This window comes from Muscardinus avellanarius, assembly GCF_963383645.1.
Source record: "Muscardinus avellanarius genome assembly, chromosome: 14".
NCBI lineage: Eukaryota > Metazoa > Chordata > Mammalia > Rodentia > Gliridae > Muscardinus > Muscardinus avellanarius.
In genome coordinates, this window is record NC_137800.1 from 33,875,556 (window position 1) to 33,947,644 (window position 72,089).

At 42.1% G+C, this 72,089-nt stretch overlaps 1 protein-coding gene across 1 annotated transcript; it reads right to left on the reverse strand.

Moving 5' to 3' along the window:
* Positions 1-16,661: 16,661 nt before the first annotated feature.
* Positions 16,662-39,659, reverse strand: DCTD (dCMP deaminase; the record flags this gene model as incomplete). The annotated part of the gene is made up of 6 exons (XM_080710796.1): positions 39,646-39,659; positions 38,083-38,197; positions 37,268-37,403; positions 19,453-19,569; positions 17,987-18,083; positions 16,662-16,740 (listed from the first exon to the last, which is right to left on the reverse strand). The coding sequence occupies exons 2-6, from the start codon at positions 38,188-38,190 to the stop codon at positions 16,662-16,664; spliced, it is 537 nt and encodes a 178-aa protein (XP_080566922.1). The 5' UTR covers positions 38,191-38,197; positions 39,646-39,659.
* Positions 39,660-72,089: the final 32,430 nt, after the last annotated feature.

Consider the following 72,089-nt stretch of genomic DNA (forward strand, 5'->3'; position numbering starts at 1 on the left):
GAACACTAAAGCCAAGTGACCATGAACCAGAAATCGCTAAAACCATGAGCCAGAATAAAACTTGCCATCCTTTAAGTTTATTTTTCTTCAGGAATTTTGTCACGGGGTGGAAAGCTGACTAACACGCCATCGCATGTATGTGCCACATGTTGTCTGCCCTGTCACCCCTGGAGAAACGCTTGGGTGACTTTCGCCTCCTGGTTATTGTGAGTGAAGCTGTCATGAACGTACCTGTGGTGGCTGGGTTATAAAGGAGACGCACGGACATGAACAGTTCACAGTAGTCCACCTGCCCCGCCATTCCATCCAGCGCCTCCCTAAAAGACCACCCACTGATTTGGTTTTCTCATGAGATACCCCGTGCTCAGCACCAAGTCCCTGTACCCTAACCAGAGCTGCTCTGGGTTTCACTCTTCCTGAGGATCCCATCCCTTGAAAAGCTCTCCATTTTTGCCTGCTCCAGGCCTTCAAGAATATCTATCTTTTCCTTTCTGACCTCAAAACTACTCAACATCCTCAGCTTGCCTTACTATTATCAAGCACTTCCACTAGATTTCACTCTTCCAGTGAGCTCCTTCCCTCTTCCAAATTGATCTTCAAATTCTCTTATAATTCACTGCCATGATGTGAAAAGCAAGGGGTTTGTCATCTGGGCAGAGTTCATCCTAGAAATGTGTTCATTCCAACAATACCAATGGCAAAGGAAACAGGGTGCTCAAGCTCTTCCTCCTTGACTCAAGTTGTTCATTGCAGCACCACATCCTTTGTAAAGATTTTTTTCTAATATTTTTTAGAAAAAAATTTAAAAAATTATTTTTAGATCAGTTTTAGGCTTATTGATAAATTGGGTTGCGGGTGGTTGATGCAAGCCTATAATCCCAGTATTTTGGAGTCTGAGACAGGAGGATGTCAAATTTTAGACTAGCCTGGGAAACTCAGCAAGACTCTGTCTCAAAATAAAACTAAACATGAGAAGGAGGGAGGTGGGAGGGAATGGGGTGGGAACTGGGGAAGGGCCAAATGAGTGATGTGTGCATGTGTGCTGCTACCATCTTGTACTCCATTAAGATGTATGACTACAAAGCACCAATAGAAAAATTTAAAATATATAGACACATAAAATAAAATTAAACTTTAAAAAGATATAAAGAGCTGGTATGTAGCTCAGTAGCAGAGCATCTCTGAGTTTAATCAAGGAAGGAAAGAAGGAAGGAAGGAAGGTAGGAGAAAGGGAAAGAAGGGGAGAGAGAAAGAAGGAGGAAGGTGAGAGGGAAGGAAGGAAGGAAGAGAGAGGAGAGGGAAGGAAGGAAGATATATTAGAAAAATAGAATGGAAAGCATTACCTCCTCAATTCCTGGCCCCTGCTCCCATCACATACAATTTCTCCCATTATGAACATCTTGATTCTCACTCTGGGGCAAGCCTCCTCTCAGAAGTGGTAGCTGACCTGCCCCCTGGCACCTGCTTTAACTAGGAGAGGGTCCCTGTCTGGTGTCCAGACCTTCACAGCTGGCCTCTGCTGCAACAGGCCTGACCACAATCAGCCCTACTCTAAGGGAAGAAAGCCTCCGAGGACCACTGGGGGCACAGAGCAGGCTATAGAATGGTACACTCACCAGGTGCGCAGCATGGCTCCCTGCCATGCAGATGTCAAGCACCCACTGAGGGTGGAATCATAAATACCCACCCTAGGAAGCACCTGTGTATAACAAGCAGCGTCCACCTCACCCCTCAATCCACACGGTTTCCCCAGGTGATAGAAAGGAAGTCTGGTTGGATTAAGGGGTTTTGTGACCAAGACTTCCATAGATCAGCTTGATCCTTCACTCAATTGGTCATCTTATACCCAATTTATGTGTCCTAGTCAATATGAAATATGATAGGTTTGGCCCAGCTCTCTCGGAGGGATGCTATGGTATGAACATGTCTTCTAAAGTTTGGGTGTTGGAAAGTTAATCCCTGGTGCCACCATGTTGAGAGGTGACCTTTAAGCAGTGGTTAGGTCCTGAGGACTCTGCTTCATGAATGGATTAGTGCCACTACAGGGACACTAGGTCAGTTATGACTGCAACAGGTTCCTGGCGATAAGTTTGGCCCCCTTCTCTGGTCACTCTCTCAACATAATCCAGCAAGAAGGCCCGCATCATGAGACAGGGACTGGATGAGGAGGCTTTCAGCTCAGGAGACAGAGGAATCAGGGCACAACAGTTACTAGAAAGAGACAGAGAAAGGCAGCAGGGCTCTTTGCTTATATAGCCTGACAGCTCTTCTGATTGATCCTTAGTCCTGGGTCCTGATTGGACATTTTCAATCCCTCTTTGAAATCCTTGGTCAGTTTTGACCTGAAGCCAGGGAAAGCTGCCTGCCTTCCTGGCCCTTACCTCAGCTCGCCATCCTTTATCAATCAGATGTGATTACTTGAAAGCTGTTGGCCTTTCCAGCCTTCACAACTGTGAGAAATAAATTACGTTTCCTTATAAATTACCCAGCCTGTGCTTTTCTGTTATAGATATACAAATGGGGATGGGAGAGGGCAGGAAACAGTTGGGTGCTACAAAGGTCTGTGAGATGGGGATCCTTGAAGGGCAGGTGGTAAGGGTGGGTCAGGGTTGGCCTGTCCGAGGAGTAGGACTTGAGCTGGGGAGGAAATTTTCATCCAGGAAGAAGCAATGGCAGGAAAAGCAGCCTTGATCTGGAAGGAATGTTCTAAAAGCAAAGCAGGCCAGTAAGGCCAGGGCATCATGAACCCAGGGCCGTGGGTGGAGGGTAGCAGAGCAGGATGCCTGCCTGCCTGCTTAACTCCAGGACCCCATTCCCTTTGCTCAGTGGTACTTAGCCCAGTGTCCCTGCATGGACATGGGCCCGGGAGTTTGGAAACCCAAGTTCCCAACTGGTTCTATCTCTAAAGCTACGCAGGCCTGAGTAAGTCCTTAATCGATGTCCTTGCCACAGGAAAGATTTCAAGACACAGTACTGTAATATTCTCCAGCAACAACCTGCTGGTCACCACGGATGATCCACAGAGAACTCCAGGGGTCTAAGTGCCCAGACGCTGGCATCTAAAGAGCCTGGAATCTTCCGCTGAAAGCCGCTGCTCCTCTGAGAGTGGAAACCTGCCAACTCACAGCCGGGGGACACTAACAACTCACTTGGCCAGGGAGCAATGTCATGGTCGTGTCCAAGAGAGGAGAGGCAGGAGACGAGCAGTAACAGGCAGGAAGCCCACTCCCGGACAATGAGGCTCTTCAGAGTCCTGACTGAGCTGCGGTCTAAATTGAAACATCACCCCGGTGCAGCCGAGTGATTGGGCTGAAGCAAGTTGGCAAAACATCAGACAGCAGGTACCATGGCTGCCTGCGCCCGGAGGCTCCAGCTGATTCCTAATTGGGCCAAAGCCCCTCGAGCGTGCTGGAGTTCATTGGCACCACCACCAGTGGCTGAAACTACTAATCCTTTCATCAATTAAACTGCATTTCCCAGGTGGCCTTCCACCCCTCCCTGGAGCTCTCCCTGTGATCAGAGCCGGCTTTGAAACCCACATGGCGGGCTGCAAAGCCCAGTGGCTTGGAGCTCGGGGTGCCAGGCGGCTGTGTTTACGGTTTGACCTGGGCTCCAGGGTGGCTTTTGCTGTCTGTCCCTTTTGCCCCTCCCTACAGACAACATTCCACCATTGAACCCCTATTTCAGGTTTTGTTTTTAAAGATCATTAACAAGCCGGGCGTGGTGGCACACGCTTGTAATCCCCGTGCTTGGGAGGCTGTGATCCTCCTGTTTCAGCTTCCCAAGGACTGGGATTACAAGTGTGTGCCACCACGCCCAGCTTTGTATTTGTCTTTTTTTTGTTTTGTTTTGTTTTGGGTTTTTTTTGCGGGTCTGGGGATGGAACCCAGGGGCATTCAACCTCCAAGCCACACCACCTGCCCTATTTTTTATTCATTATTTTGAACCCTGAGTTGCAGAGGGCCTCACTAAGTAGCTGAGGCTGTCCGTGAACCGCGATCCTCAGATCTCAGGCTCCTGAATGCTGGGATTACAAGCATGAGCCACCACGCCCGGCTCTGTATTCGTCATTTTGAAACAGGTCTTGCTAAGGTGCAGAGGGGCTCCCTAAGTTACTGAGGTTGGCCTCGAACCTGCAATCCTCCTATATTTTCAGCTTCCCAAGTGCTGGGATTACATGCAACACCACTGCACAAACTCAATACATTAATTTTTTTTTTTTTTTTTTTTTTTTGTGTGTGTGTGGTACTGGGGTTCCTGGAAGCCCTTCTACCTCCGGGCTACACTCCCAGACCTATTTTTTATATATTTTTATTTGGAAACAGGGTCTTCTTAAGCCAGCACGGCTGGCTTCTAACCTGCGCGATCCTCCTGTCTCCGCCTCCCAAGTGCGGGGATTACAAGCGTGTGCCACCACGCCCGGCTAATACATCAATTTTTGTTGGACATTTTTCTAAAGCCAGTTTATACCTGCCTCCTGCTTCTCCTGGGTGGGACATGGGCCCGGCCCATTTCAGTCACCAGTATCAGGGAAACCGTGGAAAACAGGGAAGACTAAGCAGTTGTTAGTGATGTTTGTGGAACTAAATAAAAACCCGCTGAGTCCTTCACCAACCCCTCCATCCTGGAAGGTAGCTCTGCAGGTGGAGGGGCTAAAACCAGCCCCACTTTCCCTCCACTTCTGTCTCCTCTAATAATACAGAAGAATCAAGGTCGCAAAGCACGCAGAGAACATTGCTCACAGTATGTAGTTTCTTCTAAGTAATACTTTTCTGATTCATTTTATTAAGAAATTAAATCGTTGATCCATTTGAACTCTCATTAATAGATATTAAATGTTGCTGATTATAAAAATGCTAATAAATCATCAGGTTTTTGTAGTATTTTTTTTAAATTAACCACCAAATGGCTAACAAATTAAATTTAAATCATTAAGTCTGATATTCCTAGAGAGGGATCACAGGAGGTGGTACATTAGAGAACCTGTTTTTATTTTGTTTGGTTTTAAACACAAAGAGCCCGTGCTGACTCCTGGCTCCTGCCTCCTGGCGGCTTTCCAGCCTGCAGCCAGCATCTGCATCTGCGAGGCCGCTGACAGGCGGAGGCTGCAGTTTGGAGGGTGGCCGGGCTACCTGGGATGCAGGGCCAAGTGCGTGACCTCGGCCTCATTAGTCCTCACTCTAACCAGCAGAGCTAATCAGCGTGGACATGTGCTGCTCAAGTGTCGATTGGGTTCTTGCTCATCGCCTCTGCAAGGGCTGCCTCTGGTAATTAAAAGCCTTTATCATAAAGATGGCCAGTCAGCTTCATCTGAGCTTAGAAAGCAACATTGCTGTCCCCCTCCTTGATGAAAAGGCTTCAAGGAATACAAAGCTCCCACTATGTGAGGCAGTTGTTTTTGTTATTTTTTTCTTGTACTGGGGATTGAACCCAGGGGGCATTTTACCTCTGAGTTATACCCCCAGCCCTATTTAATTGTTTATTTTATTTATTTATTTGGCGGTACTAGGGATGGAACCAGGGGCATTGTACCTCTGAACTACATACACCCCAGCCCTATTTTTTAGTCCTTTTATTAGTTAATTTTTAAAATTAATTTATTTATTTTTGGTGGTACTGGGGTTCCTGGAAACCCTTCTTCCTCCGGACTATATTCCCAGACCTATTTTATACTTTTTAAATTTGGAAACAGGGTCTCTTAAACCAAAGCGGCTGGCTTCTAACCAGCCGCACTGTCTCCGCCTCCCAAGCTAGGGGATTACAAGCGTGCACCACCACGCCTGGCTAGTCCTTTTATTTTTGAAACAGGGTCTCACTGAGCTGTGAAGGGCCTCGCTAAGTAGCTGAGACTGTCTGCGAACCATGATCCTCCAAATCTTTGCCTCCCAAATGCTGGGATTATAAGTGTGCCCCACCATGCCTGGCATATTTAGTTTTTTTTTTTTTTAAACAAAACCTCACTAAGTTTCCAAAGGTCTCGCTAAGTTGCTGAGCCTGGCAGTGAACCTACGAACTGGTTCAAGAACTGGGATTACAGGCCTGGGCCAGCATGTCCAGCTATGTGGGACAGTTTTAATTAGAAGTCAGAGCCCACCTTTCCAGACATTTGCCTGGGCCACTGGATATGTCATCCACTTGAAATTGACTGCTGTAACTTGACTCGAGCCATTGTCTCTTATTAACAATTTAACACAGGAGCATGAAATAAGAAGCAAGTCTGTGATATTCTAATTTGTAAAAGTGTAACGGACTGTCCCATTTTTTTTTTTCGGCTGAAGCAAACCAAGATAGCCTGATGTAGACCAAGAGTTTGTCTATTTTTCCCCCTCTCCTACAGCAATGATATTAATCATACCTTGCAGAGTTACTGTATTATAGGAGATAAAAATCAACTCTTAAAATAAATATCCGTCCCCCTTAGGTGCTATCACCCAGATCCAGTGTGTTAGTCATCTTTCCCTTACTGTAACAAAATACTTGAGACGATCAACTTAAAAAGAGGAAGTGTCTACTTTGACTCCTGGTTTCAGAGATTTCAGTCCACGGTCACTTGGCCCAGTGCCTTTGGTCTGGTAGCAGGGCAGAACACCGTGGAGGAGAGACCATGGTGGAGCAAGCTATTCACCTCATGGGGGCCAGAAAGCAGAGAAAGGAAGAGGAAGGGGCTGGGATCCCCCATACCCTCAAGGGAATGCTCTTGATGACTGCACTTCCTTCTGCTGGTACCCACCTCTTAAAGGCCTTACTACCTAATCATAGCATGATGTTTTATAGATCAAGCCTTTAACTCATGAACCTTTGGGGAATATTTAAGATCCTAATTATAATAGCAATACATAAGTAGAAAGTGGCAAAATCAACAGTGAAGAGACATTCCAAAGTGTCTTACGGCTAGAACCACACAGTTCCTGTAGGCATCCAGCACGTCAATGCATGGTCCTACAGATCCTTTCAGGAGGTTCCACTTCTTTTAGACCTTTCGTCAACATAATACTAAGATGTTCTTTGACTTTTTGAGTACGTGGACATTTGCAGAGATGCAGCAAAGCAACAGTGAGGGTAAGTGCTGGCAAATGAATCAAGGCAGAAAGATAATGGCACCAACAGGTACTAGTACCCTTCACTGCCACACACTTAATAATGCTCCTCATGAGAAAAGCTTGACTGTTTTAGTCAGCTTTTTAACATCCCCTGGGGTGAGATGGGGAATATGCATAAAGTACTTCTGCTATATTAAAAGGGTTGTTTTCAAGAAAAGCATTGAGCAGTTGTTTGAGGTGCAAGCTAAACTAGTCAGCGAGTTCATGGATTATCATTTATAACTGAAAGAAAGATCTAAAAATTATGGATACTCAGACTTGGATATACTCAGACATTTTCTTGGAAATGAACAAAGCCTACCATTTCAAGAAAAATGGAGTGGTAAAATGATATAACTGAAACTTTCAAGATAAAATTAGAACTCTAGAAAACCTGTTATCTGTCACTGTGAGCTTGAAAATTTCCCTATGCTTACAATGAGATCAGTGGTGATACAAAAGTGATTTTGAATATTGTACCATGAAATGTATCAAGATTGAGAAAATCTGCATAACTCAGTGGACCAGTATTTTCCAAATGTTTGGTGCATAAGCTAATATCGTGTATTGGAGAATCACCAATTCAACATACAAGATAAACCAATAAATTTTAATATAAGGCAATATGAAATGTTCATTGACATGATTTCAGTTGTAACTAACCTTTAGGAAACTACCACTTACTAATTTATGGTGTAGTATCAAAGAAGAATATATATATATTTTTAATACTATTACAATATGCCTCCCTTTTCAAACTAAACTACACTCATGTATATATAGCTAGCGTCTTAGTCTGTTTTTTGTTGCTACAACAGAATACCTGAGGCTGGGTAACTTATTTTCTTTATCTTTTCTTTCTTTTTTCTTTTCTTTTTTTTTCTTTTTCTTTTTTTTTTTTTTTTTTTTTTTTGTGTGTGTGTGTGGTACTAGGGATGGAGCCCAGGAGCTTTCTACCTCTGGGCTACACTCCCAGATCTACTTTATATTTTATTTGGAAACAGGGTCTCACTAAGTTGCTGAGATCCTCACTAAGTAGCCGAGGCTGGCTTCAAACCTGTGTGATCCTGTCTCAGCCTCCCAAGTGCGGGGATTACAAGTGTGCGCCACCACGCCCAGCTGAGCCTAGGTAACTTACAGAGGCTTATTTGGCTTATGATTTTGGTAGCTGGCAAGTCCAGACCAGCAGGCCCCAGCATCTTACAGAAACCATGTATCACAACATGGCAGAGGTTCAGAAGGGAACCAACCACATGCAGACAAAGCCAAGCACAGGAGGTAGACTTGCTTTATTTTTTAACTTTACAACTGTTAATACATCTTAATTGTTCAAATTAATAGTATTCATTGTGACATTTCCATACACACATATATTGTGCTTTAATTATGTCCTTCTCCTCTTGCCGAACACTTCCTCCCTATGCCCCCAGTTCTCTTCCTTTCTTCAGCAGAGTGGACTCACTCTTTAATAACCTGCTCTCTTGAAACTAACCCAGTCAAACATCACCTAACCTCCACCCCACCCACCCCATGAAATCCATATTAATTCCTTCCAAAGACAGAGCACCCATGATCTAATCATCTCCCACTAGCCCCACCTCTTGGGTTCTACCACTTCATCATTATCTCGGGGACCAAGCTTCCAGCACAAACCATATACAGACCACTGCAGCCAGATTTTTTTTCATATATTTCAGCTGAAACAAGATATCACAACAAATAGAAAATGCTATCTTTTTCTTACTAAGCGAAACAGTTTTTAAAGTTATAAAAATTTAAACAACGATATGCTTTTCATTGAATGATTTTTGTTGTTCTGGAAGACAGTTATTTTTCATGAAAGCATGTTATGTTAAAATATAGAAGGATTATTATGCTTATTTTTTGTGTGATTACTGAGGATTGAACCCAGGGGCATTCTACCTCTGAGCTACACTCCCAGCCCGATTATTTATTCTTTATTTTGAAACAAGGTCTCACTAAGTTGCAAAGGGCCTCACTAAGTAGCTGAAACTGTCTATGAACTCAGATCCTTTTGTCATGGCCTCCCAAGTACTGAGATTACAAGCATGGGCCACCACACCTGGCTTCACTGTTACTTTAAATGAATTCAAATATTTAAAAATTTCTCAGCTTTTATTTCTAATGTTGTAAATATCAATACACACAATCCATGTAAACAAAAATTCTCTGGAGTCCTTAATAATTTTAAGAGTATAAAGGAGACCTTGAAACCAAAAACTTGAGAACTTCTGATTCTCTGGAATCTTAGCATAGGGTAGTAGGAGAAAGGGACTCTCTTAAGAATTAGTGCCACTGTGGAAATGTTCCTGATTTAAGAAGCTAAATGACAGCTAAAGGTGATACCAAACCCTAGACTATCCTAATAATGCTATTAAGAAAATTATTTGATCAGTTGACAAAATAGGGATATGAGTAGCAGATTAAAGGTCTTCAACTATATTGAATGTATGATTCAGTAAATATATTATGTTGATAAATGAAAGACCATTATTCTTAGGAAAAACCAAAGGTCATGATGTAACTTACCCTCAAATGGTGTGTGTGTGTGTGTGTGTGTGTGTGTGTGTATTTGTGGATATAAACTCTTCTGTAGCTCTAGTGAACTAAAAAACTAAGATTTTTCTATACAGGAGTTTGGAAGTTAATGCAAATATTTTAAAAAATTATCACCTTTCATCTCAATACTGAGGAGGTGAAAAGTAGCTAAGTATAAATTACAAACTCTGTTTCACAATTTTCCAAGCAAGGAGTATGCTGTGGCCAGTATCATGAGTAAGAGTTATTACTACTATCTCTCTGTAGCCTCTGCTATAGAACTTGGAATGTTAGGTACCCTGTCAGCTTCCCTTGCAGCTAAGACTAGCCACATGATCCAGCTGTGGCCAATGAGCAGAAGAATATTTACTGAGGGTTTCTGGGATAGTTTGTGTTTTCCTATCCAAAGGGACACAGAAAGGGAAGTCCTATTCCACTCCATCTCCCATTTCCTTACATTTCATGTGACTGGTGTGCTTGAAACTCGACAAAATAACCTTGAAGACTTCAAGTGAAAGATAGCAAAGTAAAAATAAAGAAACAAGTCTAGATCTTTACTAACACATTGAACAGCTGAACCAACTCCAGCAAATGCTTACCACTGTATCTCTTGTTTAAGCCACTGAATCAGGTGTCTGCTACTTACAACTACACATATTACTGATGCCTACTTATTCAGGAAATGGAAAAAAAAAGGCAGAAGAAATACAAAAGAATAAGAACCAGACCATGCAGCACTATGCAAAGGAAGCAACTCTAAAACAAAATACCTATTTAAAACTTGGACCAAATGGTTTGTTTAAGTTTTTAAGCAATGCCATGATGTAACAATTTTCATTAACAAACATTAAAGAACTCCTACAACAGTAAGCAGTCTACAATGATTTAAGACCCAAAAAGGTCAAGACAGCCTTTAATAAAGTGGGTTTCAAACATCATCTCGGTGTTCTGCCAAGAGAATACATTATTGCCAAATCCCTAACTCAAAACTATATAAAAGAATGCTTTAACTGAAACACAGAAGTTAAAAAATAAGACATTTAAATAGTAATCTCCCTTCTCTCTCAAAGATGAATGTGCCCATTAACCCTGGATGCTAACAGGAAGATTTCTTTCTCTTACATTCTATGTGATATTTTTTAGACCATTCCTGAGGAAGTTGGCATGAAAAGAAATAATAATTTAAGAAGTTGGCTCCTAATCAGCTACTTCACTGAATTAAAGTGCAATCAGGTTCATAACTTTAAGTGGGAATATTAAAAACATGGATGAAATCCCTGTGCATAAGGTCCTGCACAAACACACAGGGGGGATGAGACAGTTATGCAGAGCAATGCACAAGACATGGCTTATCCTCTTGTGGAGTTCACCATCCAGAAGGAGTAGGACAAGATAAATGTGAAAAATTAAACAAAATGTTTTCAGTAACAGCTCTAGACAGAACAGATTTCATAAAACAGTGCACAATTAATTGCCTAAATGATTGTTAATAATAATGGCTGCAGAATTTCAAAGAAAAAGTCACTTTAAGACAGAAATGTTTGGAGAGACTTTACACAGAAGGCAGAGAGAGATGCACAGAAACCTAGAGGTGGTCAAGGAGAGCATATTAAGAGCTTCTTAGAAATGCTGGTTTAGGGGCCAAAGATGTAGCTTAGTGGGAGAGAACTTACTAGCATGCAGGAAGCCCTGAGTTTAATCCAGCATCACCAAAAAAAAAAAAAGAAATGCTGGGTTTTTTCAATTTATTTTTTTGCGGTACTGGGGCCAATCTACCTCTGAGCTACACCCCAGCCCTCATTTTTATTCTTTAATTTGAAAAAGGATCTAAGTTGCAGAGGGCCTCACTAAGTAGTTGAGGCTGGCTGTGAACTTGTGATCCTACTGTCTCAGCCTCCCAAGTACTGGGATTACAAGCATGTGCTACCACACCCAGCTCAGAAATGCTGGTTTAAAACAAAAAGTGAAACGATTTTTAGGATGTTTGACTGATAGAAAGAGGGAAGCAGGTGATGAGGGGCCGAGGGAGATAGTGCCAGATTAAAGAACACTGAACATGTGAAAGAGAATGCCAGCCAAAAGGTAGCAACAACCTAAGTGTCCATCAAGGAATGGATAGTTAAACAGAATGTGTTCTATACATGCCATGGGATATTCCTTAGCCTTCAGAAGTAAGACACATCCAACATGGGCTACCATGTGGCTAACGCTCGAAGATATGCTAAGTACCAGTCACAGTGAGAGAATTCTTTGATTCCTCTTATATGAGGCATCTAGAAAGTCAAATTCATACAGTAAGAGAGTGGTGGTTGCCAGGGGCTGGGAAGCAAGGAAGAAGGAATTACTGTTTTGTGGGAAGCCATTAAGGTTTTCCCCTAAAAGAATATTTCTGACTCAGCTGACTGTCCTTTGCCCAGAGTCAACAAGGTTTGGGGTCATGGAAGGTTCAAAATAAAAAGTCTGAGAGAAAATCAGGTGGTGATGTTCAAAGTAAAAGGTCTGAGAGATCAGGTGGTAACGGCACGAGGGTACTGATTAACCTACCTGTAATGTATGTGCTTTGGACTGGTCTTTATTGTATTCTGTATTCTGGTGGTGATAGCACGAGGATGTTGATTGACCTGTAACTCTATAAATACCCCAGAAGTGGAGAGGCTGGGAGAGAGATGATATTGATCCAGAAGTAGGTGTCGGCTAGTAGGTCAATCAGTAGAGATATTGACCCAGGAACAGGGGTCGGCCAGTAGAGATAGTAGGCTGGCACCCCCCCCCTCTACATTAGAATTAAATAAAAAATTCTTAGAATCAAATTCTTAAGAGTTTAATTCTTCATCTTCACGCCTTTCTTCGGAACCCATACTTTTGCCGGCTGGCTCCTGCACTGTTTAATGAGCATGCATTTTCAGTTTACAAGATGAGAATTTCTGGAGGATTGGTTGTTAAGGTTGTACAACAAGAACATAGAGAATATCACTAAATTAAGGTAGTTAAGAAGCTGGGTGAGGTAGAACTCATCTATAATATCAGTACTTGGGAGGCTAAGAAAGGATTGCAGGTTCAAGGGCAGCCTAAGCATGTAGTGAGACTCATCAACGTAGGGAGACCCTGTCTCAAAATAAAAATAAAATAGGTGTGAGGGTGTAGTTCAAAGGTAGAATGCCCCTGGGTTCAATCCTCAGTACTACATACACAAAAATAATTAAGACAATTTTATATCATAAATACATGTACATACATACATATAAGTGTGTATATAAAATGTATATATAATGTATATGTATATAAAATGTATATATATATGTATATATAATATATATACACAAAGGTGAGTCTGGTCCTCACCTTTGCTTTCCTGCTGCCATTGTTTTACTTTTTTTTATTTTTGTATATGGCAGCAGGAAAGCAAAGGTGAGGACCAGACTAAAGAAGAGCAGAGATCTGCCAGTTGGCTTGCCAAGAATAAAGGCAACATCTTTTCTCAAGGCTCCAGTCTTATGCAGCTCCTTGGCTCCACAAAATAATTCGCCTGAGTGGTAAGTAGAGAATGTATATTTTTCTTTCATCCATATAAAACCTCTTCCCCAATTTTCTTTGGAAGTACTAAACTCGCTTTAATTTAATGAAGGCCTCAGTAAGAACCAGGCTCCTGCAAGCATTTACTTCTGGCCCCTTCCCCTTTCTCACTGGCCTTGCTCTGCCAAATGCTGAAACAAAACATAGACAAAATAAAATGCAGGTCATATCTGTGTGGCTCAGGTATCTAGACAACACTGTTTAGTTTAATAGAGAGATTGACAAAGTTGGGGCTTTATCCAACATCTCTAGTAGATGAGACATTTCTAGTATCTCTATTCTAATCCTAAAGTAGAAACTACTGGAGAACCCAGTGCATGGTGGGTACTCAGTAACTTTTTGGAGGTTCATATACACTCATGATGAAATGGCTTTAGACTCCTCCAACAATTCTGAAAAAAAAAAAAAAAGTGATAGCTGTAAGTCATTCTAGAATTCCAGAGCAATTCTCATCTCAGTGAGACAAGAAAATGCCTTTTTTTCCCCCCTAAATTTGATCCTAGCCCCAGAATCCTGGTCCCAGAAATATCTTGCCTGCACCTCTGTAGCTAGGTAACCTGAACCACTAATCATGGTTCCCAGATGAGATTTGAGTTTGCAAAGCATGCCCCTTAAATTCTGGTCCTGCCACTGATCTTTAGACAGGCCTCCAGGTAATGACTTACACAAACTACCATTTTTAGATTGGCCTTACTTATAAAAATAATAGTGAATTAAAAATATTAAAGTTCTTATCAGTATCACCAGTAAGAAACCACCTCTCAGAATTCCTTGGGCCCTCTGCCACAATCTCTTCATTTTGTTAATCCTCAAGTACCCTGGATGATAAAAAAAAATTATCCCCAGCTCACAGAATCTTAGGATCACTGGGAATACAAACTTGGACTTTTATTCATGAGGTTTTGTTTTTATGCTTGTTCTCTTAAGTTTCATTTTTAACTAGAAAAAGATGGCTAATATGAGATCACTTTCATTGCTAGTTCTTGATGGGCTTCAGAAGTCATTAGGGACAGACCCTGATTTAAAAAATAAAATAAAATGTTTCAGGGAACTGGAGTGCATATCATTTCAACTCTGTAATTCTGCCTTTTAAATGTAGTTCTATCAATGGTTCAGTGAAAGACGGTTTCCTTATTGTCATTTATTAGCCATGACAGGTAGCAACACTGCTCTCAGATACAGCCCCCCTTCACCACAATTATCTAGTAATGCCTGCAAGGCAAAGACTGCTCAAAACTTCTTCCTTCTGGAATGCTTCTTCCAAAGACAACAGTTCAAAGCAAACCACTATTAACAGGAACACTGACATCTGCAGAATTCTCTGGACAGGACATTTCCACTCCTCCCGGAGTGACAGCAGAAACGAAGACATAATTATCTGTAGTCCAGTCACCAGGAAGTCAGGTGGAGGTCTCACACCCCACAGGACAGCATCACCATTCCACAAACTACCCAACCACAGGCAATTACTGTCGTTGTGTGTATATCCTCTTAGCGTGGATTCTTCCCTGTGTTAACTTTCCCCAGACACAAAAACGTGTTTTTTTTTTTTTTTAGGAAAATTCAATGTAATAGAGACAAAATATGATAGTATCATAATTAAATAAATTAGATACTCCAGACATATTTGCAAATGTGACAAAGATTACATACTCCTTGCTAATACGACTCACATCTTATAACTTGCAATAGTAGAAAAATATAACGTTTTAAATCTTTAAGTCTTGTTATCAATTTCTTTTATATTCCTTTTTTGTTTTATGCATTATGGAACAAACAGAAAGGGGTTTTGGAGGAGAAAAGAGAAATCAATTGAGGAGAAAAAAAAACAGAGATTCAGAACAAGAATAAGGAAAGAGGACAGCAGGGGCCTGAAGTGTCATGGGCGAGAGAAGCCAGGGACCTGTCAGGGGCCACCTGAGACCGGGAACAGGGAACCCAGGAAAAAGTGGCAAGAAAGCCTTCTCCTACACCTGAAATCTGGTCCGTAAGGAAGCATCACCCATCCGCCCTGGGAAAGCACATACCGTTAGTACCCCAGAGGGTTCTCTGAGTATAAAACCTGTGTAATGTGCTTTACAGACAATACAGAAATGAAAGAAACAGAGTTAAACATATAATTATAATAATATAAAAATGAACATACTTTGGTGTGGTAGATTTTAATAAGATTTTAATAATACTGGCAAGGAGCCAAATTACAAAACGCCCTGGAACACAGAGTACAAAACCTCAGAGACAAAATAAAACCTCATGAAAATATAAGAGCCCTCTAAAAAAGGTAATAATCTTTAAGATAAAGAAACCATTTTCTCCATAAAGGTACTGAACGAGTTTAATAAAAATTAAATGAGATTAAAGACAAGGTACACAGCCACACATTCCCCAACTCGCAGTGATCAGGAGGGGGATATATGTGTGGATGAAGGCACAGGGCTAGGAGCATAAATGAGCTCCAATCAACCAGCAGATCTGGAATAAGCTGCCTCCAGGTGGGTGGCCCTGCTCACAATTCTCTGAGAGGATAGAAATTAATTTACTTGGAAACGAACCATGCTGCCATGTGGAGGAGGGGCAGCATGTTTCCACAGAGCAGAAGCAGGGTGGGGAGATGCAGCACATGCTCCCTGTGCACACAACCCCGGCTGCCACCACAGCAGGACCTGGGCTGGGGAGGGGCAAGTGACAAGGCGAGACAGGCGGGCTCCTCTGAGAACAACTTATTAGTCAGCTAACAGGACCCAACAGCTCCCTGTGACCAACAAACCAACACAGCAGGCTCCCCATCCCCGGGGGGATAAGGTGCCACTACCTGGTGTGCGAGCAGGATGCCAGGACCAGAGAAAATATTCCTGGTCCAGTGGCACTGACCATTTGTGAGACCAGACATGCCTTCCCATCCAGGTTTTTAGGGTGGGTGGGTGGGTGTTTCTCTCAGCTCTGTGGCAAATACTTTATTGCCACTGTCATTTGGGTCCTGTTTCTTTTTTCAAGGGCACTACATGTTATGCTTCATTTGGGCCAGATGTTCACATCAGTGTGTCTGCTCATCCCCATTAAAAAATACAACAGTTATTTATTTGTCCTTCCAGCAAATGCAGCGGCCAGGAGCGGCCGTTAAAATGCAGTGGACAATGGAGAGCCTCAGCTCTTCTTAGCTACCAGCACCCAGCAAGCCAGGCTACCAAGAAACAGAAACCCTCACTCCGGTTGTATGCAACAGGCCAGCTGCAGAGTCCCTTATCTTCAACTCTAAATCAATAGTTTAAACAGATGTAGATTCCAGTGACAGGAGGGACAGTAAAGGAATTTTGAGGCTTTCTATTCTTTACATGTCTACTGGTGCTGTGCTGCTATTAAAAAGTTATGTGCAAATTCAAGAAGAAAGGCATTAGCAAGTTCTTGGGAAAAGGAAAGTCCCAATCTTCTGGAGATTTAATGAGATGGAGCTCACTGAAGCTTCTGACTTGGTTGGCTGTTAATTGAATCAAAGTCAATGACAATCTTGCTGCACTTTGGTGTGAATTTTCTAAACATGAAAAACAAAACATACAAAGATATTATTCAACGAGTAGTTAAAGCAGTTTGTTTATTTTGGCTTAAACTGCATTTTCTGTGCGGAGGAAAAAAAAATGTCCTGGGATTCGCCTGATAGTTTATCTCTATAGGAGCCAATTATAGTGCACCATGCCGAGAGAAACATGGACCAGAAAAGACTAACACAAAAAAAGATGCATGGGGTGGCCTGGTTTGTATGTTCTTCAGCAATCTGAGTTCATGAATTATCTGGGAGTCAAAGAATTTCTAACAAGTTAGCTGCACAACATGATACCTGATTACTCGTTTTCCTTTCAGATTTATCTTATTTTCTAGAAAATTTCTGCAGCCAAACTGGAGTTGCTCTAAATCAAACAATAGTAAATTTTCTTTTGCCAACAAATTTTTTGAGTAGTTTTTAAAAATCATGTTCTAAAAAGGCAAATGTAAAATAAATCTACTATATTTTTGTATTCAACTTTTTACTCCTTACTTCTACAGCAATTAAAAAGAAAATATCAAGGGGGGCATGTTCTTTTAAAAATTAGTCAATAAGGGAATATGAAAATAATTTGAATTTAAATTCTCATAAGGCATAAAAGTTTAGCTCAGGAGATTCATCACATAAAACCCATATCCCTAATAATGAACACAAGAGGCTGGGCATGTTATCTGGTATGATAGTTCAACCATATTTATGCTGACCACAAATAAAGCTTTGTAGAACCTTGAGTCTCAAAATAATTTTGTATCATTAATGAAAGGTGGTTAAACTTACTTGCAAGTGAAACATACTGCACAATCTCTGCTCAGCAACTATAATCATAAACATCCAAGACTCCTACTCTCAACTGAAAATATTGCTCTTAAAAGAATTCCTGGTGCTTCAACCTGGCAGGTCACTTTCATCATAAATTGTCTATGCCAGGGTTGTTAGTTTGCAAAATTAACAAAGGTTTGATATTATTATTATAAGACTTGTGAGTTTTTAAATTTCTTGCTATATGAATGATTCGTCTAAGCCCTGTAAAGTTCCTAATATTAAATCATTAAACAGATTGTGTTTAGATACTTCTTAAAAATCTACCCCTAAAGTAATTTTTATATTCTTATGCCATTGCATTTTCAAACACGCTACCAAGTGTGGAAATCAGGCATCTGCAAGGAGAAATTGAACATGAGACAAGGTCAAATACATTTCTACATCAGCCCTTCATGCACCCTTTCCCCCAAGTTACCTGAATGTCACCCCCGCCATCTTAAACATGAGCCGCGCAGCTGTTGTCTCGTCACTGTCATGATATTTATCAGACATGAAAATAACTTCTTTTATACCTTAAAAGGTAGTAATTGGAAGCCCCATTAGTATGTGCACATACAGATACTGTAAAAGACAGACAGAAGCAGATGGAGCCCTGTAGCATCTATGATTAATTACCTCTTCCAAGTATGCTTCTAGACAATGTCCAGTGACTGAAATATATATCTGCGGCTTTCTAATACAGTAGAAGGCGGATTATATTTAATCTGCCCTCCAGTCTTTATGGATTTTTTTTAAACAAATGCAAAGTAAAAGCATGTCAAGCAGTCAAGCCTTGATCCAATTAACAAATTTTCTTTACTGCAGGTAAGCAAATATTCATTATTCACAAGGCAACTACTCTGAACTCCAGAGGATAATGGGGGGAGTGGAGGGTGCTGGCCAATTTGGAGATTAGTATCGCTGTGTTTCCAAGGTCTCTGCAAACCAATTCAACCCTGCTCTGTGGAGGGCACATCTCCTTCCTTTTTCTGTTCTCAACAGGCAGGGCTAACCTGAGAGCCAGGGATCCCTACGGCCTACACCTCTACCAGCTTCAGAAGGAACAGAGAGGCTGGCTGCGGAGTGTCCACGCTGCTCAATGTGTGCCTGCGCTCCCTACATTTCCACCCTTGGACGGCCAAGGAAACCTCCCGAAGGATGGAACAACAGCAATGTGTGGGAACCACACTGTTCCTGAAGGCAGCTTCTGATTTGCTACAACAGACCTCTTCTGCTCCAAGATCCATGGGGCTTGTGATAAACAGCCCCTTTAAACTACACATCTGGCTAAACATGCTAAGTCTTTAAATCTCCAGCTGAGAGCTTTATGGAGATAAAGTGTAGCTGAATCTTAGATGTGACAGTTTGAAAAAGGTGGAATATTCAGAATACAATGGTGTAGATTTATGGTAACTGTAATATAAGAAAAACTTAGAGTAGCACCAATTTGGTCTTATGGCATTTATTTGCAAAGATATGCTTAGATCCTCAAATATCTACCATGTATTAGCTACAAATTAAAATTTGATATACATACTCTCAGCTGACCTTGTTTCTGACCTTGTTCATTTCCCTCTCTCCCCCCTAATCTATGCACAATATGTCAGAGAATGGTAAATTGACAGTAATTCTATGCAATGCCTGTGTTGTTTTTTTTGGCAGCTTGCAGTTTAAGAAGTTGCAAACTAAATTAAAAACATGCTAAGAATCACAGAGGAGGCAATTAGTCTTAGACTACCTGGCACCATTCAAAAACAAAACACGGGAAATATCTTGCAAAGTTGATAGTGCAATTAATTTAGATCTAAACAATAGCAATTTAAGATCAAACGCATCTGCAATGAGCTCCTGATGAGCAGGCAGCCATGCAAATGTGACAAATGGGAAGGCCCGGTCTCCTACCTGCCTGGATGATGAGCTTAGCACATTCATTACAAGGGAACAAGGCGACATATATACTACAGCCCTTCACGTCAGCCGAATTCTTGTTCATGATGGCGTTCAGCTCGGCATGGCACACTGTGAGCATGAAAGAGAAGGAAAGAAAAACTTAGACTGCAGCTCATGAAGGACTGACCAAGGACTCAGCATTCCTTTCTCCCCTCTTAAATAACAAATAATAGACTCAATTAAAAGAAACTAATTAGAAATGGCAAGTATTGAGGATACCAAAAGGGGGCCACACATCAGACTGGGTTGGTGATTAGCAGGAAAACCTTTGCCTCAGTGGCCCAGGTCTGCAAGCACCAAGAGCAGCCAGGAAGGGCTGAGGTTAAGTTCTTTCAGCCTCCCTAAGTGGAGTGATGGCTCACCGCTCCACAAGGCTCTGGGGTATTGAACTGCCCACACAAACAGCTCCTTTGTGTGCTGATGTGCACAAACAGGGATGTTCAGGGTGCCCATTAAGGGGGCAGGGAGCAATAAAGAGTAAGAGAATCAAGAAGTGAAGCTGAGCACCTCTGTCCCGAGGGATCTGCGCTTCACCCTATTTTGCTACTGAATTCTGGAGGAGTGTGTTTTCATATGAATTCCAACTATCCGTGTGTACCTGTGTCCTGCAGCGGCTCAGCAATGTTGCAGGCAAAATGCTGCCATATGTACATACATCCTTGTTTAGATTAGAATACCATGTTTTAGAAGGCCCAGCCATGTGTGGAAATAAACTGTCTCTGGCATTGCAGAGAAATTTAAAGAAATAAGCTGTGCTTAATCAGATCAAAGACCCTCAGAGAATAATCATGGCTGGCCACAGAGAGACCTGAGCCACACCCTCAGGACTACTGAATGCCAAGGAGGACAAGAACGAGGTACTCGGGAAGCAGCAGCTACAGCAGCGAGGCCTGTGAGCACCCGCTTGGGGGGCTCCCTGGCCCCTCCTCCCCTGGTGACCAAGACAAGCTGGCATTAACACTGCTCAGTGTTAAAACCAATTAGATGTAATTGTTTCTTTTATTTTCCCCTTGAGGGCAGAGCCCAGCCTTCTAGGTTCTTTGTAACTTCCCCAGAGTCTAATGTGATGCCATGAACATAATGGGTGTTAAATATTTATTGAATGAATAAAGGAGGAAATGCAGATTCCAATTATTGATGGTGACATTGGGAAATACCAGAAGTCCTCTTAAATTCAAATATCAAAAATAGGCTTTCCCATTTAATAAATATTTTTTGATGGTGTTGGTATTAATATTCAGAGCTAGAGTCTCTGAATTTGTTATTAAACATTATTATGATGTCCTTTTTTGAATCTCTAAGAATTGTCACATTAATGGCAACTATTTTCCTCTTAATTCATCCCAGGCAGTTTGGGGCAAAATTTAACATTGTAGGTCTGGGTTCATTAATAAAAATTACCATATGAAACGAATTCTCTTGGGCAGCATCTGATGTCCCAGTGTATAAAGGGTGATTTACAGAAATAACACACAGGATTATAAACAGACTTCTTTTAACTAAGAAAAAAATCACAAGATGAAAATTACAAAGCTTCTTGTTTAAAAAACAGAAAGACAAGGTCTCCAGGCAACATAAACATCAGAGCATCAGGTACACAGGAAACTTTATGAGGTACAGTCAAGACCAGAATCCCACAAATTCAACACGAGACCATGACAAAAATAAGCCCCACATGCTCAGTCAAGGGCACAAGGATGTCACCCCCTCTGACTTCTCTGGCTCATTCCTGCACCCCACCCCTTCAACTCCAGACATGGTAAACATCTGCTTCCTTCCCCAGGGGCACCCGCGTGCATCCAGCTCACCAAAGTCTGCCTGATTAACAATGGCTTACTGGATGCACCTAAGGGGTGGAGGTAGAACCCCAGCCCAGGACAGCAGACACCTCAATCTGGACCTACCTACCTCATTTCCACTGTGTATCCCCACAAGTCTGTCCAAGGCCCCAAATCTGGCCTTGCCTTCCTGGCCTGACACTTGCCTCTCAGTTCATAGCTCCAAGTCTCAGCTTCCCTCCCAAACCTCCCTGCACCACTCAGTTGGGCCTCAGGTCCAGGCGCTCACACTGCCCTCAGAGATAAACTGGGCAGACCAATTTACTAACCAACCGATATGCTCAACATAGGTCGGTCAGAGTGGAGTGCTGGGGCTCATTTACACAGTCTACACTGATCAATTAACTGGCAATCACCAAATCTGCTCTAGGTCACCAAGAACACTCAGAACCAACATGCCTGGCCTATGCCAAGCTTGCTCCCAGTCCTGGCTACCCAGACCACAAGGCCCAGCACTTTCCCTGGCTGGCAGGCAGGCAGACAGGGAAAAAAGGGCTTCACAACAGAGGCCAGCACCAGGATTCGAGGCCCGATTTGCCATAAGGAAGCCAGATGACCTTTGACAAGATGTGCAAGTGTTCATTTTGGTTCTGATTAACACAGGCTCTGAGAAAGCATTTCCAACTAGTTAAATAAAAGCAGTTTTCAGGCTGGAGGTAGTGGCTCCCACCAGTAATACTACTACTTGGGAGGCAGAAACAGGAGGATCTTAGGTTCAAGGCCAGACTTAGCAACTTAGCAGGAACCTGTCTCAAAATAAAAAATAAAAAAGGGCAGGGGGTATAGCTCAGGGGTAGAATGCCCCTGGGTTCAATTCTAGCACAACAAACAAACAAACAAACAAACAAACAAAAGCAATTTCAAAAATACCAATTGCATTTATTTTTGGTTTCTTTCTAATGTTCTCAGTTTCATTCCTTAGTCCTCTAGAACAGCTGATCTTTTCCAAGAAGAGTTTTCACTAACAAAACATGGGCCTCCTCTCCTAGTGATAACCGTCAGACCCCAGCTCTCTCCTACCAACTGAGTGGTGGCTTCCCTCTGCTCCAGTTTTCTTCCCCTTTATAACACACCCTTGTTCTGAAGAGCTCATTTACTCTGCATTTTAAGTCTCTTTCCTTCTTCCTTTCAAGAAGAATCATTTCTACAACAGCTACTGTATAATTTCTTAAAGTAACTTATAATAACTGTAATACAGATATAACCTCTAGTTTTCTTTAAAACAATGTTTTCAAATTGCTAGTCATAAAATCTTTTTAGTGAATTACAATTTTTTAAAAAAATAAAGTAGATAAGAAGTTCAGGAGGATTGGGGATTTGGCTTAGTGGCAAAGCGCTTGCCTAGCACACACAAAGCTCTGGGTTCGATCCTTGGCCCCATAAAAAAACAATTTTAAAAAGTATATAAAAATATACAAAGAAGTTCAGGGTGGAGATCAAAATGCATCCCCCATGCAAGCTTAAGAACCACTCCTCCAAAACCATGTTTCACCATGTAAAAAGTATAGACTTGATACTCCATGGAAACCTATTGGCCCTCTGTATGCCGATAAGGCTGTAACAAACTATTATTATTATCGTTACTTTGAGGTACTGGGGACTGGACCCAGGGGCATTCTACCTCTGAGGTATACCCCAGCCCTGTTTTTTATTCTTTATTTTGAAAAAGGGTCTCATTAAGTTGCAAAGGGCTTCACTAAGTAGCCAAGGCTGTCTGCGAACAGTAATCCTCCTGTCTCAGTCTCCCAAGTACTAGGATTACAAGTATGCACCACCATGCCCAGCACAAGCCATTATTAAAAATGAAAAAAGGGGAGGCCTGATTTGCAGCATCCCCCAAACTCTGTGGTGTAAACACCTCCTGGTGTGGCAAGGAGAAGAGCTGGCATGTGCAGCTCCCACACCACCCGACCATCGCAACACTGCCAAGACACCAAACCCCTGCTGGGCTACAACCCTGGATCCACCTGTTCTCTTGGAACTCCATTAGTAGACACTCTCCACCCCAAAAGATCTTAGAACTACCATCCCTTTTGTGTTTCCTGTTTTTCTGTGGGTCTTTTTCTTTCTCCTACCTTTCTGGGTACTTTTCTAGGTTCAATCCTAGTCTTTGATTTCTCTCCTATAGCCACTAACTTTAGGATTCATACACTTTCAGATATATTTGTAAGACTCTAAAATCTAAACCCTACTTTTTTTTATTATGGTACTACAGATTAAACTCAAGGGCATTGCCTCTGAGCGACACTCCCAGACCTATTTTATTTATTTTAGTTTGAGACAGTCTCACTAAGTTGCTGAAGCTCACAGTGAACCTGTGATCCTGTCTCAGCCTCTCCAGTTCTGGGCACCACCACACCTGCCCAGCTTGAAATCTACATTTCTAACCCCACTTCCTCAAGCCTTTTTTTTTTTTTTTTTTTGAGGGGCTAGAATCTGGGGTTTCTCTGTACTTTTTCTCACCACAATAAATATTCCACAGATATTAAGCTAAAAAATAAATGTATCTTTCTTTAGTGCTAACATTTCCATTGTGTGACCTAAAACCGTAGCCAAGAGCCAAAATATATGTGCATAAAAACCAGTTAGGTTAGTTGTTAGTCTTAAGCACAGTTTTTATGATTATAGCAGGAATAAGAACCAAGCATTTAAAAGATACTCAGCAGCTATGAAATACTCATATAGTCTAAACTGCACAAAGAAGGATGAATTCTCCATTTACCTAGAATGACACATCTATGGTTAAGCAAATAAGCAAAAGAAATCTCCAAATGATACATATATATTTGATAAGCACAAAAAGTGACACAAAACCCTTCAATTATTCCCAACATTGTTTAAAAGGAAAAGAATCAAATGCTGAAAATACCAGATTAATGCTTATAAGGCTCTTGATTGCCAGAGGAGAACCTCTATTTCAGGTAATTATAAGACAATTCATATGCTTTAGTCTTTTCTTTTCTTTCTTTCTTTTTTTCTATTACTAACTGTCAGAATTCAGAACTACATTAACCTTGGACCACTGAGAAGAGATTATATAATTAGAAAACTGTATTTTTCAAATTCTCTCTTACCAGGGCTTGATTAATCCTCACTGTCTCATGTAGGCGGTTCTCTAGAAGTTTGACAAATTAACAGGATACACTCCATCCTTCGTTAAAGACATTCAACATTTTATAGATTTGACTTCCATCTTATTTGATATAAGACTAGAACAGTATCTAATTTTGACAGTAGTACTATTAAGGTTACTCAAAAACAACCACTGTGAATAATGCTAAGCAAATTCTAACTGCTACACAAATAATTTTGCAATCATCATGTTATTCAGCCCTCAACTGTTCATCATCTGACAGAAAGTACCAGGACCTGACACAACATGGACTCAGAAAAACTAAGTGTCTATTCCAGTTAAACCAACTCTCTAGATTGTTGAAAATCCCTCATTTTATGGTATAGAATTTTATTTGAAGAAAGTGGCTCCCTTGGGCCTGAGGAGGACTGTGTCAGGGTTGACCTGGAAAGGTATGTAGGATGGTGGCCCAGCTCTCATTAGGGCTGGGCTGAGAGGGCAGACACGAAGCACCTGTGGCCCTCAGAGTACCTCCCACCAGACTGCCTCCCACCACGCCAGGTGGGACTGCTCAATGCACAGACAGGTCTGGTAGCTGAGATCATGATCAGGACTCCTGAGCCAGGGTGGGATGTGTCACCCTCTATTCTTTCTATTGGATTCTCACCATGCAATTAGTAACTGATACGAAATGGGGTACCCATTTAAACTGTGCTTTATAAAAAAAAAAATCTTAAATGTTAATCTACAAGGTATCCTACCTGTATTCTGATGACAAAGCTTTTTGTCATTAATTCTCCAAATGAGCGTTGAAGTGTTTTTACTTCTGGGGTCATTCAACCAGGGCAACTGTCTAGGAGCACGGGCAGCCTGCCCCTGCCCTCACATCTGAGCAGTGGCCTGATGGCATGCTCTCGCTCCTCTAACAGATCCACTGAAAGAACTACTTCACAGCTTTCGGAGCTGAAATGGAATTTCAACTACTTATTTCTTAATTATTGAAAGACATCCTGAAAGGGCCTCATATGTCACTGCCAGCCTCCCAAGTACCTATCCTTCAAGTCAATAATTTAATGATAAGGATAGCCTCTAAAGTTTAAGCCCCACTCTACCATCATCCCCACCAGCCTCCCCCAAAGTGTTCCTTTTTATGGTTACCCCCAAATCCAAAGCAAACGCTCCTAGGGTGTGGTCATGAACATCAATCCTCTACTTCATCTCCTTCTATGTGAAGTTTCTGTATCTGTAAAGTAGCAAGCTGAACAATCATCAGGGTTCTCAAATGATGTGGGGAGAACCAAGCGGGAAATCAACAGCTGTATCACTTCTATCAGGCAATTCAACCACACTGGCCCATCAGCCACATGGCACTCATGGCTTCTGCTTCCTAACCCTCTCCCTCAAGGCCCTTTCCTCCTTTCCTGCCGATTTGGTGGAGCACTTCAAAAGCTGTTTCACTCTTACAGCTTTGCAAAGATACAGTTCTACCCCAACAGAGCATCCTTTTGTGCTGAGCTATAGCAGAAAGAGAAATCAGTTAAAACCTTCAAAGTTTCCTATCTACTTCTGGCTAAGTTCTGGCAGCAAACACTGCCTATCCTGAACTAAGTGTTCATGGGTATGAAATGAAAATCAAGGCTGCAGAAGGTGGGTCTTGTTCCTACACAGCTCACACCCAGGTGGGCAGACGATATCTAGGCACAGAAACAACCAGAGGATCAGGCAAAAGTTCTAGGCATTATAAAAGAAGGGCTATAGAAGTGTTGAGAAAATTCAGTATATTGGGGGGGGGGTGTTAAATGCATGCTTTGCAAGTGGATGAGGAACTGAAACTTGGAGTAATATTGTTTCTGTAGGAAATGTATTTAGATTGTAAATACCTTTTCAGAACAAAGTGGGTTAGACCTGGGGATCTGCCTACACAGAAGTAAGGCCTTATTCAAGCATCAGCCTCTCTTGGCTACAGGTAGGAATGATAATGCCCTCCCTTTCCTTGCACAGGGCATAGGAGGAAAAACCCTTCAAACCAGAAATATGCAAATGAAGCCTCTGTAATCAGAGCTCGACTTGGAGGAGTTGGGTGACATGGACAGGGTGTTCCAGAGCAGATGACAGCTGAGAGCACTTTCCCACATGCTGAGAATGGAGACCACAGTGCCTTCATCCATATGTGTAGTTGGTGCCTATTTAGAAGCTAAGTAACTCCTCCTTGCTACGTTCTGGCATCAAGGGGCACACAATTCTACTTTAGAGTATAAGTCTGTGTGTGAAAACCCAGCCACAGGCGTGGAAAATGTATGCGGATATGTTCCCACCCTGCACCCAAAGAGGAGGTCTCTGCTAGAAGAAAATGAAAAGGAATCCAGGCCAGGTCTCAGAAGAGAGGGTGAGCCAGTCACCTAAAAGCACCAGGTCCTCCAGGCCCTGGGCAGAATGTGGGGTCCTGGTGCCCTCGCCCCACCAAACGCTGCAGCGTTAACCTTCTGTGTCCACTCCGGGGCCAATGCACCCCCAGTTCTTGGAGCCACCCCTGGCTCGCCATTCCCCTCTGCTTCCTCCACATTATGTCCACTCAGCCTCCTGCTCTGCACTGTCTCCTCCACCCAGTAGTTCAATGACAGTAGCATCTTCAAACCTCAGCCTCCTGACCTGTGAAGTGGAGAGGAAAAAAATCCCTGCATTCAAGAACTGTTAAAGACTAGAGTCTGCGGAGAGCACAGGGCACAAGAACTACATGGTAAATGTGAGTGCTCCTACTCTGTCCCCAGGCTGCCCACCTGGGGCCAGGCGGTCCTGGGCTGCACAGTCTGGCCTGACCACAGGAATACACGTTTCTCTTTCCTGCTCTGTTCCCATCGCCTGCCCCTTCCTCGCTGCCTCTTGCTAAAGCTGCTGGCAACAACTCACGGCACCCAGGGGAGCCACTTAGCCCCAATGGTAGTGCTTAGGGCTAAAGAGATTTCTGACTGTGGTGTTTCCATTATTGATAATAAAGCCCCCAGAACTCTAATTACACTGCTTCCCCATGAGCCAAGGGCACACAATCAGGTCAGAAGGAGGAGGACATGGAAATAAGTGCATTTCATCCATGGGTAAGCCAGGCCAACTCCCTTCCCACTGTTCATGTGAAATACATGTGCGATGCTTGAAAGGTACTAAAAAGGCACTGGGAAAAATGGAGCACTAATCATCCCTTGACAGTTTCCTAATGTACATATGCACCACGAGGCGGAAAAGCTTCCCTCTTATGTTCATGGCTTTTAAAGGGTAAACTGGGACCTTGCACTGAGCACTGGAACAGGAGTCAGGATCCAAGCATTCTAATTAATTCTCACTCCACAAGGCCCGCCTCGGGCACCTGGCTGATCGTGTCTCAGAATGTGGAAAAGGGGGATTAGCTGACCTAACTCGGGATTCTCCTAAGATGATGTGGTGGATGCGAGCTCCTGATACTGCCCTACATTCCGAGGACTTTTCCCTGGCAGGCTACTCCTGGTCCACCGCACTGCTCCCGTCCCCGTCCTGCCGCTGCCAGCCTTGCTTCAACCTCGCTGCAAAGGCTGTCATTCAATGCACCCCGCCTGCAACTCCACGAACCTCCATGTCTGCCATCACCACCACCCCCGCGCCTCAGTGTCCCTCCTCCTATCACTAACCAGGGTGCCTGGGAGACCGATGCCTCACATTTTAAGACACCTTACCTCTTTTTCCTTTTCTTCATTCCCATTGGATGATTCCTTTCAGCAAACAAATGAGGCAAAAAAACTAAAAAGCAGATTGTCCCAACTCTCAAAACACACAAGCCTTGCTCTTACCCAATTCCCTTCTAGCCACAACACCCTGTCACTCTGCTCTCTTTGCAGCCATGCATGTCAAAACCCCATCTAATTCCCCACCTTCTGTTCTTTCTCTCACTGGCTCCAATTTGCCTTCCCACTCTCCCACTATCAAAATTGCTCTTGGCAATGTAAACAATGACCTCCACGTTGCTAAACCACACAGACCTGTTTAATCTTAGACCACTCCCTCTTCTCCACACACTGCTCCATGGGACACCGGATGTCCACTCCTCCTCCACAGCCCTCTCCCACAGGGCCATTGACAGCTCCTGCTCCCTGGTCCTCACATGGTACAGGGCTCTAGCTCCCTCACTTACCAGATCCATGCAGGCTGTGCTCTTCTGATCTAATCACCTTCCAAAGGCCCCATCTCAATACTATCATCTTGGGGTTAAGGCTTCATCCCAGGAATTATGGGGGGCCATAAGCATTGGGTCCATTACACAACCAAAGTGATCTTTTAAATAGAAACTTCATAATCAATCCTTCACCGACAAAGCTGCAGCTAATTCTCTAAACAATTCTATATATTCATATATTCATACATTCTCTTCTACTTGGACACAGGGCCCTTTCTTGTATTGCTGTTATCCAATCTTTTGTCAGTGGCACATATTGCTCCAAGAATGTTCCCACTTAAGCCTCTCCCAAGCAATTCCTTTGCTTGGAATGCTCTTCCTGAACACTATTCATCCATCCTCACCTGATAAGAACCATTGATCCTTCAGATCTCAGCTTGGAATATGCCCCAGAAGACATATTCAACCTTATCTGTTTCATTAATGTCTACCTCCTCCACAGTTCATCTACAAACTCCTTGAAAACAGACCGGGGTATGTGTGCACATTCTATCTACCACGGCAGAGTGCCTGACACAGAACACATATAATAGATGCCTTGTAAGTACTTGCTGAATAAATGAATGAATAAATGGATGCATAGATGTCTGTGGATGTACTCTGAAAACATCCAATGCATTATAAAATGTAATTTTTAAAAAGGAAACTAGATGACTCAAAAGAATACCCCATCACTGGCAGGTAACTCAAACCGTTAAAGAATAGATGACTCAGCATTTATTTCAATTCCTACAAAGAGATAACTCACTTGCAAAAGGGAAAACGACAGATAAATTCTGCTTCCCTTTACTCACCTAAACTCAAAATTAATGGCATTTTGAACAAAGTCTTTTAATTGCAGAATTAAAAAATTCATGCTCAGTTATCATATTCAATATTTTAGATTTACCATGGCATCTATCATTTGCAAGAGGCATGGAGATAAAATATACACCTCCACTAATCGGCTGGCTCTGGCCTTTCAGACAGCATGAGCAGAGAGGCGCGCACTCCCCTCAGTCTATCTACCTTGCTTTCATGGATTTTTCTGGACTCATAAAGGCAATTTCCCAATGCCAGCAAGTACCTATGATTCCATAACTACCAGCCACTTAATTCACACACATACACAAAAATTCTCAAGTTTTTTCTTTTTATTTGGTCTTAGACTAACCTTTTGTCTCTAAACATCTCTAAATATATTCATATATTCATACACTCTCTTTTACTTGGACACAGGATCCTTTCCAGTATTGCTGTTATCTAATCTTTTATCATTCAGTGTCTTTTAATCTCCATGATTGTGGGGTAGCCTACACTCTTTAACCATTCTCTATTTGTGGGTAGCATCTCTATTTGGTTTATATTCATCTGAGTACTACAGCAGATTTTAGTTATTACAAGGGAAGAAAGAGCCTGTCGCTGCATATTACTTTATCCCTATGTACATATGCACATTCTTCCTATGTCGCTGCCACTGATGGATTTTTACAACTCTACAGTCTTAACCAAGAATGCTCTCAGAACTCTGTAAGCAGAGAAACAGATGCTAGCTTAATGCAATCAAAGCTGTATTGTTTATATGGTTCCTTAGAATTATAGAACTGGTGGAGTCCTTAGCAATAATCTGTTTCACAAAGTATTGAGAAATGTGTCACAACCCTATAATCACTGGGTATAAATAAACCAAACCTGGAACCCAGGGCTCTTGATGGCTGGTCTAGGGTTCTTTCATTTTAATATAGTTATTTTTTTTTTAATAGTATGAGGCTTTACTGAGCTAATATGCATATTTCAAATACAGATCTCCTCATCCAAATATAAAAATCCTAAGAAGCAAAAGAAAATAAACATATTTGCAAAAATCTCTTAGAAGCTGGGTGTGATGGTGCACGCTTGTAATCCCAGCATTCAGGAGGCTGAGACCAGAGGATCGCGGACAGCCTCAGCTACTTAGTGAGGCCCTCCACAATTTAGTGAGATCCTGTTTCAAAATAAAGAATAAAAAAATAGGGCAGGGGTTGGAACTCAGAGGTAGAATGCCCCTGGGTTTCACCCCCAGACCTGCAAAACAAAACAAAAACAAAACAAAACCTCTTAGAACTAGGTTTGACTCCAAATTTCTGGGGGAGCGGGGGGAGGGGGGGAGACCAAACATACATATTCTACTTAAAAACACCAGTATTAACAAAACTATGAAAAGGAAATTGTTGAAGAAATGTCAAAATAAAATTTAAATTTAGCAATTCAGACCAATTTCAAGGAAGATCAGTCAAGCTCAGTACAAGTCTGACATAAAACAGATCATCAGACTACCATGAGAATCATCATTTTCAGGTGCTCTCTGGTAATCCAGGGCTGCTAGGCAGACTTATCAAACTTAAAGAATTTAAAAGTGCTATTTATCATTAGGAAGATTCATGTGCACTCAGATCATGAGTATGCTCAAATGCTTACCATAACTGTTTTCTAAAGTTGAATGTGCCCCTGAAATTCTATTGATGTTATTAATTTTTCAACAACCCATTTACTGTGAGATACAATACAAAGCACAAACTTCAGTTTACTTCTGGTTAACAACCTGGCAACCATTATTATTATTATTTTTTTTTTTTTGTAGGTCTGGGGATGGAATCCAGGGACATTTGACCTCTGAGCTACACCTCCTGTCCTATTATTTTTTTTTTATTCTTTACTTTGAAAGAGGATCTCACTAAGTTGTGGAGGGCCTCACTAAGTAGCTGAGGCTGTCCGCCAACTGCGATCCTCTGGTCTCGGCTTCCTGAATGCTGGGATTACAAGCGCGGGCCACCACGCCTGGCTCAACCACTATCTTTTTTTTTTTTTTTTTTGGTGGTACTGGGGTTCCTGGAAGCCCTTCTAGCTCCGGGCTACACTCCCAGACCTATTTTTTATATTTTTATTTGGAAACAGGGTCTTTTAAGCCAGCAAGGCTGGCTTCGAACCTGCGCGATCCTCCTGTCTCCGCCTCCCAAGCGCGGGGATTACAAGCGTGCGTCACCATGCCCGGCTCAACCACTATCTTAAATTAGGTATTAATTTATACTTCTATGAGGTGAGTTGACCTGAAAATCACTTTTTATAAAAAGGAGACATACACATACATTTTCAGGGTAGGCCTACCCCCACAGATGAGCATTTTAGCTTTTTCTAATCTGCTTTTTAGAACAGGAGTTTATGTTGTTGCTGGTCATCTTTGTAGATATTTATAATGAAATGGCTGCTAAAGCTTTAAAACTAATTAACCTGTGTCTACAAAAATACATATAAAAATCAATTATTTTTTTAAAAATCACCATTTTTACTAAGCAATTATTCTTATAAGCAATTATACCTTAAAATGAAATCCTTTTCTATCAAGCTGGTTAATTTTAGAGGGTAGAGAAATGACTCAAATATATACTGTTGAGTTCCCATTGACCTAAGAAGCCACACAATCAAATCTGGGTTTGCCCCTTGATTCATAAAAATAATCTACTTAATTTTTTTCCTGCTCAAATACTCAAAGGTTTTTCCACTGATTGTATTAGTTATTTTGCACAAAAATCCCTAATTAGACCTGCTGTCAGCCCACAACTCCTATATGGCCAGGCAGGGGAGGAATGGCAGGGAGCGATATAAGTGAAATTAAATTCTGCAGAAAAAGAAACAGCAAGTCATCAAAGCCATGGATCTGCCTCACAAAACCAGAGGGCATTCCATTTCAACTGGCTGAAAGAACAAATTTGATCTTAATTACTAAGAATCTCTTACATGTTGTGAGGAAGTCATAGCTTAAGAAGGCTCAGCCTCCTAACTTCTTGATAAATTAGTTTCTCAAGACTAACCTTTTGGATGCCAAAGAAATACATCATATGCATGGCAGTCAGGAAAATGTCAGTGTTCAAGGGGGTAAGGTAAATGGCTAAGTAATCACTAAGATGACATATGCATGCTTAACAATATGCTAAGTCTGAAAAATAAAGATTAAATTTAAATATGAAATTTAAAGAAGCACTGCCACACACTGGCAAAATTACTTCAAGTTGCCATGTTCAACTCTTGCCTTAATTAATGCCAGGTTTTTTGGCATTTTCCTTCCCAGCATCATATTCTTTCTTAGGGTGATCTTGCAGAAATAAGAACTGCCTCTGATGAGGGCCTCTTGTCCTCGTTTCTGTATCTACTGCATCCAGAGGGAAGCTACCCTCCACTTCTGAGGGCTCAAGGCTCTAGTTCCAAAGTGGGCATGGTGGTGCATGCCTGTAATCCCAGTACTTGGGAGGCCAAAAAAGGAGGATCACAGGTTCAAGGAGAGCATCATCAACTTAGCAAGACTGTTTCCAAATAAAAAATAAAATGGGGCTGGGAGTATAACTCAGAGAGAGAGGATGCCCCTGGGTTCAATCCCCAGTACCACAAAAGGAAAAAGACTGGTTTCTACCACGATGATGTGTGACCTGGCAGACACAGCAGTCTTGGCTTCTCCATAGATGTGGACAGGAGGAGAGGGCCAAGCCAACACAGCCCTTCACCAGTGGGAAGCAGAGAGGTGCAAATGTGGGGCAGTGCTGCGAGGACTGTTCAAAGTTCCCTGAAGCTCATGAACAGGAAGAAGCTGATTCTACTCCACCGCTGTAGTCTGTACACTATCCCATCAAAACTGGTTACAAAAACTCAGGGAAAGAGTGATACCTAAATTACCAAGAGTATTTTACCTCCATTTTATAAAACTGATATTTTGATTAAACACGCTTCACTGTAACGAATTTCACAAAGAGAAACTAAAAATGTCAACTGAATACTTCACCATGAGTTTAGCAACCCACCCCCTCATAATAATAAAAATCTTCCAGTCTTTTTATATGGCAAATTAGGTAAATTTGCCGCTTCCTGGTTTTTTAATTGCCACTCATCTGCAAAGCTTCTCACTATAACAATACTGCCTTATTGCTGCCATTTACTGTTACTGACATCCTACTATCTTGGATTTTTCAGGGAAAAGATGAAATGAAAGCAGTCCTTTTAGCAGGGGGAATTTTCATTTTCCATATTAATATTACACTATAATCAAACAGTTTCGTCAAGTTTTGATCCTAGGGCTTGAAGAACAAAAACACCCTTTAACAATGCCTCTCTGGAGAGACAGTCCCCCCAAAAAGCTCTGTCTTCCTATTATGTTACAAGTATTCTGTTTCCCTCCTCCCCACAAAGTGTCAATCAAGACTAATGACTTCAAGCTTACAGAAATAATAAAGTAGAATCAGGTTGTATGTTATTGATAAATTTACACAATGAGGTGCTACCACAAAGCACCACTTTCATTTCTCACAGTTCTGGAGGTCGGAAGGAAGCCCAAGATCAGGGTGTCAGCATCTTGAATACTGGCAAGGGCTCCCTTCCAGTTTGCAGAACATTACCCTGTCTTGTATCCTCACGTGGAGGGCAAGTGCTCTCTGGGTTCCCTGCTATAAAGGCACTAATCCCATTCATAAGGGTTCCACTCCCTCAGCCTAATTACCTGTCAAAGGCCTAACTCCAAATACCATCACTTTGGGATTAGGGTTTCAATATATAAATTTTAGGGAGGGCACATTAAGTCCACTGCACTCCCCCTTGAAAAATGTTAAGTCATCTGCAAGTTGTTTTCTAAAACTAGACACTAGCCACAGATCCACAGTTCTTAATCTCTGAGGAGTTACTTCATCTAAGCTAAGTAGTGGTTTGCTTAAATGCAAAACAAAAATGACCAGCACTTCAGAAAAAAGCTGAATTCCTGTGCCCCAAAGGAGAACTAGAAAGACATAGCAGAAAAAGCACTGCCCATGGAGTTAGAAGATGTCACCCTGCATGTGTGATATCACAGAAGTTATGTAAAAGAAAGGAATAGATAGGCTTAGACTCTGTGGACAGAGCTCTGAGGCATTACTGATATTACAAGGACCCTAGTGTGGCTCACAGCTGAATAAATACCATACCTAGCACATGGTGTATCATTAGAACGCAGTTTGCACTTTCCAAACACACATTTAATAAAAATCATATTAATATAATGTTAATGATATGAAGTAGTTTTGTCAGGGGTTTTCTTACTAAAAGATATTGAAATTTTGACATTTAAAATAGGGTCCTATTTATTCAGAAGAGTTAAGAATCACTGGTCTAGAATTTTAGATGATTTCCAGAGGTCCTTTATAGGAATCAACCCATAACCTATGAATCTACCCTTCCTGATATAGCAGCTCAGTCATCATTAATGTAGGTAAAGAAAGACATCATTCAATTCCAGATAGCACCACCTTATTTTTAAAAAATCTTAAAGCAAAAACACAAGAGGGGGGAAGGGAAAGGATATTTGCATTTTAGTCAACCAACACCAAACATTTCTATTATATTCTAAGCAATCCAAGTATTTCTCTGTGGCCTGAAAAAAGATAAGAATGAGTGTACAATTATATACAGTCATTGTTATTTAGACTTAAAGCCCATCTTTACAAGTATTACAATGGTAGTAATACTAAATGCCTTTTAAAAAAACATTTAATACTTTCTACAAATTTAATGGTACATCAAATCACAGGCTTACTCTTGAGAAAGAAAATTGTCTATATCCTAACACAGCTACATAGAAAATGAATAATTGATATGTGAGGACAAAGCTTTGAAAACCTAGAGGAATTATATAGATGATAAAAAGTAATACAGACAGACAACCAGTGCTCTGAAACTCAGCAGCTATTCAATAAAAAAACCATCAATGAACTTGGACAAATGCCTGTGTGGGTTTTCTAAATTTCTTCTGGAAAGCAGTTCTGAAAGCAATTCTCTCCAACTTGGACAAAAGGCAGTGTTTCCTAACAAATACAGCCATTTACTTGAGAGGTTATGAAGTACCAGGAAGTGCAGGGGAGTTGGGTGCAAATGTAGTGCAAAGTCTGGCATCTGGTCACTGCTACAAACCTGCCTGGGACTCCCAGTCATTGGGAAAGCACAGGTCCCCTGAGAAGGTGCTTGTTAGCTGCTGGAAATTCCTCCATATGGTACATCCACTGGCACCTTTTGCAACCAGCCTGAGTCCGACAGACTGACAGCTAAGAATTTCTCTATATCCCAGCTCAGCACATGGACCAATATTTCACTGCCTTGACTCAGTGAAATATCGACTATGGTAGACATACATTTCAACATAGATCTTTAACATATCGACCCTTTTGCTTTCACTGTTTTTATATGGGACATTGAACAGTACTGTGAAAAATTATTTTTGCATAGACCTAAGAACAACTAATCACTTCCTTTCTTACCATCAAAAGCTCAAGAATCAAAACTGGGATGAGAGAAAGTTTTTAAAGTATGTCCCCACATTCTTCACATGACTCATTACCATCAGCTATGAAGCTGGGGCTGAGAAGACACTTTTAGCCTCTTCTATTTCAGAACCTGCTTATTCCTACCAGGGCAAAGTTAAATTGACTGTCTCTTAAAACCCCTTAATCACCACCTTGAAAACCCTGAGTACTTTGTAGTTTTCCCACCCTCATTCCTCACCTCCTTCTCTACTTCTATATACCTTTTTTCTTTTTCTTTCAAACATGGAGGCTTTGCCCTTAAGCAATTTAAAAAGAAATTTATAGGGTTTATTTAACATGATTAAAGCCTGGGAACATTAGTAAAAATACATAAGTTACACTAAATGTAGACTGAGAATTCCTCATGAGCAAAACCCAGAGGAAAACTTACCAGGGAAGAGTCAACAAAGAAGAAAAGGTCTTACATCATGCCTTGAACTTGGTTCCCTGTAGGCACAATCTTTCCCATTTGGATGGCCCTAATCTACTTTACTTCCAACAGAGCCAGTCTGTTCATTTTCAGACATAAGTAAAATGCCTAACATTATGAAAAATCAGCAACCAACATATGTAACCCAATTTGACTTTTTTATGGCATTAATTGCATGTTCTTTAAGGACTCAAAAAGAAAGTGAAGCTGTGGCTTGTCTCTCCCAGACAATCTCTGAAGGATTTTCCCTAGGGCTCAATATATTCCCAAGAAGAACCCTTCCTAATTTCAAGGTGAAAATGGAGTCAGCCAAGCCAGAATTTTCCATTTCCACACTTCTAGCTTGTGCTCTACCCACAGCCCACTGTGGAATTGCAGAGGCTCTGAGACAGCTACTGTGTCTCCCCCGAGGTCCAGCTCAGTTTAATTCCTGCTTCTCAGGGATGCTCTTGAACCAGGCGTCCTCATCATGCAGAGGAGCTGAATGAAACCTGCTTCTCATAAGAGCAAAGCCCTGGGCAGCAAATGGTGAGCTGACCCGCTTCCTGACAGTAAAGAAACAACTGATGGAGCCACCACACACATTCCTCAGCTATCTCTGGAGGGGGGGAATGTTTCTCCATTAGTGCTGGCAGGCCACCAGGTAAGCACTCCACACCTACCACAGGCAACAGAGTCCAGGACCTCAGAGCCAGGAGGTATGGTACTACCATGCCTCCACCAGTGGCTCTCCTTGGAACTTAAGGGATGGGAACAGGGAATTGGGGTAGTTCAATAAGACGTTTGTTCTTCCCAGCTACTGATGATTAAAAGGAAGACAAGGCCTTGCAACCAACTTTTCAAGTTAACCATAGCCAGCAGACTATGCCACTCATCAGAATGGATTATAAACTGGCTTACCATAAGGGTATTTGGTATCCAGCTTATTCTCCGCTGACCTCCTCCAAGGCAACAGGTCATCGCTGCACCCGTTTGGCATTCCATTGTACCCGATCCCAACAATCTTGTTCTCTGCATTCACAATGCAGGCCCCGACCTACAGGGAAACATATTCCAAAGCCTTGGTGACTCTCTGTAACTGGTTGGTCTACCATGGAGAGGTAGGGAAGGGAACCAGGGCCCCTCACAGGAAAAGGTTAGCATGTGGAGCCACATCACGAGGAGCAACAGATTTTCTCTGTCCTTTTTTTGTTTGTTTTATTTTGGTGGTACAGGGGATTGAACCCAGGGGCATTCTACCTCTGAGCTATACCCCCAGCCCTAGTATATATATTTTTTATTTATTTTTTTTTTTTTTTTGTGGTACTGGGGGTGGAACCCTTCTACCTCTGGGCTACACTCCCAGACCTATTTTATATTTTTATTTTCGGAAACAGGGTCTCTTAGGCCAGCAAGGCTGGCTTCGAACCTGAACGATCCTCCTGTCTCCGCCTCCCAAACGCAGGATTACAAGCGTGCGCCACCACACCTGGCTTTTTTTTTTTTTTTTTAATTTTGAAACAGAGTCTCACCAGGTTGCTGAGTGCCTCCTTAAGTTGCTGAGGCTGGCCATGAATCTGTGTTCCTCCTGTCTCAGCCTCCCAAGTCCTGGGATAATAAGTGTGGGCCACCATACCCCAGCTTTTATTCTGCATTTTTATGTTGACAGATGTTACCTTTTCATAATCTGCCCATTAGAAAGCATATTTTTGACTCTAAGTACACAACTCTCTTACCTGGGAATTTGGATCTTTGCTTCTCTGTGCTGATAAGAAGGCCACAGCCATGAAATACTCAGGCCATTCCAAGTAGTCATCTCGTTTTTTGCAGGAAACGTCACTCATGTTTGACCTGTTAGAAAATCAGGACAAAATGTTGAGAAAAGCCATTCTGGTAAAACTGCTTTCCAATTCAGTCCAACCACACTAACCTGTGGGCCTCCAAACACTGGCAACCTCAGCTACATCTATCAGTCAAGAATCACAAAACATGGACCCAGCACCATTTATCACTCAAAAATGCAAAACATGAACCCTGTTTTTCTTAAGTCTCTGGTCTTAAGAAAAACATCTATTTCAGAAGTTTGGGTTTGGCACCTTGAACACATTCCCAAATATTTTCTCTATTTACTGATTTTGTCATAGAATGCTTTTTGCAAGTTACTGCATGTCTGACCTACAAATTGTTCTTCCCTTCACTTCTCTCCCTTATACTGGAATGAGCACAGGAAGGGGAATAGAAAAGAAACATTTATTGATCATCTAACAGATTTCAGAAACCAATTAAGTTTATTCGCATCATCCCACTCCTGGCAAAGGTAGACAGGAACATCCCATCTTACAAACATCAGAGAACGTAGGGATTTTGCACTAAATCACACAGCAGTATCTTCCCTGTCAGCTGGATACCAAAGAAAACAGCTGAAGCCATCCCCATTCGGATATTAACCAGACACTCTGGCCCTTCCCTTTCTCCTCAGTTTCCTCAGATGAGCCCAAAGTTAGCAACAAATGAGAAACTATTCTGAAAAGAGCTACTAGGAGGTTCAAGTTTCTCTATCATGGGTCTCAAAAGACACAGGTGGTCTGGACAGCGGAGAGAACCCATAAAGGTGGATAGGACTTCGGGTAAGTGGATCCTTTCAAAAGAAGTAAGACCAGAGCAAGGACGAAGGGCAACACAAAATCAATTTCTCAGATCATTGAGCAGGCCTAAGACCTCTGGTCCAAAAGTGGTAATTCTTTAACCTCCACTTACAACTCCTGCGTTTTAGGCTTATGCTCCCCACAGGGCAGAAGCGCCTAAGAGCTGGCGGCAGTGAATATATGGGTACCAGGTACCACGGCTACCCACTGACTCTGCTGCCCAAACTCCAAGAAGCCTACAAACCCTCTTGACGGAGTGAGAGTCTGAAAGGGCCTGGTTTAAGGGCAGGAATCCACAGAGCTGCAGGATGCCAAATATGCGCGAAGTAAACAGAAGGGAGAAAGAGAGTGGGGAAGGAGAGGCCGGGAAGGGGGAGGCGCACAGCTCCCCACACGGGCCGACCCCCCAGCTGAAAAGGGGGGAAACTGAGGCTCAGATACAGCTAGTCCCGAAAGATACTGCTAGACCGAACCCGCTCCCCTCAACTGCTATCGAGGGGCTGGAGCCCACATTCCCACTCCAACACGTGGGCGCCAAAAAGGACTGCAGACTCCCTCCACCCTCGCGAAGGAGAAAACCTGGCCGAGCCCCGCCGACACCCGGGTCGGTCCACCGGCAAGTTTCAGGCGGAGGGGCTTCCCGGGCCGGCGTACCCGCAAGGCTGGCCCCCGCCCATGCTCCGGCCGCTCCTCCGCGCCGCCTGCGCCAGGGGAAGGAAGTCGGCCGGAGCGCGGCGCGCGGCCGGAAGGGGGCTGCGGCGGGCGCGCGCTCCCAGGGCCAGGCGCGCGCGCCCGCGCCGAGAGCCCGCCACGCGCGTGCGCGCTGCGCGCCGCGGGCCGCGAGTTTAGGGCCGGGCGCCCGCCTCTCCAACGCGGAAGGCTGGGCCCCGGGGGCGGGTCCGCGTTTCGCGCGCCAGTTTTGGCGGCTGCGCCACGTGGTGGTTCATGCGCCTCCCGCGCTTCCCCGGGCTCGGAAGCCCTGGTAGAGGTAGCCACTCCCAAGGATCTGATTTTTTTTTTTTTTTTCTGTACTGAGGATGGAACCTTTGAATGACACCCCAGCCCTAGTTTTTAATTCTTTATTTTGAAACAGGGTCTCACTGAGTTGCAAAGGGCCTCACTAAGTAGCTGAGGCTGTTCTCGAACTGCGATCCTCCTGTTGCAGCCTCCCAAATGCTGGGATTACAAGCGTGTGCCACCCCGCCCCGCTGGGTATGAATTCTTACTCCTCTTAGGGCTGGATGTTTTTTCTTTTTAGTAGTGAGATTAACCCACACACCCCCAGTCTGGATCTACTATCAACTTTTGTAAACAATTTGTGTATGACTGCTATAGACTACGCAAAGAACCTAGTGCTACGCCGGGCTTGGTGGCACACGCCTGAAATTCCAGTACTTGGGAGGCTGAGACAGGAGGATTGCAGGTAACAACAGCAACAGTCATGAATAATAATAATAATGAAAACAATAGATAAAATAGGGATGATGATGGAGCGCGAAGGAAGAATGTCTGAGTTCAATCCCCAGTACCACAAGAGGAAAAATGAGAGGAGGGGAGGCGAGGGGAGAAGAAAGAGGCAGCAGCAGCATCTAGTGCTCTAAAGCTGGAGAAGGCAGAAAGTGAGGGGACCTGGTTTTGGCCTCTGGGATGGGCCTGCTGTGCGGTAGTGCCTGGAGGGGACCAGTGGCCAGTGTCCACTTCAGTTTCATCTGTGTTCAGATTGCATGGTACTCAGGCGTGGAAAGGCCAGGGGTGTTTGCTAATGCTTGCTTGGCCAAAGCTGGCACACACACTTGTTCCTCTTGATATTCCTCTGGTAGACTTTGCCCACTAAAATTGTACGTTTGGTTTCAGTTCGTCAAAAGGATCAGAAAAACAGGACATGGGGCAGTAGGAAAGATGATCAGTGACATTTCTGAGGCCATATGCCCCAAGGAAGTAAGTCTGATTTTCTTGAACTCCATTACTATGTTCAATCGTCTGGCCCGGAAATCTGGTGGAAATTTGGCCCCAACACAGAGAATGATAAAAGAACCCTTTTCTGTTTGCACATGGAGCTTGAGGATACATGGGGCTTGAGCACTCCATAAATAATAGTTATTGTAATAATCATGAGTTCTGACCTGCACATCCCAGATCCAAACTGCTAATCCAAACAGGAGCTTGTTAGCTATATCAATTTAGCCGAACACAGGAAGAATAATGAGAACAAACACTTGGTTCTATCTAATTTCTCACTGCAGCAGACACATCATTCTTCATCTCCATGGTCCAGCCTGTACATTCAATAATTAAATTATGTACTCTTCTTAGTGGATGCCTGGAAAGGGGGAAATTACTTCACTGTTAACTATAGATCTTTTTTTTTTTTTTGCCATGATAAAATTCAGACTTGAAAGAGCTACACAGATTAAGATGATACGTTTTAATGTCAACCCGACTTCACTTGACTGTCTTTTTGCTGCTAAAATATATCCTAAGCCCTTGTTTCCCCTCCCCCTTTCCAACCAGTGTGTGGTCTTTGTCACACTCATCTATAGGCTTTGGGTCTTCATATATCCATTTCTCTTCTTACCAATCTACAACCAATACATCACCAATTGCTGCTGGTCCTTCAACCACAACATCATTAAGTTTGCTTCCTTCCTTCCTCTGCTCTGTAAAGACTGTCATACATAATTTAGTTACTTCTCATCATTCTCCATTTTGGTCAACTCACGCACTCCCGTCTGCAATAAATTCAGGATCCTGCTTGCTGCAAACACATTACCCTGAACGTTCCTGCATTTCACTGAAAGTCCCTCATCTTAAAGATGGCATCATTCATAATACAGAAAACCCTCTTGATTCATGGTTTTACAACTTGAGCTTTCAAATATTCTGCACCAACAGCGAAACCAGGCAGCCAAAGGGGAAAATACATTCCTTGGTATAGCTTGCTCATTAACACCTTGTAACATCAAGTGTGACTGTAGGCGTTAAATCTCTCCTGCTAAGACCTTGTATTTTGGTTTATAATTAAGAATCTTCCTCCACCTACCACAAATACAGTGGTTTTCTATGATTTCAGCCATATCTAGATTTCACCTCCTTGAACACGGGGAGGGGATTTCACATAGGGATGAACACTGTCTCGCCATGCTCCGAAGGACTATTCAAGGACTGTTGTCACTTGCCCTGGCTTTGCTCCTCTATACACAGGACTGCCTGCCCGTTATCTATGTCTGATCTATCCCAAAATTTAGGATGTGTTTCAGTATCTCAGAAGTGGGGGACCCAAGACAAGGTAATATTTTTCTAGGACTGCCTCATAAGGGGCCTTTTTAAAATTTTATTTTCTCTTTTTTGTACTGAGAATTGAATGCAGATACACTCGACCTCTAAGTTATACCCCCTAGCTCTTTTTTTTTTAAACAAGGGCTTGCTGGTTTGCCGAGGCTAGCCTTAAATCTGTGATCTTCCCATGTCAGCCTCCCGAGTACTGGGATTACAGGCATGCATCACCACACCAAGCTAGAAAGAGCTTTTGATGGCATTTGTGGGTCTTTCCTACCAAGAGACCACCTTTCACTTCTCCCACCTCCTCTGTTTGCCAAGAAAAGGATGTGACTTTTAAACAAGGAAATGGAGAAATGGAATATGGAAAGTAGCCAATCTGTGCATCAAGTTTATCACGAGAAAAGGGACACAGGCCTTGAAACCAGGCCAGACTTTGAATCCTACCTCTACTTTTTACTCCCCAAGTGACCTTCAAAAATCACTTACTTACTTGGAGTCTCTATAAAATCAATAACTTTCATTCATTTACTTATTAATTCTCTGCTATGTACTAGTGCCATGAATACCACAGTGTACAAGATAACCAGTTCTTACCTCTCCCCAGTACCATTAAAATAAGTGAATTTTATTGCTGGCCCATTTCACATAATAAATGTTATTATAAGTTGCCCATTTGAACTGACAGTTCTTAGTTGAGGGATCATCTGGAACAAGAGCATATTTTTATAAATCAATAGTTGTACATGGAGTAAAAATACTTGTTTTTGAAAAAATTGTTTTCAAAGGAATGGTTGTTTATGTTTTACAGGTTGCCGTCCAAACTAGAGGAAACTTTTTAAACCTTAAGAAAGAGAAAGATTGTAAGCCGGGCATGATGGCACACACTTGTAATCCCAGCATTTGGGAAGCTGAGACCAGAAAATCATGGTTCTCAGCCTCAGCTACTTAGTGAGGCACTTCGTAACTTAGTGAAACCCTGTTTCAAAATAAAGAATAAAAAATAGGGCAAGGGGTGTAGCTCAGAGGTTGAATGCCCCTGGGTCCCATCCCCAGACCCACAAAAAAAAGAAAGAAAGAAAACAAGAAAGAAAGAGAAAGGAAGGAAGGAAGAAAGAGGAAGAAAGAAAGAAAGAAAGAAAGAAAGAAAGAAAGAAAGAAAGAGAAAGATTGTAGCATTTGCTGAATCACAAAGGAGTCAATGGAAATTCTAAGGAAAAAATTAAGTAAGTGGCCTTGCCAACATATACACATTTGCATGAATGTCAGAGCATGAGGTCAGTTGTTTTTAGTTCATGAAAAGCATGTAAACTCCAAATTGACATGACACAATATTTCTATCAGAAAAAAATCAGGCCAGTTATGTTGGCATACACTTGTAATCCTAGCATTTGGGAGGCTGAGACAGGAGGATGCAGTTTGTGGATAGCCACAGCCACTTAGTGAGGCCCTTTGCAATTCAGTGAGATACTGTTTCAAAATAAAAAAATAAGCCTGGCATGGTGGTGCATGCTTGTAATCCCAGCATTTCAGAGGCTGAGACAGGAGGATCACACAGGTTCGAAGCCAGCCTCAGCTACTTAGTAAGGCTCTCAGCAACTTAGTGAGACCCTGTTTCCAAATAAAATATAAAATAGGTCCTGGAGTATAGCCTGGAGGTAGAAAAGCCCCAGGGTTCCACCCCCAGTACCACCAAAAATTTAAAAATTAAAAATAAATAGGGCTTGGGGTGACACTAGAAGTTAGAATGTCCCTGGGTTCCATCCCAGTGCTGCCAAAAAAAAAAAAAAAAAATCAGAATTCCTGAATAGAATTTGTTATGAGTTGAGGCTGCCAATCATTTTCATCACTACGCATCTTCAAAATTATAATGAGTGGGGCATAATGGCACACACCTGTAATCCCAGTACTTAGGCAGTTGAGACAGGAGGAATGTAGGCCAGCCTCAGCAATATAGCGAGATCCTGTTTCCAGATAAAAAGTAAAATACAGCTGGGGGCTTAGCTTGGAGGTAGAATGCCCCTAGGTTCAATCCCCAGTACCAAAAAAAGAAAAAAAATTACAATGAAGGTCAGTGAGGAAATGTTAAGTTGGCCTATGCAGAGACTATTTGTTGACTAAATAAATGAATTAATAAAAAATAACTGCCTCGTGCCAAATTGTTTGGAGCATCCAACACATAAAGATAAATATTCACAAACTCTAGTTATACCCTTCTACCTGCTCCTTTTTTCACCTCAAGGTTAATAGATATGGAATAACATTTGGTGGGTTAAAACGATGGGGCTGGCAGACCAGGCTACCAAGGGCAAACAGAATTGTTTTCAAGAGGAAGGAATCTAAACTCAAGATTTAGGTCTTGGCTCCAAAATCACCAGTTACAGTACCAAAACAGAAGGCAGCTGTGACGAGTATCTGCTTTTCTCAGCATGTCAGTTCTCCCTGTGACTTTATTTTCTTCTACAGAGCTGAACTTGTAGCCTTTTTCATACATAACTGGTTGAAGTTGATAGAAATTACATGTCTTATCACTTCTTAAAAGAAAAAAAAAACACATAAAATGTAAATCTAAAAGAAATGGGCAATTTTCTTGTACCCACTTTATATTTCTGTGTAAGTTACCAAGTGCCAATCATTCCAACTTTTTAAAATTCATATTTCGTCAAGCAGCATGTAAGCTTTCAGTGTTGTACAAGAAAAGATAATGCTTCATGTGGAACCGTCACTTATGCTAGTTCTGTGGAAGTGCCTACCTAAAGAGGATTTATCAGGCTGCTGGTTTTATAGAAATATTAATGATCTCATTAAATTGCACCCGCTCTTCTTGGGGTCACCACAGAGCTCCTGAAGGATAATCGACAAGGTGATATGGTCTGGATATAGATTATTATTATTATTATTATTATTATTATTATTATTATTTTGCGTTACTGGGGATGGAACTTAGGGGCATTGTACCTTTGAGCTACACCCCTAGCCCTGTTTTTTTTTTTTTTTTTTTTTTTTTAGTATTTTTATTTTTAAAGTAGGGTCTCACTGAGTTGCAAAGTGCCTCGCTATCTGCGAACCATGATCCCCTCGTCTCTGCCTCCTGAATGCTGGGATTACAAGCGTGTGTCACCATGCCCGGCTAGAATTTTTTATTGACATCAGCATCACCCTTCATGCTATAGTGTGTATTTTAACTGATGTAATAAGGCAAATGCCTGAGAATCCTTGTAAATGAAAGCCCCTGTTAAATTTTATTTGCAAGTTAATGGCTATCATCACCTGCTTGACATGTGGCACCTTCCCTTGGCTAACTGAAAAGCTCGCAGGGGGTAAACTCCTAAAATGAGAAGGCAAGAGTCAATATTTTAGTGTTGTGGTTCACCACAGATGATGTGGATGTCGCGGGTGATGTCTGTGATCCTGCCAAGACAATAATCTGTTATTTAGCGCCACAAGGTAAAAAGATATCTTATAGAGAGACATGAACAAATGAAATAAGGAAAGAAGCCTCTCCTATTTGAATAGTTGTGGATGCTGGTCACAGGGCGAAATTCTAAGCTTTAATAAAGGTGAAGGAGAACATGGCAGTAACAAGGCCAGACCCCATCTTTGACCAACTTTGTCTGCTGCTGCGTCCAACTCCAAAATGACGAAGAGTAGAAAGCTGCCTGTCAGGAAGCATTTTAAGATGCTGTGATCCAAGCAATGCTACCTGCAAATTAGCCCTGGATTGAGTTAAATATCATCTGAAGGGAGCGGAATGGCACTGGCCAAATCGTTCCTAGGAAAACGAGAGAGATTTAATAGTTTGCTGGTTACAGTAACCACTATCCTGCAAGAAAAATCAATATCTACACAGTGTTAGAATCACACCAAGGGCTCCTGGAGCTGAGCCATTTCAGTGAAGAATAAACCCGGATTCATTAGAGTAGAAAGTCAGAATGTGGTAGGAGGTCAAACATAAATACACCCTGGACTCTTTTGTCCAGAAACCCAAGATATTTTCCTTTCAGGATCCGAGCATTTTTTTAAAAGCGTAGAATTTACAGAGCTGAAAGTGACCTTAGCAATCACGAAGTCCAGCCCCTTCTTTTTACAGATGAGGAAATAGTGGCCCAGAAAGATTACTTGGCTTTGCTGCCGTTCACACAACGAATCTGGTGAGATTTCCTCCAAACCACGCTGCTTGTAAACAGCCTCAGAATCTATGAATCAAACTACAAGTGTTTATTGTGAGCCTCTTTGAAAGGCACTCTGCTAAGCCTTTGAGGAGCATAAAGAAAGCCAAATCAGTGTGCACGCTTGTTCTCTCTCTCTCTCTCTCTCTCTCTCTCTCTCTCTCTCTCTCTCTCTGCCAGAGAGAAAACTGCATAACGAGTTAAGCAATATTTAATGGTTAAGTGAGTAGCAATGTAAGACAACACTGCAAGAGCTGTCCCAAAGCCGATCATGATTGTGTGTGTGTGTCTTCTACCTAAAAAAAAAAAAAAGCCCTTTCTGCGCACTTAAGAGGTAGGTTATAGAGGCAGAGGTATCCCTGCTCTCTTCATTTTTTCCTTCCATGTAGCACTGTATCCAGTTTGTATCCCAGTTTTTTTTGGGGGGGGTATAAGTACAACATATACATTTTAAGAGCACATTTTAAAGTGTAACATATATAGGATGCAAAGAATAAGAGCCTGCACAGAGTCACTCACATCTCCACCTAGGTGTATATAACAAGTTGCAGGACATGGGGGTAAGATTCCACTGAAAGATGGTATTTGTTTCTGAAACAAAGCCCAGGCGAGGAAGAGTAATTGTCGTCTCTTTGCATTTTCTAAATATTAAACATGCATCTGCGCTTAACATAATCACAGCCTTAGAGAACCATAGAGTTTTGGGGCAAATAAATACACATATGCACACACATATATAATCTTTCTGCTTTGTATTTCAATCCTTGAAATTCCAGGGCTCACATTACCCTTTAGATAAATGTCTACTATCTAGTCACACACACACACACACACACACACACACACATCACATCACATCACATCACATCACATGGAATAAAGACATAAGAGCTTCCAGGACACCCTCCAGGGCTGAAGAAGACAGTGTCTGCTTCTGGCTTAAAAAACTGATAGCCGAAAACTAAGTCGGGCTGCTGAAAAGCAACAATATCTGCACAGTAATACATACACCCCCATGTAACTCCTTATCTTAGCTCCCACTCCTTTATGTTTTCATATTCATGGCTCCCCGTGGAACCCAGAGGAGTCTATTTCTTGAAAGTCTTTGTTAATAGCCTATCTGCTCCCTTGCTATTCTCCTGTCACAGCACAAATGGCATGTGTTGGCAAAAGGCGAGATAGCGAGTTTACATCTTGGAGTGTGACTTCACTGTGAAGCAATGCATTTTGCCCCTCGCAGTCTGCCACTGTTCCAACCAGCTCCCACGAGCCAGGCACCTGTACCGAGCAAAGAGCTTCATTTTATAAAAATGGTGGCAAATTCTATTAGTGATTTTCGTGGCACATTAGGCAGGTTATTATTAGACAGAGCTGACATTTCACATGCAGAAATATTCTTTTCTTGAAAGTCAAGTGTCATTCAAAAGAGGGAGAATTATTTAGGATTTTTTAAAACATCAAAGAAACACCCTGAAAACCTATCCTTCTAAATGCCTCCATCAGTAGAGGAATCAGGCTAGAACTGATGCCTTTGATTTCCCTTTGATGCAAACAATAACGACAGAATGGGATGGCTTTGGGAAATGCTCATAAGCAGTGGTCAGGAAAGCAGATTCTTCTTCTGTATTCGCAGCTAGACCCCAGCGCCGATGGGCAAGAGCCCAGCTGAAGTCCGGTATTATTCATTCACAATGCGCCCCACAAAGAACTACCCCCTCGCTTCATCCAAACAAGCTCTTCCTCCTGCTGTATGTATAGATATTGCGGCAGCAACTGGGATGCTTGAAGAGTTTTTCACTGCGTTTGCCTTTGGAGGTATGCATTTGGCTCAGCAGAAACTAAACATTTTTAAGAGCACAGTAAGAAATAGGCCAGAAAACATCAAAGCTTTATAGCCTTTTTAGAAAACTTGATGGTCTTGCTGGTACAACTCCCTATGATATGGTTCAGTTGTAATAACAATGGAAAGTGTATCAGTGCAAACTGCTGATGAAAACATCAGAAAATGTAGCCAAGGGTCTTTTAAACACATTTAAGAACTGTTCTTTTGAACTGCGCCTCTTAGCCTTGGAAAACCTCTTCAAGATTTTAAACAGGGCTTTGGATGAACTGCAGAGTGAGAACCTGAAATTATCTCGCGCACTGGAATCAATATCAAGCAATATTTTCTCTCTGAGAGAAATTCGATGTGACAGGAAAGAGTAGAAGCAATAAGGAAAAGGGGACCCTGGCGAAAATGCTCGCCTTAGAAATACGCTGTAAAGCAGTCCAAATTAGGTGATGTCACTGGAGGCAGAAAACCGCAGTGACAGAGTAAAATGTTATCTGAGCGTCAGAATACTTCATTATCACGACCACAGGTCACTAAGCTTCACGAAACGCATCCATCAGCCTTGATGGCCATTTGTGAGCTGCCACCAGTAGCTAGAGGGCGCAGCGAGGAGATGCTCGCGGGCCCTCCATCACCAGAGGCCCGGGTTCAAACGGGAGGCCTGGGCCACAGCCCAAGTTTGTCAGTCTCAAAGTGCTCTCTAGTGGCCAGATGAACAGAACATTCTCCGAGGCACAGGAGTCACTTCAGGAGAGGATTCGGAATTAGAGGCGAAGATTTGAATTTTAGAGGTGAAGATCTGAATTTTAATTCAGAATTAAAAGCGAAGCAGAGCCTCCTCCCTCTGCAATCTGCGCTTCCTGGATCCGCAGGAACAGTTTAGGAGCAAACCTGCCTTTTCCCATGACTGGCTTGTTCCCCACCAATTATTAAATTTGGCTGGGAACCTCTGCTGTGTAGCTGTGGCTTATCAAATTAATGGGGAAGCATCTAGGTTTAAATGAATCCTCGAGCACTGCTGGGAGGTTCCTTAGTGGGAGTTATTTCTTTTTTTTTTTTTTCTTTTTTGTGGTACTGGGGTTCCTGGAAGCCCTTCTACCTCCGGGCTACACTCCCAGACCTATTTTTACATTTTTATTTGGAAACAGGGTCTCCTAAGCCAACGCGCGCGGCTGGCTTCGAACCTGCGCGATCCTCCTGTCTCTGCCTCCCAAGTGCGGGGATTACAAGCGTACGCCACCACGCCTGGCTAGGGGGAGTTATTTCTAAGTAGGAAATGAAGTACATTCCCCTTGTCCATCTGCCTGGCTAGGCGGGTGTACTGTGTTGTGCTCCAAGGCCATCTAAGAAGCCAAAGTAACTGTAGGATGTGGTGAGGCTCAGTGACCAGAAGCATTGGCTTATCCCAGGCTCAGTTCCATATTTAATTTCCAATATTCATTTACTCCTTGCACAACCCCACCAAGGTAGGAATTGCCCCCCCCCCATAAGTCAAGGAGTGACGAACTTAACCTGTAAGTGGCCAGCGTTCTAGGACATGTGCTTTCTATGGTATCTGTGCCCGTCCTTAGCCCTACTGTTGACACATGAGAGCAGCCAAGGATACCAGGTAAGCAAATGAGATGGCTACATTCAGTAAAACTTGGTGTACATCAGAATGTAAATTTCATTTAAGGTTCACATGCCTCAATACCTCGTTCTTCTTTTAGTTTCATTTCAGCCAATTAAAAAAAAATGTAACAATCATTTAAAAATGGCTCAAGGGCCATGCAAAAAGCTGGGGGCTGCATTTGGTCACAAGCCGTGTTTTGCCAAGTCCTGTGATAAACCGAGTTCCAGTCCACACGTTTAAGTGATGGCCCAGCAGTGGCTTTTGTCTGGGTGTTTGTCCCTTCCAAAATTTATGTTGAAACTTAATTTTAACCCTCAAAGTTGTACATTAATACAGTACTTGGAGGAGGGCCCTGGGAAAGTGACTCAGATAAGATGAGGTCATGAGGGTGAGGTGTTAGTGGCTCATTTTATTACAGGAGGAAGAGGCCCAAGTTAGCAAGCTTGCTGTGCCTGGCCATGCCATGCCTTGCACCTCCTCGGGACTCTGCAGAGTCCTCACTGGTAAGGATGTCACCACCTATGGCAACGAAGCTTGAACTCCTCAGCCTTCAGAACTGGGAGCCAAATAAAACTTTATAGATTACTGAGTCTGGATGTTCAACTATAGCAACAGACGGGGACTAAGACACAGTGCCACGAGCCTGACTGCAATCCAGGCTCCATCACTGGTTAATACCACTGGTACCTGGATTGCTAGTGTACCAGACCTGCTGCTGCCATCCACACAATTTAAAAAACAAAAATAAAAAATTTAAGAGCCAGGAGTGGTGGTGTATGCTTTGAATCCCAGGACTTCGGAGACTGAGACAGGAGCATTGTGGTTCAAGGATAGCCTCAGCTACTTAGTGAGGCCCTTTGCAACTCAGTGAGACTCTGTTTCAAAATAAAAAAAAAAAAGGCTGGGGGTAGCTTGGAGGTAGAATGCCCCTTAGTTCAATCCCCACTACTGCAAAAAAAAAAAAAGGGGGGGGGGAGAAAGAAAGAAAGAAAGGAAGGAGAAAGGAAGGAAGGAGGAAGGAAGGAAGGAAGGAAGGAAGGAAGGAAGGAAGGAAGGAGAAAACTTAGAACTTACTGGACACTGTGGCACACACCTGTAATCCTAGTGATTCACAAGGCTGAGACAGGAGGATTGCAAGTTTGAAGCCAGGCTCAGCAACTTAGAAAAACTTTATCTTAAAATATAAGAAGGACCAGAGAGGTAGTTTAGTGGACACCCTTAGGTTTGATTTACAGTCACATAAAATAAACAAATAAATTCTCTGCAAAGAGCAAGTCAAAGAGCAAGGAAGGAAAAGAACGGGGAAGGGGCAATCAGCATTAAAAAAAAATCTGTTCATAGGTAGCAGGAAGGCCACTGTGTAAGACTTCATGGCGATTCTGAGGAAGCAGATGGAGGGCACAGTTCCTGAATTCGAAAGGCTTGACATTATGTGGTGAACACATTAGGCATGCATGGAAACATAAAAAAGTTGCAGGTGTGTACCCCATCACCCTTAGCAGTAGGGAAATTCACAGAACAAGAGTGACTTGGCAGAGATGGAGCTCTGGGAAGCCAGGCATTCATTCATTTGTAGTCTGAACCCAGGCGAGCAAAATGAAAAAGTAAATTTTCTTATCTTTCTAGAATTTAGGTGAACTTCTGCTTTGAGCTAGATGTGCAAAAGAGATCTGGCAAAAGAGATGCACACTCGGTCATTTCAGGTGTGAAGTCAGTTCAGCATCGCCCTTTGCCCTACCTCCACCCAGGAAAGAAAACTCCCTTCTAAATCTTAAGGTAGAGGTAATATGTGTGGAGAAAGAGTTTGATCCTCAGTGAGAATCTGCAGGACAGGGGCATAGCCTTTTGATGTCTCCAATTGTGGGCCTCTATCCCACTGGACTCCAGTGAGGAAGAACAATCCCCTTGGCCACCAGGAACTTCAAAGAACTTTCCTCATTCCAACCTAGAGGCCCCTGGGTATCTGACCATATCTCCTCTCCTCTCCTCTCCTCTCCTCTCCTCTCCTCTCCTCTCCTCTCCTCTCCTCTCCTCTCCTCTCCTCTCCTTTCTTCCTCCTCCTCCTCCTCCTCCTCCTCCTCCTCTTCTTCTTCTTCTTCTTCTTCTTCTTCTTCTTCTTCTTCTTCTTCTTCTTCTTCTTCTTCTTCTTCTCTCTCTCTCTCTCTCTCTCTCTCTCTCTCTCTCTCTCTCTCTCTCTCTCTCTCTCTGTATTAGGGATGAAACCCAGGGACATTCTACCTCCGAGCTACACCCCAGCCCTATTTTTTATTCTTTATTTTGAAACAGGGTCTCACTGAGTTGCAAAGGGCCTCACTAAGTAGTAGCTGAAGCTGTCTTCGAACCACGATCCTCCTGTCTCAGCCTCCCAAATGCTGGGATTGGCCATCTCTTGCACACCATGAGGCCGCAGTCTGAGACTTATCTGCCCACCCACTGGCTGCTGCACAGCCTGCTGCTGTCCCGCCTGCCACTGATCTTCGAGGGGCAGACTGAGCCTTGCTCTCAGTTCTGCTCCAGGAAGCAGGCGCTGACCCACCGCAGCTCCCTGGGCTTATGGGGGATGACCCTTGAAGATGGTGGGAGATGTGGGGACCCTATTCTCAGCACCTGCTCTCTCACTGCTCCTCAAGCCTCAACTTTTCCCTCAAGAAAAAGTAAGCCCCCCCCCCTTTTCTGGGCAGAGAGTGGTGTCAGTTTACTCCTGAGAATTTTTGCACATCTATTGTTGAGGCCAAGTTCTTGGCTTTCAAAGCTTAAGAGGTGTGTGTGTGTGTGTGTGTGTGTGTGTGTGTGTGTGTGTGTGTCTAGGGATTGAACCCATTATACCACTGGGCTACACTCTCAGCCCTATTTTATTTTTTATTTTGAAACAGGGTCTTACTAAGTTGCTGACACTGGCCTCCAACCTGTGATCCTCCTGTCTCAGCCTCCGAAGCACTGGGATTACAGGCATGCACCACCACGCCCTGCTACTGCTCCTTTTCCTTTTATCTGAATCCCCAGCAGTATTCTCCCAATAATCTGAACACTCCAGATCTGAGTTTAACTGGGAAAAAATAATGTGAATTTTTCCCCAAGGTGCGTGCATGTGTGTGTGTGTGGGTGGGTGTAAGAGAGAGATTACAAGAGAAATATAGTTTAATATTTTATGATCTCATTCCAGCACACATTCTAAACACACATATTCCATGTTCTTTACATGGTATACATTGATGAAAAAAAAAAAAGACAGGATCCTTACCCTTAAGAAGATTAGTCTGGATGGAAGTGGAGGAGGAATATAATTGACAAGCAAACAAATTTATACATCATTATTATCTATGAGACATGCGTAAAGTAGGGAGAAGCGTTCCATCCACCTGTGTGAACACTTTGTAAAGACCCAGAGGCCACGGCTGGCAGTGTAGCTCAGTGGGAGAGTGCTTGCTTAGCTATGTGAGGCCCTGGATTCAATCCCTGGTGTCCACAAAGAAGGGAGGCTCCGTGCCAGGTAGAGACAGGGCCAGAGCAGTGCATCTGCAGGAGCAGGAGGGAGACCCATACTGGTGGGTCAGAGCCCAAGGAGGATGAGGAGGACATGCATCTGTAAAGCAGTATATCTCAGTACAGGTTATGGTTTCCTGAGGGGGGCAAGTGACATGCACACGGGGGTGGGGGGAGGTGAGGCACAAGTGCAGAAGAGGAGCATCTTCACCGAAGACATCCTGGCATGGGAGAAGAGCATCCACATTGGAGGTGTACCCAGCATGAGATGCCCAAGCCCAAGCAGAACAAGGAGGACCTGTAGCAAGGAAGCCTGGTAAAGGGTACCGAATCCATGGCAGGGTAAGGAGGCATCAGTGCAGAGAGATGCAAGTGGGAGAGGGGTGTGGCCTGATAAGGGTTGCCATATCTCCCGTGAGGTGAGGGGAGCCTTGGCTTGTGAAGAGGGAGGCTCCTGACTTGCAGTGTCAGCCCAAGACAGTGAGTGAACGCTGAGTGGGATGAAGACTGCATGGCCCAGCAAAAGTATTAGAACCCAAGATGGTTGAGAAGTGCACCCACGAGGAACAGATGGGATGACACTGACAGGAGATTTATTATAGACTGGAGGAGTAATCTAGTTAATTAGTTAAGAATAATGGGAGCCAGGTTTCTCACTGTCAGAGAAGGGAGTTACAAATATGTAGAGGGGAAACGGGAATGAGCCCTAGTTAATGAACTGCAATGAAAGATATCAGTGTGAACTTATTGTTTGCAATATACACAAACTGATAGAAAAATTAGGACAACCAGAGCCAAGAATTTGGTGCTTACTGATATTGGGGCATTCTTGTCCTTTAAACCTCCCAGATGACAGTTTGAGAATATAACCTCCACATTTACAGCTCTAATTCTATATTCAACCAAACCTGGGGCAATTTGAACATCATTATAGTCATAGACTACTAGTTTGTTGAGTACAATAAGAAATTTTTAGACCAGACTTATATAAATAAGTAATTTAAAACACCGAGGGCATGTAGAGATAGTGCATTCACATAATTCCAAAGCACTTTCCCCCAAAATACAGAGTTGGGGGTGAAGAAGTAATTTACAATGTAGGAGCCTGGCACACGTCGCCTTAATCAAGTGCTCAACGTTTGTATGAATGATAATAAATCAGTTCTCTCCATGTCGAGAGAATGAGGATACAAGGAGAGAATACAAGAACACCAACGAGGATACACGAACACAGAATCGGCTCTGTGAGATTTCTGCCAAAGATGCACACTCTGAATCTAATAAGGACCAAACACAAAGCCAGATTGGAGGACATTCTACAAAATAACTGGCTGTGATCTTTACAAAGTGTCAAGGGCATAACATTTAAGAAAAGACCGAGAAACTTTTCTACATTGTTAGAGACTAAAAGGACATGCTAAAGGCAATGTGCAGTTCTGGGTTGAATCCTTAGGACAACGATAAGACACGACAGGGTCTAAAATCTGGATGGCACTAATGCGTCAGAGTTAATTTTCTGACTTTGATGTCTGTAGGGCTGTGCAGAAGGATGTCTTTGCTTGTAGAAATACATTGAAGTGTTCAGGAGTGATGTGATAACGTACTCCCAAGTGACTCAGAAAACAATTGTTCTTTGTTCTCTTCTCAAACTTTGAGTTTGGGATTATTTTATTTTTTTAAAATAAAATAAGAACATCATAGAATAGCCAAGGTATAACAGAAGAACAAATCAGGAGGAGTTATCAAATATCAAGACATGTTTTAAATGGAAGGTAATTAAGACCAGGTGACGCTTACTGGCACAAGGGTAGGGAAATGGACTAATGGAACAGGACAGAGATTCCATAAACAGGCCCTTATAAATGGAGATTTCATAAATTACTAAGTTAATGCTGCAGAACAGTGGGGAAAAGAATAAAATCAATGGATTATTGAGAGGTCCATATGGAAAAAATCAAAATTAGACTACCATCAAACACACACACAAAATATTAATTCCAGATGGATTATGTATCCAAATGTTAGAAGTGAACAGTAAAACTTCTAGCTTGGTGTTATCCAATACAACTTGCTGACATGTTTGTACTCAGTGTCACTAGTCCTCTGGCCGATGACAAAACTCTAATCATGTACTACCATGCACATTCCAGGTTAGCTAAAATGTAAAAGATTGACAGCTTCAAGAGTTGACTTGAATGAGTAGGAAGGAACTGACCACTGTCATCTACCACTGGTGAGAGTTTACATTGTTAGAACCATTTTAGACAACTGTTCGGGCTTTTCTGCCAAGTTTAACATACACATCTCTTATGACTCAGCAATTTCTTTTCTAGGCATATCCCCACAGTTTAGGCACATGCGCACCAAGAAGCATGTTTAAGAACAGTCATTCTTGCCAGGCACAGTAGTACATGCCTGTAACCTCAGAGACCTGGGAGGCTGAGGCTGGAGGATAGCAAGTTCAAGGCCAGCCTGGACAAGTCAGTGAGACCCTGTCTCAAAATGAAAAATAAAAAGTGCTGGAAGTATCTCTCAGTGGTAGTATCATGGATTCAATCCCTAGCACCTCCTCCCCCAAAGAGCATTCACTCTCATCAATATTTATGGTTATAAAAAAAAATAGAAGCAACCCTAATGTCCATCAATTACAAATAAATTATGATATACAACAGAATATTACGTAGGAATAAAAATAAGTGAACTACTGATACATATAATGTGAATAAATGTCATTTGTGGCATCATAATGAGCCAAAGAAACTGTGCCAGCTATATTGGCAAAGACTATATTCAGAGTAAATTTAACTGGGGACATAGCTCAGTGGTAGCATGTTTGCCTAGCATGCATGAGGCCTTGAGTTTGTTCTCCAGACCTGCAAAAAATAAATAAATCACTAAAGTAAATTTAAAGTCTTTGCTAGTGTTTCTTTTCAGCTTCAAGCCCACTCTTTCATTTGTTGCTTTGCAATGGTGAAACCAGGACTCTGAAGCTCTCTTCTGATTTCCCCACTAGGCCCTTCCAGCAGGACCACAAGGGAGACTGCAAGGGTCCAAGAGGAGGACAAGAGCTGCTCTTTCCTGGGGCATCACCAATTGTTTCCAGCTTTCAGTTTTTCCTTCATCACAGAAAAGCATCCTCTCAAAGGTCTGAGTTTTGGCTCCAAAGTATCCGTCCTCTTGACCTAACTTTTTTTTTTTTTTTTTTGGTGATTCTGGGCATTGAACCCAGGGGCATTCTACCTCTGAACTACACCCCTAGCCATATATCATATATATATATATATATATATATATTTTTTTTTTTTTTTTTTTTGCAGTACTGGGATGGAACCCAGGAGCATTCTATCTCCAAGTGACACCCCCAGCCCTATTATTTATTCTTTTTAATTTATTTATCTATTTTTTTTCGCCGGTCTGGGGGTGGAACCCAGGGGCATTCGACCTCCGAGCTACACCCCCTGCCCTATTTTTTATTCTTTATTTTGAAACTGGGTCTCACTGAGTTGCAGAGGGCCTCACTAAGTAGCTGAGGCTGTCCGCGAACCGCGATCCTCTGGTCTCAGCCTCCCGAATGCTGGGATTACAAGCGTGTGCCACCACGCCCGGCTTATTCTTTTTTATTTTTGAAACAGTCTCTCTGAGTTGTAAAGGGATTCACTAAGTAGCTGAGTCTGTCCGTGAACTTTGATCATCTGGTTTCAGCCTCCCAAAAGCTGGGATTACAAGCGTGCACCACCACACCTGGCCCCCTAGCCTTATTTTTTATTCTTTATTTTGAAATAGAGTTTCACTAAATTGTGGAGGGCCTCACTAAGTAGCTGAAGCTGTCCATGAACCTACGATTCTCCTGTCTCAGCCTCCCAAATGCTGAGATTACAAACGTGTGCCACCGCCCCAGCAGAATCACTGACATTGACTGTACTGGGCCTCATGTTACATCTGATTCCTCTGTTGTTCATAGAAACACCTGCCATACCCTTATGAAGCCAAGCATTAGCTTTGTCTATTTTCTTCTTTCTTTCTTTCTTTCTTTCTTTCTTTCTTTCTTTCTTTCTTTCTTTCTTTCTTTCTTTCTTTCTTTTGTGGTACTGGGGGGGTTCCTGGAAGCCCTTCTTCTACCTCCAGGCTATACTCCCAGACCTATTTTATACTTTTTTATTTTTTGGAAACAGGTTCTCTTAAGCCAGCATGGCTGGCTTCGAACCTGCGCGATCCTCCTGTCTCTGCCTCCCAAGTGTGGGGATTACAAGCGTGCGCCACCACGCCCAGCACTAGCTTTGTCTATTTTCATGTTTCTATTGAGTAGAATTATTTATTTATTATTTATTTATTTATTTTCGCAGTATGCTAGGTGTTGAACCTAGAGGGATTCTACCTCTGAGCTACACCCTCAGCCCTATTTTATTTTTTACTTTGAAACAGGATCTCACTAAGTTGCAGAAGGCCTCACTAAGTAGCTAAGACTAGCCACAAACCTGCAATCCTCCTGTCTCTATCTCCCAAACACTGGGATTACAAGCACGCACCACCACATGGAGCTCTACGTATTTATTTTAACAAAATTTCAGTATATAAAAAATTTCATAAAATCGATGAGATTTCATGAATAACTTGCATCTCACACTAGAGCAAGGACTTAAAACTTGGAAACCTCTAAGAGTAGGTGTTACCTCTAAGGGTGGTAGTTCTTGGCTTTTGGTGGACTCTTGGATAATCTGTTGGTAGCTCTGAAGACACTCTGGAAATAGGCACAAAAACACAGTTCGCATATGACTTTGAAGAATTCTCATTCTCCCATCTGTAAACCTCCTAGGGACTCATAGACTCATGGTTCAGGACCTCTTCTGTGGAGACTCAAAGTCCATGCTTGTTATCAATTTTATTCTAGAAGCAGATAAGACCCTTGAGGTTTCTGGGAAAGGGTGATGTGTTCCCAAACACTTACTGATCTGTATTGGGTGCCTCAGAGTGAGAAGAAGCTGTCAAAAGAGAAGAAAGAAGGGTCTGATTCTAGTTGTAACAACTGGCAGCTTGGTCCTCTTTTTTCATTTTGGTAACATTTTCTCTCTTGAACAATGACTTTTTTTTTAAAGACCTGCCTTGCTTTCTTCCAGGGCTGTTGCAAAGCTCAGATAAGACATGAAAGAACCGTACATTGGAAAACACGAGGCCCTATATGTTTTTATCAAAAACCCACTATTAGGGTGTGAATCTGGAATGTCCCCCAAAAGTTCATATGCTGAATGAAGCTTGGTTTCCAATTAGCAATGTCTAGAGGTAGCGTGTTGAGAAAATGATTGGCTCATGACCTGGAGCATCATCAATGGATCAATCCACTCAATGGCTAATTATTTGAATGGATATTTGGGAAGTAGGACCTAGTTAGAGGAAATAGGTTACTGCCTGGAAGGATTTGTCCTGTTATCTTATTCTCTCTTTCTCTTTCTTTCTCTCCCTCTCCTTCTCCCACCCCTTCTTTCTCCTTTTCCCTCTCTTTCCCTCTCTCTATCTCACTCAGCTTCCCAGACACCATGAGCTGAGCAACTTTCCTCCAACATACCCTTTTACCATGATACTTCTGCCTTGGAGCCAGCTAACTGTGTACTGAAACTTATAAAACTGTGAGACAAAATAAGCCTCTAAGTTTTTTTTTTTCAGAACTGGAGATGGAACCCAAGAGCATTCTATCTCTGAGCTATACCTCTACAGCTGTATTTTTTATTTTGAAACAGTCTCCCTAATTTGCTGAGGCTGGCCGTGAACCTGCAATCCTCCTGCCTCAGCCTCCCAAGCACTGGGATCAGAAGCCTGTGCCACTGGGCCCAGCTCTAAGTTGTTTTTGTCAAGTACTTGGGTCACAGCAGTAAAAAGCTGATGAGTGCACCCACTGTCTAGTCAGGCACTGGCCTGGCATGAGTTATAGCTGCAAGTATTTATCAAGTATTTATACAATATAAATACAAAAAAAATTGTCAATCCTCCATGTACAAGGGGAACACAAAGCCTGCCTCAGGTTGTGATGATAGAAAAAATGGGTAAAATCAACAAGTATGGAGCTAAGTTTTTTTTTTAATGTATATAAAAAGGAAAAGAAATGCATAACGACAAAACAGACTTGAAAGTCAACAAAACTTGCTGATGCAAGTAACTGTTATTAAGTCATTTACACTCATGAAAAGATTCTGTGGAGAAGAGTTCCGCAGGCACCCCCACCATGAACACTGGTCCTGGGGCCCTCAGCCTTGCTAGGTTCCACCCCTCTAACCAACAGCTGCTCTCTTCAAACTTGCACACACCCTCTTCCCCTCCCTTTTCTATTTTCCTCTCCTTTCACCTGGAAACACGCTCTCATTTGAATGAGTGTAGTTGATCTCTATTTAGCTGTTGTAGGGTCATCTGGTAATCTATCATTACAAATAATGTTTTTAGTAAACCAGGGTCTGCACAGTGTGAAAAATCGAATCCAGTTTCTCACCTTATCTAGACACAGCCTTCATTCTTAAGCACAAATCTTTGGCACTAATGTTTCTGCCCAAAGATCTATCAAAGGAAGCTGAGAAAGGAACATAATCTACCAATCCTTCTTATTTAGCACCAACAGTTTACTGGTAGTCAGCAACTTTAAATATCTTCTTCATTTCACTCTCAGCCAGGTTCTACTTTCCACTATTTTTTTATACTCTCAGATCCATGATTTTAATATAAATCCTTCAGAGCAACTTTACCCTCCAATAGACCACTGGCTACTATCTAATGCCAGAAAGTACTCTATTAGTATGACCAGTGCTAATTGTTTCATGAATGGAGCAGGAGGTGAAGCAACAAACCTCACCCAGCTTCAGAAAAATTTGATTACATTTTTCAATTTATACTCGTGTCATCAACTGAGATAATAGCCAAAAATGTACCAAGATTCCCTCTGATAATAATAAATATTGTATTCATTATTTCTTGAGTCATCAAACAAGATTCTAGCTGGGAGCCGGGCGTGGTGGCGCACGCTTGTAAACCCCGCACTTGGGAGGCTGAGACAGGAGTATCACATGGGCTCGAAGCCAGCCTCATCTACTTAGTGAGGCTCTCAGCAACTTAGTGATACCCTGTTTCCAAATAAAATATTAAAAGAAAGGGTCTGGGAGTATAGCCCAGAGGTAGAAAGCCTCTGGGTTCCACCCCCAGTACCAAAAAAAAAAAAATGATTTTAGCTGGGAAAAAAATAATGAGTTTAGTGATCACATGAAAACCAGTATGGCATTTTCTAGGTCATATTTTTCAGTATCAAGGCTTAAGGCCAAATAAAATATTGATAAATGTATGTGTACTTTTATTTGCCATAAACTAACATCAGTGACATGATCATTAGGCTCACCAAAGCCTCCAATTTTTAGCCAAGAGTAAACACGCAAGGTGTGACTAAAAATAATAAGATTGATTATTGTGGAGTCTCATTTCATTATAAGCAAATTATGTTCCTTCTTGAAGAAAGTGGTTAACTTTTTTCTTTTACTCAACAGGCTTACTAAAAAATATAAAATACTTGTTACTACACAAGTTTTATTTTACTTGCATCTTTCAGAATCCTGAAATACGTTTCAGCCATTGCTCAATCAGAGTTCCTTCTTTTCTGCTAAACTCTACATTTTGGTTAACCTCACTTTCTAGAAATCATAAAGCCAGTGATCCAACTGGCAGTCATCAGAGACTCGCTAAATGTTTGAAAACACCATCATTATCATCATCCCCATCACTATGACTTGCTGCACACGTAACGTGTGCTCCATCCATTAATTACCACAGGAACTCAGCAGAAACGTAAACATGTCCATAGCATGGATTAGAAAAGTGAAATTGTAGAAGTAACTCATCCATGTCCACAAGGGTAGGTAGGGAGCCAAAAGCCAAGCCAGGCATTTGCCTTGGGAGCTGACACTGCTGGCTCGAATTCCCTGTTTTGTCCTTATGACAGAGGCATGGACATAGAATAAATCCATGTGTTGGCTTCTAAGTAACCAGGAAGAATTCTCTCTACTAATAATATTTAATAACATAAGAAATACCCATACTGTATTAAAGAAAAAGGGAAATTTTATTGAATACTTACTGGGTGCAAAACATTGTGGAAAATTGCTACATACACATCACCTCACTTAATCCTATCAACTGATGGTATAATTAATTCTATAGTTATCTCTATTTTACAAATGTAGAAACTGAGTCAGATTGTAAAGCCTTGGTTAAAAATCATAGTTAATCAATGACGGAGTAAAGATTTGAATTTTGGCCAAAGATTTGAATTTGACTCCAAAGTCCATGTACTCAATACTCTATTGTGTCTTAGTACACAAAATGATACACACAGTATGATGTTAATTTGATGGCAATAGATGCATGCACACACATGTATGTGTACACAGAGGTAGGAAAAAGATCAGAAGTAACACAGAGAATATTTAATAGTGACTAAACATGATGTGTGACTCTTGACTAGATCCTGGATATTTGTGTGTGTGTGTGTGTGTGTGTGTGTGTGTGTGTGTGTGTTACTGAGGGTGGAACCCAGAGGCTTTTCTACCTCTGGGCTATACTCCCAGAGGTATTTTATACCTCTGGGAGTATAACAGGGTCTCACTAAGTTGCTGAGAGCCTCACTCAGTAACTGAGGCTGGCTTTGAACCTGTGAGATCCTCCTGTCTCAGCCTCCCAAGCTCAGGGATTACAAGCATGAGCCACCACGCCCATCTTAGATCCTGGATATTAAAGGGACACCAGCACAACTGCATATGGATAGGTAGTGTTATTATACCAGTGTTGACTTCTTGGGTTTGCTAATGTACTATGGATATGGAGATAGCTTCACTCTCAGGAGTACAGAGGACTGAGAAGTAATGTGTTATGGTGGCTACAACTTATTTTCAAATGGTTAAAAAAAGGAACAATATAGCCAGGTGTGATGGCCCATGCCTATAATCCTAGTACTTGGGATACTGAGACAGGAGGATCACAAATTCAAGGACAGCCTCAGCAACTTAGCAAGGTATTTAGAGCTATTCTTTCAACTTTTGGACAGTTTTGAAATTTTTTAAAATAACAAGTGGAAGAAACTATCACATTTTCTGTGTTTGGTGTTTTATGGCAACCAACACCTTCTTCACTGATGTGAAGCCTACACTTGTTTCCTAACACATTAACTAATTGTGAACAAATTGATTTTTTTCTCAATCCACAACTTATTTAAGTGAGCAGCTCTGATAGAAGAATGTGTCACTTTTTAGAAACCAGAAGGGAATAGAGTAGAACACCTACCTAAAATTTACAGCTTTTAGGGAAGGAGAGAAGAAGTTGTTGCTCATATATGCCATCCTGCCTCTGGGACAGACTGGACTCTAAGTACGCAGTTGAGCAGATGTTTCAAAAAACCAACATAAGCCAGGTGTGGTGGCATATGCCCGTAATCCCAGTATTTGAGAAATAGACAGGTATGAGGCCAGCCTCAGTAACTTAGGCCTTTAGCAACTTAGTGAGATCTTGTTTCAAGATAAAAAATAAAAAGGGCTACAGGTGTGTGGCTTGGAAGTAGAATGCCCCTGGGTTAAATACCTAGCAACCCCCCCCCACACACACACACACAAACACAACCACCAGCAGCACCACAACAACAGCAGCCAAGTTACTTTTCCAAGGTTCAAATGACTTGACTTTAAGCACCCCAGATTGAGATTCAGCATCTTTCTGAGATGATTATGAAATGTCGTAGACTTAATTCATGAAATTAAGCTTTTTAAATGTATTTTCCCTTGAATTATTTAGCCTCACCATCTACATGAGAGTGTTGTGGACTCTGAATAGGTTTCCATCACATTCAAAGTATTACTGCTCTCTGGACACCTCTGGGTAATTTCTAACATTCTGACAAATATAAAAGCTGGGATGGCTGTGCTCCCAGTACAAAGTAGCTATACTGTAGGCTGTCTCTCCAAAGGAGCCATTCAGTCACATGTGAGAGTTCATTTCTATAACATGAAATTTTAGGTCTACACTGGGGAATGTCAGGAATGGGAGTTGCTTTGTGTGGTTCCAGGCTTTTCTTCAAGAACAATTGAAAAGAATGCCTCAGGTATTGCCATGAGGATACAAGAAGGAAGAGATCCCTTATTTGGCCCTAATTGTTAGGAATAGGATATCAATAATATTCTGATAAAAATCTGACAGTGTGGTTGAGGGATAGACAGACTTCCTCGGTGGTCTTTCTGTTCATGGCTGATTGCACAGATTTTGAAACTCTTCCTCCTCTGGCCTCCATGACACACATTCTCCTGATGTTCTTCTGGCTTCTCTGGCTGCTCAGCTTTATTCTCCATTGATGATTTCTTTTCCTCCAATAATTGAAATAATTATTCAAATATTATCTTTCCCTGGGGTCTTTACCTAATTATAGCTTCTCTCTCTCTCTCTCTCTCTCTCTCTCTCTCTCTCTCTCTCTCTCTCTCTCTCTCTCTCACACACACACACACACACACACACACACACACACACACATATACTCTGGGGACCTGTCCCTGGGCTTCATCTATCAGTGATGACTTCCAAATATGTTCTTTTTTTGTGGTACTAGGGATGGAACCCAGGGGCTTTCCACCCCCAGGCTACACTCCTAGACCTATTTTATATTTTATTTGGAAACAAAATCTCACTAAGTTGCTGAGAGCCTCACTAAGTAGCTGAAACTGGCTTCACACCTGTGTAATCCTCCTGTCTCAGCCTCCCAAGCGCTGGAATTACAGGCATGAACCATCATGTCCAGCTACATTTAGGTTTTTTAACCAACATTGCTCCTCAGAACTTCAAAATCAATTACACATGTATCTGCTGGACATGTCCATGCACAGGACCCATTGGAGCCTCAAGCACAACACGTCCACCACTCAGACCATCTCTCCCCAAAGTGTTCCTGCCCCTTTGTTCCCTTGATGAGCAGGTGATAGACATTTCTCAACACAAAACCCTGCAATAATCTGAGACCTTTCTCCCCCTCTCTCATTCATTGCTTACTAAATCCCTTGATTCTATAAACTACATGGTTTTTTTTCTCTTCTTTTTCCATCTTTGCTTTCAATGACTTTGTCAAAGGTTCAATATTTTTAGTAATATTCCAAAATTATCTTCCTAATTTGGAGACCATTGACGAATTTGTTTCTTACATTATTATTGGAATGATTTTCTTAATATGCAAATAATATCATGTCCCTTCCCTGTTTAGATTCCTCCAGTACCTCTGCCTTTACTCTTAGGAAAATCTTAATTCCATAGAATGCTCTACATAGCCCTGTTTTATCTTGCCTTTTGTCTATTCACATCCATTGTCTACCATAGTGAATTGCATTTAACCTCTGAATCTTGCTGTATGGCCTCACCTCTTTACACACACTGGTTCTTTGTCTGGGATGCCTTTCTACAACTTGCTTGCCCACTCAATACCTACTCATCTTGAAAGAATCAGATCAAGCACTATCTTATCTGGGCATACTATTCTTACTGTCATTCTGATTGGGCATCTCTATGTGCTGAATGTACTGCTCTGATTATACATCAGATACAATATCATATAATATTGACATATCTCCATTGTGGTTTTCACTGTTGTGAAATTCCCGAGTGTCAAAATTCTGTTTTTATTGCTATGTACACATGGCCTGGCATATAATATGTGCCAACAGATATTTATTAAATGAAAATCTATATTAAAAACCTAAATATAAGCCGGGTGTGATGGTGTACACTTGTAATCCCAGCGCTTGGAAGGCTGAGATAGGAAAATCACACAGGCTCAAAGCCAGCTTCAGCTACTTAGTGAGGCTCTCAGCAACTTAGTGATTCCTCCGATACCTCTGCCTTTACTCTTAGGAAAATCTTAATTCCATAGAATGCTCTACATATCCCTGTTTTATCTTGCCTTTTGTTTCCAAATAAAGTATAAAATAGCCCTGAGAGTATAGCCCAGAGGTAGAAAAGCCCCTGGGTTCCATCCCTAGTACCACACACACACAAAAAGGAAAACCTAAATGTAGCTGGGCATGGTGGTACATGCCTGTAATCACAGTGCTTAGGAAGCTGAGACAGGAGAATCACAGGTTCAAGAACAGCCTCAGCAACTTAGCAAGACCCTCAACAACTTAGCAAGACCCCATCTCAAAATTATAAAGAAAATAAAAAGGGTTGGGGATGTAGCTCAGAGATAGAATGCCCCTGGGTGTTTAACCAAGAAAAAGAAGAAAAAGAAGAAGGAGGAGGAAGAGGAGGAGAAGGAGAAGGAGAAGGGGAGGAGGACGAGGACGAGGAGGAGGACGAGGACGACGAGGAGGAGGGGAGGAGGAGGAGAAGGAGGAAGAGGAGGGAAGAGTTGTTTTTAGATGGAAGAAAACTGGGTCCATTCAAGTATAATTATTATCAAATTTCAGTGCTGACATCCACAAATATTTGTTTTTCTCTGCCCCAGTTAATCAGAGATTAGTTACTGTAGAAAGGAAAGGGGAAGTTTCATTTATTTTTGTGGTGCTGGGAATAGAACCCAGGGCTTTTCTACCTCCAGGCTACATCCCCAGACCTATTTTATTTTTTATTTGGAAACAAGGTCTCGCTGGGTTGCTGAAAGCCTCACTAATTTGATGAGGCTGGCTTTGAACATGCACTCCTCCTGTCTCAGCCTCCCAAGTACTGGGATTACAAGTGTGTGCCACCATGCCTGCCTTGGAAGTTTTAAAATAGTCTATAGAGGTAGTTACCGGAGATAAGGGGTAAGGAGATTGAAGATACATTGGTCAAAGAACACAAAATCTCAGGAGAATTAAATTCAAGAGATCTATTGTACATCATGATGACTACAGTCAATATTAATATACTGTATACTTGAAAAGTGCTGAGAGTAGATATTTTGGGTGTCTTAAGGACTGAATCCAGTAGTTTTCCATCCCTAAGATACACCTTCAGTCCTTTTTATTCTTTATTTTGAAGCAGAGTCTCACTACGTTACCAAACACTAGCCTCGAACTAGTGATCCTCCTGCCTCAGCCTCCCAAGTAGTGGGATTACAGGCATGTGCCACTATGCATCACTTGAGAGTAGATGTTAAGTGTTCTTGCCATACTAAGCAACATAATGCATACATTAAATACCTTGATTTAGCCATTCTATAATGTGTACATATATCAAAGCATCACATCATACAACATAAATATATGCATAAATTGTAACTTGCCAACTCATGATAAAATTAATTAAAAATAAATGGCATATAGAAAATTGCTATACTGGTTGTCACTTCTCTAGTGTCTTTATAGTAGAACCATCAATAACAGATATTGGTCTGTTTTAGTTTAAGATCTCAATGTATTTTTTCTTTAGATGAGAAATCTATTTTTCAACACCGCAGATATCACTTAAGCTTTCTAATTTGCATTCCACTGAAATGTAGCCAGCTGGAGATTTAAAGAGGAAATACTCTTTCATCATTTATATAACAAGTGCTGCAGGTTCTATAATCTTTATGAGATTCATATGAACCACTGATTTGTGACAACATCAGTTGACATTTTATAGATCATCAGAATCTTCCTCAAGGCAGAAATTTGCAGTCTTGTATGTAATCACCAACAGTCACAGAAGTATTCATGTACCTGCTAACATTTATATTCCCACACCTCACTACAACTTCATTGTACTGTGCAGTCTCTGACAGCAATTCCTTCTCCTGTTTTCAATCACTCTTGGTTCCAAAGCTCAAAAATTATGAAAACAGGAGGATTTGAAGCTTTTTTAAATTTAATTTTTATTTTTTTATAAGTGGAACATATTGAGAGTGGTGTACATTTACATTGTGCTTCATGCCCTTCTCCCTCCCTTTCCCTCCCTCCCCAATTTGAAGCTTTTTTTTTTTTGGTGGTACTGGGGTTCCTGGAAGCCCTCTACCTCCAGGCTACACTCCCAGACCTATTTTTACATTTTTATTTGGAAACAGGGTCTCCTAAGCCAGCGCGCGTGGCTGGCTTCGAACCTGCGCGATCCTCCTGTCTCTGCCTCTTAAGCGCGGGGATTACAAGCATGCACCACCACTCCTGGAAATTTGAAGCTTTTAAAAGTACTTGCCTTGTGTGTTTTTTTCAACAGCAAAATGGAGTTATTCAGCTAATAAAAGACTTACTTAAACCTGCAGTTTCTTTTCACTATCAATCTGCCTCTTTTCATGGGAAAAAATACTGTGTTCCTTCTCCATGGAGGATAGAGGATTGTTACTTCACTCTTCTGGAATTCCATTGTAGAAGCTAGAATCCTATACATCCTGCACTATGTGCGTACCATGTCCTCTTGTTTCATAGATACACAGAAAAGTTAGACTGGAGTCTCCAGTCTACTAGCTACACCCTCAGTCCTCTTTTTGTCATTCTTTATTTTGAAATAGAGTCTCACTAAGGTACGAAGCTGGGATTCTCCTATCTCAGCCTCCTAAATACTGAGATTACAAGCATGGGCAACCATGCCTGGAAGAGTCTTCAGTCTAATTTGAAGATTAGAAAATAATATTATGAGACAGTGTGTGATAGTGGTTCAGCACCATGGACAGTGAGACAGCAGTCCACTGCTCACGTGGCTAAATTTTTTAAAAATTATATTCTTGCCGGGCGTGGTGGCGCACGCTTGTAATCCCCGCGCTTGGGAGGCAGAGACAGGAGGATCGCGCAGGTTCGAAGCCAGCCGCGCGCGCTGGCTTAGGAGACCCTGTTTCCAAATAAAAATGTAAAAATAGGTCTGGGAGTGTAGCCCGGAGGTAGAAGGGCTTCCAGAAACCCCAGTACCACCAAAAAAAAAAAAAATAAATAAATAAATAAAAATAAAAATAAAAATTATATTCTAGCCGGGCATGGTGGCATACGCTTGTAATCCCTGCGCTTGGGAGGTGGAGACAGGAGGATCATGCAGATTCGAAGCCAGCCGCGCTGGTGTAAGAGACCTGTTTCAAAAATATAAAAAAAATAGGTCTGGGAGTGTAGCCCGGAGGTAGAAGGGCTTCCAGGAACCCCAGTACCACACACACACACACACACAAAAAAAAAAAAAAAAAAAAAAATTATATTCTAGCAGGGCATATAAATATAGACACACTTATAATCTCAGTACTTGGGAGGCTGAGACAGGAGAACTGCAGGTTCGAGAACAGCCTCAGCAAATTAGCAAGACCCTGTTTTCAAATAAAAATTAAAATAGGACTAGAAATATAATCTGGAGGTAGAAGGCCCCCTGGTTCTACCCCCAGTATCTCCCCCCTCTCTCTCTCTCTCTCTCTCTCTCTCTCTCTCTCTCTCTCTCTCTCTCACACACACACACACACACACACACACACACACACACACACACACACAGTAACACAATATATATAGTTATATATGAATGATATTATGTTCTTTTTTTCCTGCCAGCCAGGCACAGTGTTACATGTTTGTAATCCCAGTACTTGGGAGGCTGAGACACAGGTTTGAGGCCAGCACGGGTAATTTAGCAAGACTCTTTTTCAAAAATAAAGAATAAAATAGGGCTGGGAGTATAACGCAGAGGTAGAATGACCCTGGATTCAATCCCCAGTACCACAAAAAAGAAAGAAAATATTCTGCCTATGTACTTTTCTCTAATATGATTCACATAAAGTAATACTTTGGGATACAAGAAGAAAAATATCAAAATTTCCATTTATAATTATTTTATTTTTAAAAAGTTAAACTTAACTAAAACATGTGGATGAACAGGAATAATGTCTTACTCTATTTTCTGTTGCAATCTCAAAACAACTGAAGCTGGGTACTTTATAAAAGAAGAAAGTTTAGTTAGATCACAGTGATGAAGGCATGATGCCAGTACCTGCTAAGCTTTTAGTGCAAGCCATGTGCTGGATTATATCATAGCAGAGAAGCCAAAAGGGGAAGCAGGCTTATACAGGAGTGCCTGTGCCAGGAAGCTTGGGAAGGTGCCAAGATGGCTTTCAAACAGCCCAGTTTCACAGTAACTAACTCACTCCTATGAGAAAAACAATCTATTTCTGAGGGTGATCCTTCATATGCCGATGCTTTCTTTTTCTTTTTCTTTTCCTTTTCCTCTTTCTTTTTTCTTTCTTTCTTTTCTTTTCTTTTCTTTTTTTTTTTTTACTGGGGATTGAACCTAGGGGTATCCAACCCCCGAGCTTTACCCCCAGCCTTATTTTATCTTTTATTTTGAAGCAGGGTCTCACTAAGTTGTTGAAGGCCTCACTAAATAGCTAAGGCTGGCCGTGAACCTTCAATGCTCCTGTTTCTGCCTCCCAAGTGCTTGGATCACAAGTGTGTGCCACCACACTCAGCCCCAAATGCTTTTTGAAGTCCCCACCAACTTCCAATGCAATTAATTACATTGTACAATTGCACTTTAACATAACAGGGACAAGCCATATTCATACCATAGCAAATATCAAGGGAAAAATGGCCGACACTAAGATTTAACTTAAAGGATACAAAGGTGGTAGTCTCCATTTATCTCCATTTTATTACAAGTCTAACCTTTGTATTAGTCTGTTTTGTTTTTTCTCTTTTCTCCTCCTGCTCCTCCTCTTCCCCTTCTTCCTCCTCCTTCTCCACCTTCTTATTATTATTATTCGTGTGTGTGTATGTATGTATGTGTGTTATTGACGATGGAACCCAGGGACATTCTACCTCTGAGCTCCACTCCTAGCCTTATTTACTTATTTATTTATTATTTATTTATTTATTTATTTATAAAACTCATGGTTTTGGAGGCTAAAAATTCAAGATCACAAAGACCCCATTTGTTTGGCCTCTGAAAAAGTCTCCCTTGGCTCTATCACAACATGGCAGAAAAACAGAAAGGGACCCAGCCATGTGCAGAAGGAGCCATCTCACTATCATAACAACTAACTCATTTTGTGAGACCAGCATTACTCCCTTCCAAGGACAGCACCCTAATGGCTTAATTAAATTGCATGAAGCCCCACCTCTTAAAGGTTCCATTACCTCAATACTGAGCACATGGAATTTTGAGCCAAAAGAAAACAACATCTAAACCCCTTATAAAAACCATATGGTTCATGACAGATGACAGTAGAACTGCACAAATTTAGTCAAATGATAGTTCCAATAGCAGCTGTTAATCTAGGAATAATTTTTCTTTCTAGAATAGACCATGGTTTTAAAAAATGTGTTCTTTTTCTTTTTCTTTCTTTCTTTTTTTTTTTTTTTTTTTTTTTTTTGGTGGTGGTACTGGGGTTCCTGGAAGCCTGTCTACCTCCGGGCTGTACTCCCAGACCTATTTTATAGGTTTTATTTGGAAACAGGGTCTCTTAAGCCAGCACGTCTGGCTTTGAACCTGCGTGATCCTCCTGTCTCCGCCTCCCAAGCGCGGGGATTACAAGCATGCGCCACCACGCCTGGCTAAAAAAGTGTTATTTTTAAATCCTATCAGGAAGCAGGATTGTAAGCAGGTTGCACTCATCTGAGATGGACAATCATACATCTCCAGGCCTTGTTCTGTCTTGGTCACAATATAGTCAGAAGAGTTCTTGGCTGTACAGAAGTCACTCAGGACATCCTCCTGGCCCTCTGAATTGATGGCATTATCTTAGGCAGGACTGATCAGCTCCAAATGATAAATATCCCAGGTGCCCAGGTAAGATATATGTGCTTCAGAGAGTGTAAGCTAAGCTCCATAAAGACTCAGGTGCCTAATATCATAGCAAAGTGTTTAAGAGTACAATAGACTGGAGCATGTTGGAATATCCCCTCAGAAGTACAGGACAAGTCATCTCACCTTATATCTCTGACCACAAGCAAGGAAGCTTTTGTTTCAGCCTCTTTGTAAGTCTCTGGTTGTAGAGGTGGCATATTCCATGCTTAGGATATGACTATCACCCACTTACTGGCTGGCTCAGTGTTTCCAATTTTGGCTGAGGTCCAGTGTAAGAGCGAGCTCTGCCATAGAGTCAGTCTGTGGTGCCAACAAGACTGCTGCTTGGCCCATATGTCCTGGAAGAGCCCTTAGTTCTGGAGTTATCTGTGGTAGATAAGTATGCCACATGAAATTCCCAATGGAGAAGTTATAGCACAGAACCCTAGTGTTCTGGAGCAAGGCCATGTCTACCACACAGTAGTAGACACCATTGGAAAAAGCAGCATCTGTCACACTAGGGGGCTCTGGTAAAAAGTGTCTCCCATGGGACATTGGGTAATGCTGAGATCACAATTGCCTCTCATGATTGACAACCCCCCGAGTTACACAGCCAGCCCTCTCAGCAGGATTTCATTGTATAATGGGAGAACTGCATCTGAGATTGGGTTTGAGCCAGAAGGGGAAGCACAAGTAAACTACAAAACGAGGGGGGGCCAAACCCCAGTGTTGCCTTACCCTTACTACAAGATACTCCGTTGGTGTCCTTCCAAATTCACATCTGCTCAGGTCTCAGAATGTGACTTTATGATGTAATTAGTTCAGATGAGGTCCTACTAGATTAGGGTAGACCCAATGAATGGTGGCATTACAAAAATATTTTTAAAATGGCCTGGCTCAAAGATGAGTCAATGTAGTAAGTTGATGTGTGCTAAAAATAGACTGCTATGGCACTGCACATCCATGCAGAGGTAACCCTTAAAGAAAGGGACAGGTGGGGGGAACCTTCCCACTGGGAAAAGCTCTGGTGATC